At 45.2% G+C, this 72,089-nt stretch overlaps 1 protein-coding gene across 1 annotated transcript; it reads left to right on the forward strand.

Moving 5' to 3' along the window:
• The first annotated feature begins 8,219 nt into the window (after window positions 1-8,219).
• csrnp1b (cysteine-serine-rich nuclear protein 1b) lies at window positions 8,220-38,414 on the forward strand. Its single transcript, XM_085992512.1, has 5 exons — window positions 8,220-8,715; window positions 23,703-23,948; window positions 26,786-27,045; window positions 28,515-28,811; window positions 32,598-38,414. Exons 2-5 carry the CDS (start codon window positions 23,729-23,731, stop codon window positions 33,627-33,629), a joined length of 1,809 nt encoding a protein of 602 aa, XP_085848638.1. The 5' UTR covers window positions 8,220-8,715; window positions 23,703-23,728; the 3' UTR covers window positions 33,630-38,414.
• Window positions 38,415-72,089: the final 33,675 nt, after the last annotated feature.

The following is a 72,089-nucleotide window of genomic DNA, read 5'->3' on the forward strand; positions in this document are numbered from 1 at the left end:
GAAGGCCAGAGTGAGCAGGATACGGGAAGGCCAGAGTGAGCAGGATACGGGAAGGCCAGAGAGCACAGGTTAGGGGAAGGCCAGAGTGAGCAGGATACGGGAAGGCCAGAGTGAGCAGGATACGGGAAGGCCAGAGTGAGCAGGATACGGGAAGGCCAGAGTGAGCAGGATACGGGAAGGCCAGAGTGCGCAGGATAGGGGAAGGCCAGAGTGAGCAGGTTGGGGGAAGGCCAGAGTGAGCAGGATAGGGGAAGGCCAGAGTGAGCAGGATAAGGGAAGGCCAGAGTGCGCAGGATAGGGGAAGGCCAGAGTGAGCAGGATACGGGAAGGCCAGAGTGCACAGGACGCTCTATAAATGCATTCTTTCTTCTTTAACTCATCTTATTTGCTCCTCTTTTGCTCCCTCTTTTGATTGGATCATTAAACAAATCAGCTGTAAATTAATAAAACTTAACAAATTAGATTAAAATTGACTTCGATCTATTTCATTTCCTTTCCAGTTTTGAAAAAGGGTTCACCCGAAACATCGACTCTAATTTCTCTCCACGGATGTTGCCTGGCCTGTTGAGTTTTTCCAGCATTTTCTGTTGTTATATTAGATTAAAATTGCATTGACTGGGGTGATGATGCACTCCAGTCCCCCTGGCGCCCACCGGTCGTGGAAGGCCTCAAGTGTGCCGGCGGACACCGCATGCTCCATCTCCAGGGCCACCCGGGCACGAACATAGCCGTGGAAGAGAGGCAGGCAATCAGGCCGAACGACCCCTTCGACCGCCCGCTGCCTGGACCTGTTTATACATCTTACTTGCTGTGTGCAAATTGTCTGTCACATGTGGCTGCATAACTGTAGTGACTACACTTCAAAAGTCATTGGCTTTGATATGTCCTGAGGCTCTCAAAGGCACTATATCAATTCACTTTCTTTCTATCTTGTCATCATAATACACAGAAGTACCTGATGGAAAAAGTGCCGCAATTTTTAATAACACAGAATTTTGGCGTCCATTCACGTTTTACAAATTTCTGAACATCAGACTCAAAAGCTGAATTGTCTAATTCAAAATGGAGTGAGCGGTAAGCCCATTATTAATAAAACATTCAGGGAGAGAAATTTAGTATCGCTCCATTTGGGGCGCAATTATCGGCCGGGCGCAAAGATTAGCGCCTGCCGCTAATTATCGCCTCCCACTGCAAACTTGGCTTTTATCGCCCCTGGAGGTGATTGGAGCGCTAAATCAGGCGCTACACACCTGTCTTAAAGCGCAAAGGCCGAGGAGCGAAGCGCTACCTCAGAGCGCTGGCGAAGCTCATGTGATGTCTGTCAGCAATGGAACACAGACACACTGGCGCCGGCCAGTTCTTAAAGGGGAGGGCCGATCTTGCTCTCCATCCACACCCTGCTCATTGCAGCCTTGAATCTCGGCCTGGAGAGACCTGTACATCAAATCTGTTGGAAAGAACAATGGAGAGACCATGGGAAAGAGCTCAGAGTGCAGCCCCCATATTCCCTTCTAAATCAATGCAAGGAAGATCAAGTCAGAAAGAACCTGCAAAGTGCTGCTCAGTACCCAAAACTCCTCAACACAGCTTTGAATCTCTCCAGAAGTCTCTCTCTCTCACGAGGAATGCGTAGTGCAAAAATTTCGCCAACAAAAAAAGGCAGGAAATGGTCACCTTTAAATAGTGCTCCCCAGTCCCTTCCCGACTGCTAAATGTTCCCCTCAACCTGTCATTGCTAGCGGCAGGCGGTAAGACAAAGGGTGCCACTCAATATCCGGTCCGGGGTGTTACCGGGGCGTTGCACTCTCGCCTGACGTCACGATCTGCCGGCGCAGAAGATCATGGCAGTAGTGTTTAGCGCCGCCGCAAAATGTCTAGTTAATTTCGTGAGTGACGCAAACATTGCCGTGCATGGGCGCTAGTTGCTTTGCGCCCCATTAGCGCCCTCTTAAGGGACTAACGGGAGGCGCAAACCAACCGAATTTTTCCCCCTCAGTCCCCACTACTATTAAGTTATCCTAATTTATTCAAGATTTCCTTTTTTTTTAACAGGCTTCAACTTCCTAACCGGAAAACACCTCTCACTCAAGAAAGTTTTAAACTTCCCCACCCACCAGTGAATAAGTGAAAAATAGAGAAAAAAATTCCCAGTTGGGATGCCCACCGTGGTATAGTTAGTCAATTGGCTGAATGTGTAAATGAGCTAATAGAGCAGGAATTTCCTTGGTTCAGTCCCTGGTCAGTGGTGAGTTAGCTGATCTCAGCTGGGGCAGTGATCGGGACACTATGTTGGCCTCAGTGCCAAGGCAGGGAATGATTAGCCGGGGTTTCCCCTTCTGATCACCGCCCAGTGACCCCTGCTAGAAAGTGCATGGCTGCGTGTCTCTATGGGCAAATAGCCTGGTGACGCTCATCAGTGAAGGGATGGTTTCCTGGACCAATATGTCGAGGAGCCAACTAGGGATCAGGCCATTTTAGACTGGGTATTATTAATTAGCAATCTTGCTGTGCGAGGCCCCTTGGGGTGGAGCGATCATAACATGATAGAATTCTTCATTAAGATGGAGAGTGAAGTAGTTGTCTCAGAGACTAGGGTCCTAATTTAAATAAAGGAAACTACGATGGTATGAGGCGCGAGTTGGGTAGGATTGATTGGGGAATGCCACTCAAAGGGTTGACGGTGGATAGGCAATGGCAAACATTCAAAGATCGCATGGATGAACTACAGAATTTGTTCATCCCAGTTTGGCATAAAAATAAAACAAAAAAGGTGTCTCAACCGTGGCTAACGAGTGAAATTAGGGACAACATAAGATCCAAAGAGAGGACATATAAACTTGACAAAACAAGCAACAAACCTGAGGATTGGGAGCAGTTTAAGATTCAGCAAAGGAGGACAAAAGGATTAATTAAGAGGGGGAAAATAGAGTATGAGAGTAAGCTTGCAGGGAACATAAAAACTGACTGTAAAAGCTTTTATAGATATGTGAAGACAAAAAGATTGGTGAAGTCAAGCGTAGGTCCCTTGCAGTCAGAATCAGGGGAATTTATAATGGGGAACAAAGAAATGGTGGACCAATTAAATACATATTTTGGTTCTGTCTTCACAAAGGAGGACACAAATAACCTCCCAGAGATGTCGGGGAACATAGGTTATAATGAGAGGGAGGTACTGAAAGAAATCAGTATTTATAGGGAAATGGTGTTGGGGAAATTGACGAGATTAAAGGCCGATAAATCCCCAGGGCCTGATAAGCTACATCCGAGGGTACTTAAGGAAGTGGCCCTAGAGATAGTAGACGCTAGACTCTGGAACAGTACCCATGGATTGGAGGGTAGCTAATGTTACCCCACTATTCAGAAAAGGTGGCAGAGAAAAAAATGGGGAATTATAGACCGGTGAGCCTGACATCAGTAGTGGGGAAAATGCTAGAGTCCATTATAAAGGATGTAATAGCAGAACACTTGGAGAACAGTGACAGGATCGGACAAAGTCAACACGGATTTACGAAAGGTAAATCGTGCTTGACTAATCTACTGGAATTTTTTGAGGATGTAACTAGTAAAATAGATAAGGGAGAACCAGTGGATGTGGTGTATTTGGACTTTCAGAAAGCTTTCGATAAGGTCCCGCATAAGAGACTAGCGTGCAAAGTTAAGGCACATGGGATTGGAGGCAAGGTATTGACTTGGATAGAGAACTGGTTGGCAGACAGAAAGCAAAGAGTCAGAATTAACGGGTCGTTCTCCGAGTGGCAGGCAGTGACTAGTGGGGTACCGCAGGGATCAGTCCTAGGACCCCAGCTATTCACAATATATATTAATGATCTAGACCAGGGAATTGGATGTAATATCTCAAAATTTGCAGACGACACAAAGCTGGGTGGGAGAGTGTGCTGTGAGGAGGATGCCCTGAAAATCCAGTATGATCTGGACAGGTTGGGTGATTGGGCGGAAGCGTGGCAGATGCAATATAATGTGGATAAATGCGAGGTTATCCACTTTGGTGGCAAAAACAGGAAGGCAGATTATTATCTGAATGGCAATAGATTGGGAGAAGGGGAAGTGCAACGAGACCTGGGTGTCCTTGTGCACCAGTTGCTGAAGGTGAGCATGCAGGTGCAGCAGGCGGTTAAGAAGGCAAATGGTATGTTGGCCTTCGTAGCGAGAGGGTTCGAGTACAGGAACAAGTATGTCTTGCTGCAGTTGTACAAGGCCTTGGTGAGACCACACCTTGAGTATTGTGTGCAGTTTTGGTCGCCCTATCTGAGGAAGGATGTTCTTGCCATGGAGGGGGTGCAGCGAAGATTCACCAGGCTGATAACGGGGATGGCAGGAATGACGTACGAGGAGAGATTGGGTCGATTGGGCTTGTACTTGCTGGAGTTTAGAAGAATGAGAGGGGATCTCATTGAAACTTATAAAATTCTGTCAGGACTAGACAGATTAGATGCAGGAAGGATGTTCCCGATGGCTGGGGAGTCCAGAACCAGGGGTCACAGCCTAAGGATAAGGGGTAAGCCATTTAGGACTGAGATGAGGAGGAATTTCTTCACCCAGAGAGTGGTGAACCTGTGGAATTCTCTACCACAGAGGGCAGTGGAGGCCAGTTCATTAAATATATTCAAGAAGGAGTTGGATATATTTCTTAAGGCTAAAGGGATCAAGGGACATGGCGAGAAGGCAGGGACAGGGTACTGAATTTGGATGATCAGCCATGATCTCGTTGAATGGCGGAGCAGGCTTGAGGGGCCGAATGGCCTACTCCTGCTCCTATCTTCTATGTTTCTATGTTAAAACACGACACAAGCCCCAATCCAAGATTCGAGCGTGTAATCTAGGCTGATACTTCAATGCAGTACTGAGGAAGTGCTACACTGTCGAAGGTGCCGTCTTTTGAATGAGACCTTAAACCGAGGCATCGTCTGCCCTCTCAGGTGGACGTAAAAGGTCCCATGGCACTATTTTGAAGAAGAGCTGGGGAGTTCTCCCGGGGTCCTGGCCAACATTTATCCATCGATAACTAAAGCAGTTTAATTGGTCATTTATTTTATTGCTGCTTGTGGGACCTTGCTGTGTATAAATTGATTGCCGCGTTTCCTACATTACAACAGTGGCTACACTTAAATAGTACCTTATGGGCAGTGATGCACTTTGGGATGGCCTGAGGTCCATGAAAGGCGCTATATAAATGCAAGTTCCTTCTTTCTTGGACTGAAGGATACAGATTCCAGAAGAGTGAGTGACCTACATGTATAAGTCTCCCATATCTGCATAATTAACTGGTGCCAGCCTCTGTGTCAGTTAATTCCAAAAATGAACAACAGCTGTTGCTATGCATGTCCAATTCCCTTCTGCTGTTACATTTTCTGCACGATGCAAGGGATTCTGACACTGGTTAATGAGGAGAGCCTAAGCATAGAGGAAAAAAAGCATAAATAAAGGATCTTTCTCATTGGTGGATGTTCCGCCTGATTATGTAGCGCTACAGATTGTTTCTGTGGAAAATATTTGCTTGGTAATTTTCAAACAGAAAACTGGTCCAATTTATCATTAGGTTTGCATTATGCTAAAAAAAAGGAAGACCAGCGTTTATATAATGCCTTTCATGACCTCAGGACCCCCAAAAGTGCTTTAAATCCAATGAAATACTTTTGAAGTGTAGTCACTGTTAAAATGTAGGAAACGCAGATGTCAATTGGTGTCACAAATAGAAATGAAATAAATGACCAGATCACCTGTTTCTTTAGCGATGTTAGTTGAGGGATAAATATTGGCCAGAACAACAGGAGAACTCCCCTGTTCTTCTTTGAGCGGGATCTTTTACGTTCACCTAAGAGAGAAGACAGGGCCTCAGTTTAACATCTTAGCTGAAAGATGGAACCTCCGACAGTGCCGAGCTCCCTCAGTACTGCACAGAGGAGCCAGCCTAGATTATGTGCTCAAGTCTCTGTAGTGGGCTTGAACTTACAACCTTCTGACTCAGAGGCAATAGTGCTACCAACTGACATGCTGAACTTTTACATGGCATTCAGGGGAGGTCATAACACCAGCAGCAGGTCAGGACATCCAGCAGCTCCAGTCTCCTTTTCCATCGACTGTGCAGAGCACATTAAGTTTAGATTTGCTACTGTTGTTGTCTACGCAATACCCATTTGCTTGAGGTTAAATCTGAAACCCATAACCTATTCTGCACCAAGTCCCGCTGACCCATCACCCCTATGCTCACTGACTTACACAGTTCCCCAATGCCTACATTTTAAAATTCTTATTGTTGTGTTTAAATCGCACATGGCCTAACCCCTTCCTTTCTGTGTAACCTCCTCCAGTCGTACAACCCTCCGAGAATTCTGTGTTCCACCAACTCTGGCCTCTTGTGCATCCCCTGCTCCCTTCACCCACCATTAGTCGCTGTGCCTTCAGCCATCTAGGCCCTATGCTCTGGAATTCCCTCCCTAAACCTCTTTGCCTCTCCACCTCACTCTCCTCCTACAAGACCCACCTTAAAACCCACATCTTTGACAAAGCTTTTAACAACCCCTTCTGATATTTTTGACTCAGCGTCGATTTTTGGATACGCTTCTGTGAAACACCTTGGGATCTTTTCTACATTAAAGGCACTATATAGATGCAAGTTATTGTTGTTTGTTTTCTATTGTTATTAACGGCAGCAGAGAACTGTAAGTGGGATTTTGTGTGAAGATAAATGTCCACTGCTGCTTCCTTGAAGCCACGTCTTTGAGAGAAGAAGGCAGGAGAAAAACTAAAACAAAAAAGGCAATTTTCTAGGTTTGTAATTGGATTACAAACAATCATTAAGGTACATGGTTTATTATTGTTCTAAAAGTGGCATTTTTTGACCGCTTCTGGGACTCTATATATGCAAAATTCCAAAACTGAATCAAATGAACCAGAGGGGAGATGAGGAGAATTTTTTTTAAGCAGCGAGTTGTTATGATCTGAAATGCGCCGCCTGAAATGGTGGTGGAAGCAGATTCAGTAGCAACTTTCAAAAAGGAATTGGATATATACTTGAAAAGGAAGAATTTGGAGGGCTGTAGGGAAAGAGCAGGGGAGTGGAACTAATTGGATAGTTCTTTCAAAGAGCCAACACAGGTACATGGGAACACTAGCATCTCCAAGTTACACACCATCCTGACTTGGACATATATCGCCGAGTCAAAAACCTGGAAACTCGCTACCTAACAGCATTGTAGGAGTACCATCACCACAACGACTGTAGCAGTTCAAGAAGAAGTCCTAACACCAGCTTCTCAATGGCAACTAGGGCTGGCAATGAATGCCAGCTTTGCCAGCGATGCCCACGTCAGGAGAATCAATTTAAAAAAAGACACGATGGGCCGAATGGCCTCCTTCTGTGCTGTAAGATTCTATGATTCAAGTAACACTTCCTGCTATGTAGAAATCTGTGGAACTTGTGAGAATTCACACTGCACCATTTACATTATTGGAAAAAGTGAGCAAGCGATAAGGGTTGAGCTGACAGGGTAGAACATAAAGGTAACTCCCTGTGCAGTGGAGCTGGATAAACTGTATATGGGAAGCACAGGGTTTTTATATCATGCGCTGTTTCAGTTCTGTTACCTCAGCATTGTGTAATCTGACACAAGAGTTTGACAGAGACTGATAATGCATCACATTTCCTCAATGTGTGAACAAGTGGAGAAAGAAACCTTTTTTTCCCCATGCACTGGTGATGTCAGAGGAGACACACACAAGAGTCAGTGCCTCATTTTTTTTGGATTCTAGCCAAGTTCTGACAAGCTATTGGCTGCGTTAGTCTAATAAAGGCTGTGGCAAAAAAAAACAGACAGGCTGCAGAGACTTTAATCTGACCTTTGGTGCCAACAGCCTGTTCTCATAATGTTTTGTGTGAGGGGAGGAGGGAAAGTGAAATAAAGAGCTTTGCACACCCAGAAGTCACATTTTACTTTGCAACTTTAAAGAAAAATTACATTAGATTTGTCTCAATTTAATTCTACAATAATTCATTTTACGTACAATTTGGTTCATAAATTACCTGAAGTATTGTGGAATTTCTTTGCTAATAATAAATGCAACATTAAAAAAAAAATGTATGACTTGGTTAGATAGAATGAGAAAAAAAAAGGTTTTGCTGGAAACAGGAAGCAGTGGGCTGGAACTTGTCAGAGCGTGCGTCAGCTTCGCAGCAAGTCCTTTTTCCGCTGGGTGGCGAGAGAAAGGAGTGAGCGAGGCCGAGGCGGGGGGGAGGGAGGCATTGAGTCACTTCACTTGGAGCCAGTCACTGGCGAGGCTCGAGCTGCAGCTCCGTCCCCCTGCACTCCGCTCGGAGCCACAGCAGCAGCAGCAGCAGGCAGCTCTCGCCCGCCCGCTCCCTCCCTCCCTCCCCGTCACTCGGTCCCCGGCAGCAGCAGCAGCTCTGCTAACACCCCGGCAGCGACTCGAGCAACCAGCAGCTGGAGCAGCAGCAGCTCCAGCCTCTTTCCATTCCTGTGAGGTTCAGGGACCACCAACTCGCAACACCCCCACCTCCAGTTACCCTTAAAACCACCAGCACGGCCACATCTGCCCAACATGAGAACATAAAACCAGGCTTTTTTTAAAAAAAGACATTCGACTCTCAATCTACCTTTTAAAAATATTTTTTAAGTCCCTGTCTTCAATTTCCCTTCAAATTGATGGTGGTTATCAAATCCTAAGAATTTTCTAGAGGTAAGTGTTTTTTAATCTCTCCTTGTGTTATAAGATTTCATAGAATTTCTGGTATGCAATCTGCCTGGCGGAGTTAGATAGTCCACTTGGATGGTATGTATGTAGCACTACTTGTCAGATAGGGTGTTAGTGTTGCTTTAATGTGAAGTAGCTGTGGAATGAATGTATATTTATATCTTTAAATGTCTGTATAAAATATATATTTATTTGTGTGTCTGGTTAAGACTGAATGTAATTTTGTTCTTGTTCCAAAAAAAAAGTGCTTATTCAGTAGGTTCAGACTGATCCTGTGAGTTGCTAGACAGAAAAAATATGTTGCCTTAGTAACCTGGAGTAGTAGGATGTCTGAGTTTATGCTGAGTGGAAGTACTGCGTTGTGTAGCAGAGCCAAATTCACACATACCCACACTCACTGAGCAGATTCATTTTACACACACACTCTGAGCAGATTTAATTTTCCATTTATTGAAAGGATCTGCTGCTTTAACTGAATACTTTCTGTAATGTACATTTCCATTTTGAACTTTGTGCTTAATTAAAAATATAATTTTAACTTGCTGTATCTTTTGAAAGAACAAACTGAAAGGGGTTGGATAGTACTATTGATATTGGTGCAAATATTGTAAATTTCAGGAGTACAGGTATTCTTGTAAATTCAAGATATATGCCATAATTCTTGTCTCTAAATTTCTAGCAAACGGTGGTGATGGTCTGGTCTTAAAGTACTCTTCTACTCTGATCATTTTTTAAATAATATCTTCACAGACATGTTTCTGATTGTGTAAATTTAGTTTTTTCTGCCTGTGTAATGCAAAGGTATTTGAAAGGTTGACTTCAAAGGAGGTTAATTAAGCCGCCTCAGTCAACAGTGATGGGAGATAATGATCAGTCTTGAAGAGGCTAAGTTCCATGCTGTGTCTGCTCTTATGGCTGAATCAGTTCCACTGTGCAAATTAACAAATCACTGTGAATTTTTCTCTTGTGTTCTCTGTAGCAGGTTGGCTGGTCTGTTCCTTTCCTCAGGAATGCTGTAGACATTTTTTTTTACATGGTATTTCCAACTCCTTAATCCGCATCCTATTCCATTCCATTGTCTCAATCCCATCTGACCTTTTACAGTTCTTCTGTTGAGATGAACTTGTCTTTTATTTGGTGGGGGAGAAAGATTTAATTGTGCTGCATAATTTTCAGCAAGGATCCACTACAATACTTTTGTTTTTAAAAAGTCACATTTTAATTTACCCATGAGAAGTTTATTATCTTTTCCCAGTTTACCTTTTGATCAGTTCAATCACCAAAATAACAGCAGCGGTTTGCTTTTATGTAGTGCCTCTAACTTGAGCAACAAAAAACCTCCCAAGACGCCTAGCTGAGTTGAAGGGAATTCCGAACCGATCAGGAATTGGGAGAGAGGAGGGTGAGCGGAGGCCTGGTAGAAGAGATGAATTTTGAGGGAGCATGGTAAAGGAGTTTAGGAAGAGAATTCCAGAATATGTGAACAAGATGTTGTAGGCTGTGCTACTGATAGGAGAGGGAGGGTGAAACCCACAGTAGGCCAGAGTTGGACCAGCAGAGAGTGAGTTGGATGTGGCCCAGTGTCTTTTTTTAAAAAAGGAGGAATATTTTGGGAGTTTCTTGTGCCCTGTAATTTTAAAGCTGGGACTGATCTGTTCATTGTGAAAATAACATCAAAAGTCTTTAAGTGTGCAAGAGCCTTGCCAAAAAGTTAGTAAACCTTTGCGTGGATTAAATGAAGTTGTCGGAAGTTAAGGTTTCTTGAGGTTTGAGATTCTGGGGAATGTAGGTTTAAAGGCTCCCAAGAATTTTAATTCCCCAAAGTGTCCTTTCAGGTCATCTCTGCAGATCAGAACAAAATATTTCAGCTGTGAGTTTGGGCTCTTGTGTTTTTCTGTTGCATTCAGGAGAGACACACACTCTATGTATGCTGCTTTACTTGTTTTTCTTTACAAAGTGTTGCCTGTCCAGTTACAGCCCTGTTGGAGGCCTAATAGAGATTCCCTTTGGCAGCCATGTTGAGGCCCATGACATTTGGTCCTGGGGGCATCACTGGATGTATGCTACAACCTTTCTGTTCACCCCCCCCCACCCCCACCCCCACCCAGCCTGAGCTCTTTGTTCCTCTGACTGGCCTTTTGTAAATCGCACCCCCCCCCCCCCCCCCGGTCATTCCACCCCATTATTAGCCACCTAAGTCTTCTGCTCCGAAATTCCCCCCTGAAACACTTCCGCCTTCTCTCTCCTTTTAAGACCCTACTTAAAACCCACCTCTTCACCCAAGCTTTTGGTCATCCTTCCTAATAATCTCCTCCTTCGGCTCTGTGCATCCATTTTTTTTGTTTCTTTCCTTGTATCTCTGTGAAGCACCCGGGATTTTTTCCATTTTCAAGTTGCTGGGGTTTGCGTCGTTTTCTGTTGTGACATGGCAGCAGCAGCATTTCACCAAAGTAGGAGATTGGTGCACGTTTATCGAGACTAACTTCAGAAGCAGCCTGTTCTAAATATAGTAAAATAAGCGAGCTGGGAAAGTATTTGCCTTTAAATATAGGGCGGTGGGGAGCTCGGGGTAGTTTGTAAGATCTGTTTGTGGCACCTTGTGAGAAACAGCTGTAATTACAGTTTGGCCTGACTAAATAATTAATCAGCAGTAGAACATGATAGTTATTAATCCCAGGAGCACTGTTCAATCTGTTTCAGTAGAAATACTGTGCATTCTTCAACCACCCTCCCATTCCCGTTCTTTCCTCTCCACCCAGCCCCTTCCTCATTTCTTGAATCCCCTCTTCTGTGTTCTACCCTTTCTATTTGCCAATTTTTTTTTTTGTGAATTGCTTTTATATTTTCTTCTAAATTTGGCAATTTTTTCCTCCTATTTGGCACACACAGCTGGAAGGGAGAAGGGTAGAAAGGAACTGAAGTCTCGTGCTGGTTGGTTCGAAGCCAGCTGTCTTAACAAGAGAGTCATTTTGTTGTGCAGTAGGAATGGAAATGTGCAGTTTTTTTGGCAGAGATGGAGGGGAAGAAATCTGCTGACCGTAACAATAGGAGGTGCAACAGAAAGTTTCCTTTTAATTGGCTTTCACGTTCTCTTCTGTTGCTAAGTGTGTGTTTTTTGAAAGGCATTGGGGGCTGCAAGTCAAGCTATTGGCTATTTATTGCAAGATCTCCTCACATTTTCATTTTCAGAAGGTTGTTGTATGACATTGTAGCTTAACAATATGTAACTTGTTACCATTCTGTGTATTAGCTACCTTTTTGTGACTTGGTGCAGGGGAGAAATGGCAACATTTAGGGTACAGCGGTGTAGTGATTATGTTACTGGTCTAGTAATCCAGTGAATGTGATTTCAAATCCCATCATGGCAGTTTGAGAATTTTAATTTAATTTATATATATTTTTTAATCTAGAGATAAAAAGCTGGTATCAGTAAAAGTGACCGTGAAGAGCTGTTGTAAAACCCAACTGGTTCGTTAATGTCCTTTAGGGAAATAAACTTGCTGTCCTTGCCCTGTGTGGCCTATATGTGACCCCAGTCCCACACTGATGTAGTTGATTCTTAACTGCTCTCAGGGATGGGCAATAAATGACAGCCTTGCCAACATCCCAAGAATCAATAAAAATGATTTGCCAGCATAAGTGACACGTTGTATGTGAAGTGCTTTGAGATGTTTGAGACCCAATAAAGCCCTATGTAAGGCAAGTATTTCTGGTTACGGGAGTGCTGGCCTTCCTTGAGTTTGGCCACAACACTAAGGAGCGTTTGGAGACACTGCCTCCTGAAGTGCTAGGATTCACCTAAAGTGTTCCATTAATATTGGAAAAAGCCAGAAATGTGAATCCAAAGTAACTGCAGATGTGCGACCTTGTGCATGCGCAGTTGCAGTTACTTTTGTGTTTTTTCACACTCGCTGGTGCACTGAACTCTGTGCCAGCAGCACCATTCAAAGTATTTCTGCATCACTCTAAATTCACTCCACCCGCCCCCCACCTTGAATAAAAGAATCACCTGACACCAGAGGGAAGGATTTAATCTCTCCCGCACTTCTGGACAGCAAGAGACACCACCAGAGTGGACTCGTTCTGGCTGATGGCTGTGCAATTAAATGGAAGAGGTCCAAGGTTCACGATAAGATGCAATGATTACCTCGTTCATGCCTCGAAACCTTCCAAGAATTGCTTACTGGATAGCAAACAAGAGCAGGAACCCTGACTCCATTCCTCCTGCCCCAAGCCGAGGGGCACCAAGACTGATTTGTAAAGGGCCTACCCCATTGCTGACCCAATTGAGACAAGCGGACTCTGCACAGAGCAGGGATAGAATCCAAGTCCTTCCTTCTCTGACTAGCTCAGCCCTGCACAGACCTATTCAGAGAATTCTAATATTTTTTTTAATTGTGATGCAGCACTTGTATTGTGCATCACTTGCAGTTTTATTAAAACCACAGTAAATTTCCCAACCACTTCAGGTTTATGGTTCTGTAAATGGGTTTACAGTAATAGAACGTATTGCCCTTGGCATGGTATATTTGCAGGCTGCTGTGCTTTTTCCATTTTTTTAAAAATGAAAAATGCATGCTAGGTGCTATAAAGGCAGGTGATTTATGAAGCTATTTGAAGGTGGTAAACTATCAAATGAATCATCAGGCATGTGGATTTTTTCTCTCTGAAAGTGTTTCTTCTTCTACCACCTTGTTTTTTGACCAGATTGGCATTTGTTTTTAAATGTTACAATGCAGGTACATGATGTATAAACTAGCTTTCCTTTTGACCAACTGGAGAATTTCCATTCAGAGACCAGACAGTGAGTCTGTCGACGGCTGGGAGTGAGCTTCCCTATGCAAATAGGAACCGGTTTATCTACTTGTACAGCCACACCTCCACAAAGCGTTTTTACATTTTCTGTTGATAGAAACTCCGGTTTCATAAGAGTTAAAGGGAGTTCTGGGCACCCCGCTCGCCTGTCTTATTTGTTTTTACTCTCGGCTCTGATTCCCAACCAGCCAATTGGGAATACTGGAATCCATTTTCTTGATGCGGGACGTTATTGTGGTTCTCTGTATTAATTGGATGACCGTGACCCAGCTTTGCGCGATTAGCAGACCGGGTACGGTTCCGGTGTAGACGGAGCAGCTCACGAGTCTCCAATAGCGACGGTCAGGTTGTTTGTATTTATGGGCGTGTCCAACGACTGGGGAAACTGCTCATTCACTTCACTCTTCCGATCCTAAAAGTTTGCTTGTTGTGTTGCAAGAATCCCCTAATTGCATACAGCTCATATGACATGAGGACTGCTCTGGACCACAACTTGTGTGTAGATAGTGTGTTTGACGTAGTAAAACGTCCCAAGCTGTAGCCAGATAAGAAGTGACATAAGAAGAGCTAAAGGAGGAGACATCAGGACAGGTGACCAAATGCTTGGTCAAAGAGGAAGATTTTAATCAGTGTCTTAAAGGAGGAGAGAGAGGTGGAAAGGCGAAGAGGTTTGGGGTGGGAATTCCAGAGCTTAGGGCCTAGACAGCTGAAGGCATGGCCACCAATGGTGGGGCAAAAGAAGTGGAGGATGCACAAGAGGCCTAGAGTTGGAGGAACGCAGTTCTCGGTTGTGGGGCTGGAGGAGGCTACAGAGGTATGGAGGGGCGACTGGGTTCAATCTCAATTCTGGACCATTTTCTTAAAGGTGCAATGTGTGCCTTCAGAAACCTCAGATTAACAAAATAAGCCCTCTAGCACTGATGCAGTTGACCTCTCAGCACTGCGTTCAGTAGCATTTATGTGGCTCAATGTCAAATTTTGTTTGATAACGCTCCGGTGAAGCGCCTTGGGACGTTGTACTATGTTGAAGTCGCTATATAAATGCAAGTTGTTGTTGCCGACTCCCTCCTGGAAAGTATGCACATTGGCTGAAGGCAGAATTAGGGCCTGGTGTAATGTTGTATTCTGCTGTTGCAGTCAGCCACTGCTGCTTCCATCCACCAGCTTGCAATGTGGATGAAAGGGAGAAGGAGGGAAAAACATACATCTGTGCAGATAGATATCAGTGTCATGAGGGCCTGAAGCATTCTATCTGCAGGAGAGCAGTGAGCCCAGGGGTGGAAAAGAAGCTTAAATTGGCAAAAGCCAACATCCCTTGTTCAGGTTGACCTTCTGGTCTGCTGATTCCTGAGCGATGGTAAAAGTGGACATAGAGGAATCTGTCAAGGCAACTGAGGCAAGTAAGGAGAGGAGGAGGAAAGATCGATGCAAAAGTAACTCTGGCGACTTTGCTTAATACTGTGCCATTCCTGGGGGAGGGGGACAGAGGAGCGTACCTTTAGTAACGCAGAGTCTGATTTAACCTGTAAAATATAGACTTGCAATCTTTGATTGCTTTGGGTCTCATTTTAGGTTCTCCAGTCAAACAGAAGTAATTTTATTATAGGCATTCCTCTGACTGCAAGTCAGGAAATTAATGCAAATCAATGTCAAAGCCAAATAGGAGGGAGTTTCCTGGAGGCGAAAGGTGTCTCCTCGTTATTCGATGGAAGCGCAGAATATTCCACCCGAGGAGGAGCAAGAGGAAATGTACTGTGACAGCAATGAAGATGGTCTTCTGCTTTATGCTAATTGTAATAATGCTGTTTATAAGGGCCTTTTTTCAGGGGGGTGTGAGTGAGGGCAGAGAGCTATTCTAAATCAAAGCTGTTACTAAAGTAGGTTGACCACCCTGAGGTGTAGGGGTGTTTGCCGCAAGGTATAATTAGATCTGAGTGGTTGGGAGGGAGTCCCTGAAGAATGTGTGTTTGGGTCCTCTTCGCTCTTCCTCATACACAATGCAAAGGCTTTCTACAGCTGAGGCAGCCTCTTCACTCAATCGCTTGTAATGCAGTTGGTGTTTATGTTGGATACTACATGGTATGGAATGTGTTCCAAGACTGTAATGTATCTTGGCGTTCGGATGAATTCGAGCAGTATATCCAAGACATCCGGAACCCTAAGGTGTATTACTGCTCTGGAAAGCACTGTGTGAAGGTGGGAGGCTTTCTTGCCCTTTTTTCTTCATTTTCCTTTGCGTGGGTTGGGTTTACTTTATTTCTTCCCCCCCCCCCCCCCTCTAAACTTCTTTCCTCAAGTTACAGGGGTATGGTTCCATGTGCATCCAGATGATGTGTTGGGAGGCTGTTTGACATGGTGTGTGATGCCCTTAACAGTTGAATAGTTGGTTGCTTGGGGTAGTTTCAGGGGTACTGAGTACCTTCTGGTTTCTAGTCCCCATGGTTGTTTTCTGTGTAAGCATAGACGGTCAGTATTGGGGAGTCTCATAAAGTCCAACTTCTTGTGCACTTTCTAGCAGAGATTATTGGAACGGGACCCCTAGCTAACTTTTCTTTCCTTTGCATCCCTCACTGGAGTGGTGAAATCCTCCACTGCCAACCCTGGCTGAGAACAGGTAACTCTGCACAGACCAGGAACCTTTTGGTCTGTGTGGCTCCATTGTATGTTTCCTTTAACCACCAGAGATAGTGAGACTCAAAGCTGATTTGACTTCCATAACTAAAAAGTGGGCTAAGCATCTCATTGGAGTAGCTGTTTAGACAGGCTATGTATTGTCAGTGCAGTCTTTCCTCTGGCTAAACTAACCAACCAACTGAGCCAAACTGATGAAGGCCCACTCCAGAGACTTGAGCACGTAATCTAGGCTGATGCTTCAGTGCAGTGCTGAGGGTGGAATACATTGGCAGAGGTGCCGTCTTTCGGAGGGAACTTTAAACCGAGGCCCCATCTGTCTGTTCCTGGCAAATGACATGGGAGTTTTCCCTGAATTCTCGCTTCAACTAACACCACCAAAAAGCACAGCAGGCCATTCATCTTATTTGCTGCTTGTGGGATCTTGCTGTGCAACGTGTAGCTGCTGTGTTTGTTTACATAACAGTGGCTGCGCTTCAGAGCCTTAATTGGCTGTGAAGCGCTGTGGGATGTCTTGAGGATGTGATGTGGTTCTATATAAAGGCCAGTGCTTTCTCCTTGTTAAAGTGAGCAAGGAATAGATCCCAGGTGACCATGCCCCTTTAAGCTGCACTGCCTTCCACTCTTTCTCCCTTGCCATGCCACCACCCCCTTCACACACAGGAAATATCAAACCCATCTGGGTGCAATACTTGTAACGCACTGTTCCAGGCTGAGTCGGAGTCATAGAGCCAGCAGAAAATTCCTGTGGGTTCTATCTGTTCCACTGTTTATTTTTACTAAAACAGACAGTTTAAATGGAATGAATGAGGGAGAGCTGGAGCCAAGGAACAGAATGTTCTTTGGCAGTGGAGACAGGGTACAAAGCTCTTTTTTTCGTTCTGTATGTGTGAAAACTAGGTTGAAAATGTTGTAGTTTCTCCTACTGTGCCACCAGAGGGCAGTGCCTATGGAACAATTTATTCTGCCCATCTTGTTACTACAACTCTCCAGAACTTGAGCTGATTGTTTTTCAAAGAAAGTTGGGAACCTTTCAATTTATAAATAAAAAACTTGTGTAATTTTCTGGTATAAGGAGTGTATATGGAACATTTTGTACAGGTCTGGCAGTAAGTTACCTATTTTCCACAAGCCATAGGATCTGAACCAAAAGGCTCCATCTGTTTTGGATTAAGGCCAGGAAGGAAAGGACTGACTGCCAACATTACCAGAGGGAATTGCCCTGTCCCAGTTGTAACGTAGTGTCAGATAAAACACAAAACGTTAGCATTTCTTCTGGAGGGAAAAGTGATACTTTGGAAAAATTCCTGTTGAGAGTTCCACATTTTTTTTGATGCTGTGTCTTGCCTCCCTTGCCCTTGGAATGAGCTCTTCACAGAATGAGCGAGATGGTTTGAAGTGCTTACAGCTAACAGATGCTAGTCTCCAACATGGTGGCAGACTGAGCCCACAGCGAGAGATCTGGTACTACAATTCAGAAAGAAGGAAAATTCTAACGCAGCCAGTTACCACCCTAGCAGTCGTGTTCTCCCAATCTTCAGAATAGTGATGAAGAAATAATCAATAGTGTCATCAAGCAACACTTATTCACCAAAAACCTGCTTGCCGACACTCAGTTTGGATTCTACCAAAACCACTCGATTTGTAACCTCGTCGCAGCCTTGATTCCTGACGTGGATGTAGAAGTTGAATGCCAGAGGAGAGGTGCGAGTAGCTGCCCTCAACATAAAGTCAGCATTCGACCAAGTATGGCCCCAAGGAGCCCTAGCAAAACTGAGGTCAATAGGGATCAAAGCAAAAGCACTCAAGTGGCTGGAGTCACACCTGCTGACACACAGGACGATGGTGTGATCAAAAGTCAATCGTTGCAGATCCAGGACATCACTGCTAGAGTTCTTCAGCGCAGAATCCCTGGCCCAACCATTTCCAGTGGCTCAATGATTTTCCCTACATCATTAGGTTAAGAGGGGCTGTTCACAGTTAATTTTGCAATTTTCAGCTAAATTCACAACTCCTCTGATAATGAAGCAGCCCATGCCAGCCTACAGCCTGACCTGGGTAACTTCCAGACTTGAGCTGACAAGTGGCAAGTAGCCTTTGTGCCAGTTTAGCCAAGAAGTGACCATCTCCAGCAAGAAAAGGCCCAACCACCTCCATCTGACCTTCAATGGCATCGCCATCAGCGAATCCCCTCCCATCAACATCCTGAGGGGCACCATTGACCAGAAGTTTAACTGGACCAGCCATATCAACACCATGGCTATAAAAGCAACGAAGAAGCTGGATATTTTGCAATGAGTAGGGATCACCTTGTAGATGGTAGCAAGGCTTCAAGGTGACAAGGCTGAAGTCAGGGGTGTGATCGAATGCTTACCAATTGCCTGCCGTAGGTACGATGTGAATCAACCTTGGCTCAGTGGTAGCACTGCCGCCTCTAAGTCAGAAGGTTGTGGGTTCAAATCCCACTCCAGAGACTTGAGCACAAAATCTAGGCCGACACTCCAGTGCAGTACTGAGGGAGTGCTGCACTATCGGAGATGCCATCTTACAGATGAAGCATTAAACCGAGGCCCAATCTGCCATCTCAGGTGTACGTAAATGATTCCATGGCATTTTGGAAGAAGAGTTAGGAGACTTCGGTGTTGGGCAACATTTATCCTTCAACCAACATCACTTACAAAAAAAACACATCTGGTATTATCTCATTGCATTTTGTGGGACCTTGCTGTGCCCAAATTGGCTGTCGTGTTTCCCTACATTACAACCGTGACTACACTTCAAAAAGTACTTCATTGGCTGTAATTGGGATGTCCTGAGGTCATGAAAGATAATGAAAATCACACTAGTTCATTTGTTTTGTGATTTGTGGTACAGTGTAATAAATTTGCACTGAAGCAAACATAAAATATTAGCTTAAAGTCAGCTCGACATCTTACTGGATATTATCACTTCTTGACCTATTATTAAAAATATATCGGTAGTGTTGGCTCGGTGCAGGATTGTTACTAGACCGCTTTAATCTTTGATGTGGTACGATAACACTTCAACTCGCTCCAAATCCATTCGTGTCAGTCTGAGAAATTAAAATGCTCTTAATATCCAGCTAATCCTGTAAATGTGTCACAAAATAATTCCAAAGTCTTTGCCATCCATAAATATCCTTTTCAAAAGCAGTTCCGTGCCTTTTTTCTTCCATATTTTTTGTATACGTTTGAAACTCTTATCCAGACACCTTGGGAGTGAAGTGACCGTGTAATTAAACATAGAAAGCAGTTTATAGATGTTTACTGGTCAGCTTGTGAACTGATTTGTTCCTGTTGATCCCTTTTGTTACATATTCTCAACCTTAAAGTAAATTCCGCTGGTTAGTGCGGCCACTAGGATTTCAGCAAAACGTAATTGTGTAAAGCTTTTTTGGACCGTCTCCACTTGAACAGTGGGGTTGGGGGAAGGTGGCAGGAGAATAATTCTTTGCTGTCCCACGCTTGGGTTATGTCAGTCCACTTGAGTGTATTTTGGGCTCTATAATAAGTTATGTCACTTGTGGTGGGAGTGATGTGAGAATATTTAAGAGCATCGCAATAAACGAGCCCACTCGGCACTGTACCGTGGTGTATTTGACACCCAATACTTGCACGTTTCAGTGTGTTGGTGCTGCACTTGTTTCTTTTGGGCGGGAGGGGAGGGGGTCATGTGGTAAAACCAAAACAGTTCAAACTCTGGTCGCGTACACACATCTGGTTCATAGTCATTGGATCCTGTGGGAGAGAGAACAAGATTTGCAGCAGCCTTCGAGCTTGGAGTTTGGAGGGGGTGATGACCTCTTTAAAGCGTCAGTCTGGCCTTGAATGGCTTTTTCACATTTGGATGCCCCATCAGTCGCAGAAGGATCTCATTCATTCATCCGCACCTTGCCGTTTAAGATTGCGATATGGTGGGTGCATTGAGGCATTTATAGTGAGGCGGTGTTCAATCTAGTGCTGGCTTTATGACTCTGGAACCTGGCCAGCTGTTTGAGTACAGTTAACTCCCAAGTACTATGGAAAAATACCAAAGCAGCCCTGTTCAGAGAATGTTAATCACATGCTCAGATCTGTGATGACGAATCAGTGACGGTGTTGAATTTTCCCGATTGTCCCAACCCTTGTGTTGCCAGGCAACAGCAAAGGCTGCCAGTAACTGCATCATAACGCACACTGGAACTGTTCTGGGTATTTGTCTGCGATTGGTAAATGTGATGTTTGTAGCCAGTCGAGCACTGACTGCAGTATGTGTTTAAACACCAATGACAAATGAGTTGCACCAGTGAAAGAAAGGACTTGTATTTATATAGTGCCTTTCACAACCTCCGGATGTCCCAAAGCACTTTACAATTAGGTACTTTTGAAGTGCAGTCACTTTTGTAATGTAGGTAACATGGCAGCCAATTGTGCACAGCAAGCTCCCACAAACAGAAATATGATGACCAGAATATTATTTAGTAATGTTGGTTGGGGGATAAATATTGGCCAGAACTACTTTGCTCCTCTTTGAATAATGCCATGGGATTTTTTACGTCCATCTGAGTGGGCAGACAGGGCCTCGGTTTAACGTCTCGCCCAAAAAGACGATTTCTTCGACAGTGCAGTGCGCCCAGTGCTGCACTAAAGTGTCGACCTGCATTATGTGCTTAAGTCTCTGGAGTGGGATTTGAACCCACAACCTTTTGACTTCCAAGGTGAGAGTGCTACCACTGAGCCAAGACTAGTACTTCATTCTATTATTACAGTAAATACAATGAGAGAGTTGTGAACTGTATATAATACCTAATTGCACCTTGCCCTTCCCAGCTTGCGTTGTCTTGAGAGAGCATTTTGAACAATTTCACCCTAGAGTGAAATACAAGTAATTACAGGTCTGTCACATCATAATGGTCTGAGGTAATGAGTTAAGATTAAAACACGAGCATAACAGGATAACATATTGGCCTTAGTGTAGCTTTATTTTGAATTGGTGTCAATACACTAAATATGCCATGGGACAATCCCAGTCTCCAGTTAGTAATTTGCACCATTTGAGTAGAACAGCACAGGAGCCACAGCTGTGGAGGTGTTCCTCTCAGCCCACGTGACTATAGAGCTGTATTCCACAAGGATTTATGTTCCTCGGTTTTACCCGGGATGATTCCAGGATGCATAGGCCACGGGTTTAATGCATCCCCAAGATATCCTCTTGGGGCTTAGAATTGCTGCCTACTCTGTAAAGAGGGGAGAATTCACTTGCCTGGGCCTCATCTGTACTGTTCTATCTGTACAAATACCTGTTTCATTACTCATTGGTATAGATGACATTGAACTTAGTGTGTTCATTGCATATGATACATTGATGGATCATCGTCTCTTGACATTCTCACTCAATGAGCCATTTTAGGAGTCTATTAAAAATCCAAGATAAGAGTTTCAAGGGAATAGCATATGTGTTTCATGCTGAATGTCACAACTTTTATCACACTCCTCTCTAAACACTGCCCTTTGTCTGTCTCTCCTCTCTCTATCATCACAGTTGGTAGGCTTGTGTTTAATTTTATTTTAATAGAAGTTTGCTCACACTCGCATGCATGAATCATTGAGAGATCTCGGAGTAATAGATCAGATGTGTCTTCCACAGAGAGTCACTTCCACCCACGTGCAGGCTGCAAAGGTTGCAGAATCATTCTAGTAAAGGGAGTACAAGTCATCTGGTTACATTATTGAGCGTACTGTACTGAGTCATGTGTGGCAAGTTCTTGGACCTACACTGACACCAATGAGTAAGCTGTGTTTACGAGTATTTATTGTGTTGCCTTGAATTACTCAGTACATATCCAGGGTCCTGCAAAGCCTGTCATTCAGTTCTGTGACAAAGCTCTCTCTGCATTGCTTAACCTTCCTCGTCGCTGGGTCAAAATCCCAGAACTCCCTAACCAGCAGCACTATGGGAGTACCTTCACCGCACAGACTGCAGCGGCTCACCACCACCTTCTCGAGGGCAACTAGGAATGATCAATGAATACCAGCCTTGCCAGCGACTCCCATATCCAGAGAATTAATTTTAAAAAGTACTCAGAAATGTCCAATAATCTGTTTTAGGTTTTAACTGAAGGATAAATGTCGGCCACAATACCCCTGCTCATCTTCAAATAGAGCCTTGGGATCTTTTACGTCCATCTGAGAGGGCAGACTTCTCATCCAAAAGATGGCACCCCCGACAGTGCAGCACTCCCTCAGTACTGTACTGAAGTGTCGATCTAGATTATATGCTCAAGTCTCTGGAGTGGGACTTGAACCCACAACCTTCTGACTCAAAATATGTAATTGCATTTTGCCCTTCCCAGCTTTTGTTTTCCGAGAGCATTTTGAACAATTTCACCCTACAGGTCTGTCACTGATCGTAACTGAATTCAATAAATCTGATTATTTGTGGGCTGGCATCAGGAAGAAAAGATGACCAAAAACTGTAGTAAAAACCAAACTGGTTAACTCATGTCCTTTTAGGGGACGAGGGAAGCTACACTCCCACCTGGTCTGGCCTACATCTTACACTAATCCACGTTACATGGTTAACTGTAAATGCTGTTGGGGCAACTAGGGGTGGAGAATAAATGCATCCTTGCCAGATCACCCACATCCCCAGAATAAAAATCACTGGCTCAGCTCTGCCTCCCATCATTCTTTAACAGACCAGCAGAACCACCTGAAACTAAAGAGCCTTTCCTTCTGTTTTATCTAAAATCCCCAGTACAGCAACGTCACTAATCCTTTTTTTTGTTGCAAATAATATTTCCTTTACCGGTCTTGCTCCCCTCCTGAAGGTGCTGACTCACGCTGGCCTATGGTTCCACTGGCACTTACGGCCCTTTTTGGTATCTTGCCCCAGCGGCATTCACCATTTGTGAATCTACACAAGTGAGTATTGGCTATTCAACTGCGGGGAGCAATCACAGCCCGGACAAGCTTTGTGTGGTCACTTTTACTGATGCCAGCTTTTTATTTCTAGATGTTTTATAAAATTCAAATTCTCAAACTGCCATGGTGGGATTTGAACTGACGTTCTCTGAATTACTAGTCCAGTTGTGTAACCACTGCTCGACAATCCCAGGAATTGAATGAAGAAGCGCGTTCAACAGAGAACGCACAATGAGCACTTGTCTCTGGAGTTTTATTTTATTCACCCTTCCTTCCCCTTTCTGGTTCTACAATTTCAAACACACAATATAATTTTAACAGATTTTTTTGTGATTTAAAAAAAAAAATCTCAATGTAAAGGCATGCCTCAAAGATCTGGTTGTCAAGATAGAATTAATTGTTTAATTCTGGACATAAAGCTTACGATGTTATTGAAAGACTTCACCGCGCACTGGAGTACCAGAAAACTGGTAACTCCAGCTTGGCGAGGGTATCTTTAAATTTAAATTCAAATCTTGCTGAAGAAAAAAGCTGTAAGGTGTACAGTGCTAGGTAGAAAAACTCTTCATTGACATTTTTCTTTTCTTTGCTGTTTGTAAGCAGAACTGTGATCAAACCACCTTTTTGCCATGAGTGGAGTTCTGAAACGAAAGTTTGAAGAAGTGGAGGATGATCCCTGTTACTCCTCATCTTCTCCGTCATCATCCTCTTCCTCCTCCTCTTCGTCCTCCTCCTCCGCCGCTTCATCTTGCTCTTTGTCCTCCAGCTGGGACTCTGATGATGACAGCTCTTGTGGTGAAACATGGGCAACCAGAAGTAATGCAACTTTCCCTTCGACACCATTTACCCGTAAGTACCTAACGTAACATCCTATTCACAGTTAACAATCTCAATTAACATTGCAAGATATTGGTGTCCTGCACCACAAATACATCCTTTGGGTAACATATTGTCTTCAACTTTTAACTAGTTCTTTCCCAGGACCGTAAAACTCCCAGAATTGTTTATCTCCCTAATTATTATCTTCCTCCTACAATTGAGCTCGGTGTCACATAATCACTACTTTTTAATTTTGTTCAACTTTTCTCCTACCCTTATTAACCTTGGTGATCTGTGACATTATAGATTAAAAATGGAAGCGTCCTAGCATTCAATACAATGTATAAATACATAAATCTACATAGTTACATAGTATTTACAGCACAGAAGCAGGCCATTTGGTCCAACGCTGGTGTTTATGTTCCATGCGAGTCTCCTCCCACCTTTCTTCATCTAACCCCATCAACATATCCTTCTAGTCCTTTCTCCCGCATGTGTTTATCTAGCTTCCCCTTAAATGCACCTATGCGAGTCGCCTCAACCACTCCTTATGGCAGTGAGTTCCACATCATAACCACCCTCTGGGTGAAGAAGTTTCTCCTGAATTCCATATTGGATTTATTAGTGACCATCTTCTATTTATAGCCCCTAGTTCTGGTCTCCCTCACAAATCTATTTGGGCAGCGGAGAAGCTTTGTCACCAATGAGCTAAACAGCCCAGAAAGGTTTAACGATTGATCCCCAGTCAGACAGTGGTTGGAGGAGGAGAAAGAACTGCTTTGGGGAAGAACTAGTGCTTGATATGGAGGCACAGAATCTTCAAGCAGAAGTGCTTTATGCCTTTTAAGACCCTCCTTAAAAGTTACCTCTTCGACCAAGCTAATATCTCCTCCTTTGGCTTGGTGTCAAGCTTTGTCTGATTACGCTTCTGGGTAGCGCCTTGGAACATTTTCCTACTTTTAAAGGTGCTATATAAATCTAAGTTCATGCTGTTGTCAGTGAGTTCCAGCATCTACAGGGCTGTTACCCAAAGCACTTTTGCTCCATGCAAGAGGGGTACATATTAAGGTTGTAAGTAGAAGCTTGTTTTAAAAGCTTGAAGGGAGCTTCTTCCACAATGACAAAAAGCTACTTCATTGCTTTATTTTCTCTTGCCCCTTTGCGCACACTATGCATTGTTCTCTGAGGAGAAGGCATAAAGCACTCTTGAATCACAAGCCAGTAGTCACTAACTTGAGAGTCTGCTAGTGTAGGCTGCTGAGTTGGTACCTGATTAGGTCTGTGAATTGGGCATGGTTCCCCCACACAAGGGGACCTGCCAGCCCAACTGAGGTCAGAAACTCACTGGTACTTGGGCCCAGTGGGTAAATACAATATACAAAATGGCCATGGGTCAGCGGAGCCAGGGAAATCTATGCCTAGTTAGCCAGATTCAGCAGGGGCAACAGTGAGGGTGCTGAGCCAGGTTGGGTGAGGGCAGGATTGGTCTGTGGTGCCCTTGGTGATTTGAAGTGTTCAGGCTTGCATGTGAAAATATAGCCACTGGTAAAGAAGCAGCTATAATGGGTGTGCTACTTGTAGTAGCAGCAGGCTGTTAGCCCCCTGTGGTGCTGTACTCCAGTGAGAGCTGGGTAGAATCGGAGGGATGGAATCATCATCATGGTTTATAAAGCAGTATGTGAACAGCATGTTGCTACGTTGTGTTACTACTGCAGAAAAAAACTTGTGCTAACAGCATTTGTAGTAACAGGCCTTCACTCTAATAATCTGCTTAAAATTGCACTGAAATGCTTAAAATTAGTCTTCAGTGGACAGCACGGCAACTGACTTCCTTGAAACTAGCAAACTGTCAGGAAATCTAATTACAGTTTGGCATTTTCTCAATATTAAGTCATGTGCTGAGGCTCCATATGACTAGAGTAGCTGCTTCCTTTCCTTGCCCATTTGTTTTTTAAAAAGGAAAATGTTGAAACCACAAAGTTAATTCTATTGTGCTGTGTCTTTTTTGTGTGCTTTTTCTTGCTGTTGGTTTAAATAGGAAATGTACTCTTTTTATCCTAGTGAATTTACCATCATTTCTCTCTCTCTCTCTTGGAGCATCAGACAATGCACAGTTTATGAAAGCGTACACACAGACGAGCGCGCACACCCCACACGGATGATCACACTGAGCCTGAGAGTACAGAGTTAACGCACAATCACACGGCCATAATATTAAATCCAAGCCTCTTCTATCAAGTTCAAGCTCATTGGCAAGTTTAACAGCTAAGGCCACTGGAAAGATTTGCCCTTCCTTGGAGGAAGTAGGTGTCAGCCAACCTGGCTCAGTTAGTAGCACTCTCGCCTCTGTCAGAAGGTCGTGGGTTCAAGCCCCATTCCAGAGACTACACGTAATTCAGGCCGACACTGCAGTGCCGAACTGAGGATGGCTGCGCTACTGAGTGCTGCACTATCAGAGGTGCCGTCTTTCGCATGAGACATTAAACCGAGGCCCTGTCTGCCCCCTTGGGTTGACGGAAAAGATCCCATGGCACTATTTGAAGAAGAACGGGTGATTCTCTGGATTCCTACCTAACAATTATCTCTCAACCAACACACACAACCGATGATCTCATGTATTTTATTGCTGGTTAGACCTTTCCATATGCAGATTGAAGCTGTTTCCTTGCATTACAGCAGTGACAACACTTCACTTCAAAAGCGCTTTGGGATGTCTTGAGATCGTGAAGGGCACTGTATAAATACTAGTTTTTCTCTTTCCATACACAAAAAGTAAATCTAGCGACATCCTTGTAATGAGATCTGTTGATTGACATTTAACAACAAATCAATTAACTTTATTTTCTCTTTCGTTCCTGGTTTTTCAGCTGTGCCCATCCTGAAGAGAACTAAACGCATGAGAAAGAACAACGTCCAGTTTGACCGTGTCGTCGTGTTCTATTTTGCTCGGTGTCAGGGGTTCACTAGCGTTCCAAGTCAGGGTGGCTGTACCTTGGGGATGGCCAACAAGCACAGCTCGTGCAGGCAGTACACGCTGGCGGAGTTTGCCAAAGAGCAGGAGCTCGTTCGCTGGGAAAAAATCAAGGAACTTTTGAAAGAACAGAAGCTGGACTCTTTAAGGCTGCAGGTATGTAAACCTGGGAACGGTAGTGTGGTTATGTTACAGGATTAGTAATCCAGAGACCTGGACTAATAATCCGGAGACGATATGAGTTCGAATCCCTCCATGGTAGTTTGAGAATTTTGAATTTCAGTTGAAAGAAATCTGGAAATAAATATCTGGTATCAGTAAAAGTGATCACGAGGCTTGTTGGATTGTCGTAAAAACACAACTGGTCCTTTAGGGAAGGAAACTTGTCATCCTTATCCAGCCTACGTCTGACTCCAGTCCCATGCTGACTCTTAACTGATCTCTGAAGTGGCCTATCAGGGCAACTAGGAATGGGTAATAAATGCCAGCGCCGCCCACATCCTGCGATTGAATTTAAAAAACAAATAATGCGACGCAGGGGTGGGGAGGTAATCTGTGGTGCTTTTTGGTTTCCTACCCCCTCCCACAACCATTTCCACTTTTCTTTCATCCACTTCTGAAGGGAGTAATGATGGGCTCCAGTTTAATGGCACTAGCTTCCCTCCATTCTTCACAGGTGAGCTTAGACTGTTGAATGCTGCCAGCGTGGTGGAACATGAGGGGCATCAGGGCCAAAGCAAATGTTCCCCCCCCCCCCCCCCCCCCCCCCCCAACCTTCCCAATGTCCACATGCGTGCACTTTTCAGTGAGAGTTGCTGGATCATGATCAGGGGCAGGAATTCTGCTCTTCCTTCCCTTACTCACAAAGGTTGAAGTCACTCATAGCCAGAGCAAATGATTTGTTCTAGCAAGTGATGTACTGCTCTGTCTGCTCAGATACCGGTATTTCACTTGCCTCAAAGTGTAGAAATTCATAGAATTTCACAGCACAGAAGGAGGCCATTTGGCCCATCATACTTGTGCCACCTCTTTGAAAGAGCTATCCAATTAGTCCCACTCCCCTGCTCTTTTTCCCCATAGCCCTGCAAATTTTTCTTTTTCAATTATTTATCCAATTCCTTTTTGAAAATTGCTATTCAATCTGCTTCCACCATCCTTTCAGACAGTGCATTCTGGATCCAGAACATTTCCCCCATAAACCTGCAAATGTTTCCCAATTAATATATCCAATTCCCACGGTTGTTTTTGTAGTGCGAGATCACTTGCCCTGATCATCCTTCTGCTCTCCCAGCTGAGATCAGCACAAACCAGGGACTGACATGGCCCTTTCTGCCCTGTGTGGTTCAGCATTGTAGTACCTAGATGGAGCAGAGGACGATTCAGGGCTAAGGGGAAGCATGGGGCAGTGGGATTGCTTTGAGATTAGTCTGGCAAGACACGATGGGCCAAGTGGCGGCCTCTTGTGCTGTTAACATAAATACTCGGAGCTATTGTGTACCGCTGAAGGAAAATTATTATTCACTAGTCTTAATTTGAAAAAAAAATAGCATCTTTTTTTTCCTTCCCCTCTTTCTCTCTTTCCTCCCCCGCCGCCCCCCCCCCCCCCCCCCCCCCCCCCAAAACAGTTGACTAAGAATGGTACTGCTGACTCTGAAGAGGCCGACCGGCTTACTGTCGATGACATCTCGGACGATGATATCGATGTCAGCGAGGTGGAGCTCGACAGCAGCTTCTTTCCACAGCCGTACCCAGCTAGGAAAAGGCACACGCTGCTGAAAGCGGCCGGAGTGAAGAAGATCGACCGAGAGGAAAAACGGGAGCTGAACGCAATCCGGGTGTCGCGCGAGGACTGTGGCTGTGACTGCAAGGGTTTCTGTGAGCCGGAGACTTGCAGCTGTAGCCTGGCTGGAATTAAATGCCAAGTAAGTGAGCAGCTGATTGAAACGCCTCATTTTATACAGCAAGTCACCTTTTGGTTCCCTACATTACAATTAATCGATTTTTAACCACTGTTTTAAAGCTCCCCTCCTACAATTCCAGCCATTTTAAAATGAAACGGCAAACCATTGACTTTGGCTGTGACGTTAACTCAGTCTCTTGGTTTGTCCCTCTGTCTCGGCCAGGACCCTCTGTTTCTGTTTCTCAAAAGCAGCTCAAGCGTGAACATCGACCCCCAATTTAACCATTATGCACCCAGAGTAATTCCTGTTAACTGCGTCCATCAATATTTCAGTTTCAAGAAAGAGACTAGCATTGTTTTCCCCCCTTTCATTCCCAGTAGACAGTCAGACTGCCGATTCAGCAGACTTGGCAGCACAAGATGTAGCTTTAGCCATACAACAGCAAAGCCTGCTCCTACTTTCCTACCATTGCTCTAAAGCTGGGATTTTAATTCTGTGGTAGTTACTGGGAATCAATGCTTGTAAAAACAAGCAATGGTTACATAGTAACTCTCAGAATTTATATTAAAAAGAAAAAACCTGAATGGCAGGGTAGGGAGCAGCTCGGCTTCCAACAATTAAAATGTAGGTTAAGCAATTAAGTAGCCTAAGGGGCTGAGGCGTACAATGCATTTTTTTTTTGACTCCAGATTTGTCTGCACGCTTGGCCTGTCTTGTCAACAACTAGCATATTTTATTGAGCTGTATACTAATCCGTGTGTGTTCCAGATGCGAAATGTTTAATTGTGTGTAGACAGGAGAGTAGAAGATCAGACAGCTTGGGTGTTTAGCGAGCACTGTATGTGGCTTTGAAACAGCAGCTCTTTATTTTGATAGACACTTTTTAAAACAAAAACAAAAAGTCTTTCATTATTAATGGCTCCTACAGTATTTTGGAACATTTTTAATTTATTGTCACTTTGTGACAACTGTCTCTGAAGGCTGACTTGGTTTATTTATATCCAAACCAACTTAACAATTGAAGCTTTGCAAAAGACTTGCGTCTGTATAATGCCTCACCAAGTGTCTCAAACGTCTCCGAACCCTTTACACAATGAAGTGAAGATTGACTGGTTACGTAGGTACATTTTGCACACAGCAAAGTCCCACAAACTGCAGTGAGGTACAGATGGAGTTGAGGTACGGATCAGCCATGATCTAATTGAAAGGTGGAACATGCTCGAGGGGCTGAATGGCCTACTCCTGTTCCTATGAGAGGAATGACTTGTTGATCTGTATTTAAGGGTGTTGGTTGAGAAGATTATTTTCCAGTAAGCAGAGTTCCCTTTTCCTCTTCAGATCGCACCATACAATCTTTTAACGGAACAGACAGGGTCTTGGTTTACAGTCTCCTGCAAAGGATGAGGATGCAGCACTCCCTCCCTCAACCCTGCAGTGAAGTGTCAGCCTAGATCATGTTTAAATCCTAGTGTGGGGCTTGAACTCAACCTTTTGAATTAGAGATGAAAATGCTACCAATTGAACCAAGCTGACACCAGTTTGGTGTCCAAGATTACTTTTTTAAAAGATCTTTCTGTTCCTTGAGTGTTCACTATTTATTTTTATTGCATGGATCTGTGCTTCCAATATCTGTAATGTTAAACCAAGCTAGCTACAATCTTGATCTTAACAATCCCTCTTCACAGCCATCCATTTCCAGTGCCCATCAAAAGCTTTTGAAATTGGACATTTTCTTTATAAAAACAAAACTTGGTTACAGCGCTAATTGCAACATGTGTAAAATCTATATACTGTTGCTTCCTCTAGAAGTGAGATTTTTGCTTTATGCAGATCTATATTCCAAAATATATAAGTATCAGCCTTGGCTCAGTGCTGGCACGCTGACTTCTGAGTCAGAAGATTGTGGTTTCAAGCCCCACTGCAGTGACTTGAACACATAATCGGCACTGTACTGATGGAGTGCGACACTGTTGGAGATGCTGTCGTCTGGCTCAAATGGTAAAGCGATGCCCCAGTGAGGCTGGACTGGGTAAGGATGGCAGGTTTCCTTCCCTAAAGAACATTAGTGAACCAACCAATTGGGTTTTTACAACAATCAGACAGCTTCATGGTCACTTTTACTGATTCCAGCTTTTTCCCCCCATATTTTTAAAACAAATTCAAATTCACCAACTACCATTTGAACTGTAGATTACTAGTCCAGTAACATCATCACTACACTACCTTTACCTCAGTAACATGTAATGTAATAAATACACTTAAACTGTTATCCAATTGTAGATTTTCTAAATTTCGATTGTCTGGAGAAAGCCAGGAAGAAGTACCAGTCTGGCACCAGCTATGGTTTACATAGGATATACGGCACAAACAGGCCATTTGGCCCAACCAGTCCATGCCGGTGTTTATGCCCCACTCGAGCCTCCTGTCTTTCCTCATCTAAATCTATCAGCAAAACCCTCTCTTCCCTTCACCCTCCTATGCTTGACTAGCTTCCCCTTAAATGCATCTATACTATTCGCTTCAACCAGTCCCTGTGGTAGTGAGTTCCACATTCTTACCACTCTCTGGCTAAAGAAGTTTCTTCTGAATTCCCTATTGGATTTCTTGGTGACTATCTTATATGGGTGGCCTCTAGTTATGCTCTTCCCCACAAGTGGAAACATTCTCTATCCACTCTTGTCAAAACCTCATGATTTTAAAGACCTCTATTAGGTCACCCCTCAGCCTTTTTTTCCAAGAGAAAAGAGACCCAGCCTGTTCATCCTTTCCTGATATGTATACCCTTGCATTTCTGGTATCATCCTTGTAAATCTTCTCTGCACCTCTCCAGTGCCTCTATATCCTTTTTATCCTAGTTTAGAGAGAGCAATTTGAGGTCATGAGTTTGGAGCACACATTAAAGTGCAGTTTCCACCTCTACAACACACTGCTACAAAAACACATTGTAACAGCCGTTTGTAGTTAGTAGTTTAAATCCTCACACACTTCAAAAATTAGAGTTTAAATTCCAATTTTTAGTCCAGATATTCCAAATCTTTATAATCCATATCGCCATGTCCGCTGCATTGTGGCCATTGAGTTGTCAACATTCTTCTTCAATGATTAAGTCGCTCTTTTTTCTCCTTAACCAAAAGGTTGATTTTTACTAACTTTCTTTATTGACCAATCACATCACACAAAATCTTTCTTCCCAATTTCAATTTTCTCCTTATTCACATTCCAGTAAAAACCTTGGGATACAGCCATTATGATAGTTCCTCACTTATAACAGAGACAGGAACAGAAGGGAAGGAGGAGGCTCAGAGACTTTTTTTTCCAGATAGAGCTAGGGAGAGTGCAAGTGGCTGAGAGAATTTTTTGATAGAACTTTTTTTGAGAGAAGTCCTGAGAATTACTGAGATGATCAACCAGGGCCCCAATAGGTGTGTGCAGAACAAGCCATCTCCAATAAAAGCACTCTGGACTTTACATTGGCTGCGAATGGGAAGGGAGAGATCTACCTCCAAAGGGCACCCATGAAAACTAATTCAGCGTCTTCACTGAAGAACTGGGGAAATGAGAGAGGAACAAAACCTAGTTCTACGTAATTAGAGTATGGTAGTAATAGAGTTTGGTGATTTAGGCTAGACAATGATATGAAAGGATATGGAGCCAAGGCAGATCAATGGAGTTAAGATACAAATTAGCCATGATTTAACTGAATGGGTGGAGAAAGCTCAAGGAGCTGAATGACCTACTCCTGTTCCTATGTTCCTATATCGATAGATGTTCCTAAGTGCTTACACTGTGCACTTTTGTATTGTACAGATGGATCGCATGTCTTTTCCCTGTGGATGTACAAAGGATGGCTGTGGTAACACAATGGGTAGGATAGAGTTCAACTCTGCCAGAGTACAGACACACTTCATCCACACCATCATGAAGCTGGACTTGGAGAAACGGCAACCGAACGGTGAAAATAAGAATGAAGAGTCAGACACGGCGCACTTGGAAAATTCCCAGCACTATGGCTACTCGGCAGACAAATCTGCATTCCAGGACAGAAGTGCCTCCTTAACGCCAGCCTTTCACTTCAGCGAGGAGTCCGATGACACCGAGGACAACAGCTGTAGCAGTGACATGACCGACTCCAGTTCGTCGAATTACAGCGAGGAAGTGGACGAGGGAGTTGATGACCGTTTCTTGGATAACGCACCGCAGTCTCGTCAAACTGCGGACATTGACGATGATGGACTGGCCCGGATACTCCATTTTAACGATTCTGACAATGAGTGTGGTAACGATGCAGAGAGCCAGGACGGCTTCCCTTACTTTAACCCTTCCGATTTTTTCTGTGAGTCTGGTGACCAGCACTGTGGCACGGAAAGCTTCAAGTTCAACACTGAGTACTACACTAATCACTTGCCCAGCTTGGACGAGAATGCCAATCAGGAGGGGAGTTTCCCCCTGGGCGATGTAACTCCAACGCAGGGCAGCAGCCATGTCTATCCCCCATCTCACTGCCCGGAGCAGTCCACGAAAAGCTACACTGACCTCAGCCTGTCGACTGACTCCTTCGAATTTTTCCAGTCGTTCTCCGAGTTCAACTACGGCTCGTTTCACAACCCGCAGAAGGACTACGAAAGCATGGACAATTGTCCGACGCTCCAGTTTCAGTTTCCTGGGTTTCCCACCTTCACCCAGGCTGCCGATCCGGGCAGTTGTTTCCTGGAGTCTCTGATTGGTCTGGCTGAGCCAATCACGGCGGACTCATTCCCAGAGCCCCCTACACCTTTCCCAGACAGTCAGCACCTTGAAGAAGCCATCAAAACATCCATCATGGAAACTGTGAAGGTTTGACTTCGGATTATTGAAGTGACTGGTTCCGAAATCCTTTATTTCTTTTCAAAGATAATTGATATATATCTTTATGAAATGACTTGTGTATTGGGGGGAGGGGGTGGGGGACCAGAACTAATTGAAATCATAAGTCAAGGAATCGTTCTCTGCTAATTAGCCCTCAGTTGGATCTAGTGAGGCTACAAATGGCGCAACGATTCTTCAACTTGGAGAAGTGGCTATCAGTTGGTAATTTTTGAGAGCTATATATTTAAACCGGAAAGATAATTGGACCCCAAGTGTATTGTAATAGTGATGCATCAATGCCGAATATCAGTGGTACTTTAGTGAAGTAAGGCAGAAATGATGACTTGATGATGACACTTAAAGTGGAAATGGAAGAAGTCTCTACATGTTTGGCTTCTTATCAATGGACGTCTGGCAGCTAAAATGATTCAAACAATAACTTGATGCCTTTGACCAATCCTATTCAAAGAGTCACCTTTGTTTTCTTCAGCCCAGATCACGTATCTTGTACTATGTGATATTTTTTTTTTGTTTCACCTCCAACCCAGCCTCAATCCTGAAGACAGCTACCCATGCTGGGCTACAATTCCATGTTGCTGCTGGACCTTTGTAACCTCATCCAATGCCCGTATAACGTGAGCCTAGACAATGAGTGCCGGCTGGCTGTTTAAACAGCTAAGCATGATGCCGTGCGCTTAAGCGACTGTGCCCACACCTGCTCTTCCCAGCGAGGGTGTCAAGATCACAGTCGGGAGTGAGTGCCCTGGCTGATTTTATTCCAGCCTGACTGAAGCCCATTGGAACACCCCAGCTGTTGCCCTCAGCTTGGCTGAGTTTGACTTAACTGAACACAAACCAGCCATTGAACCTGGGATGCTCCTGGCATGCATGGTTCAGTATCACCGCGCACGGTGCATTTACGCACTGCCATTTTGGGAGCCCCCACCATAGTACATTAAGATAGGTGTTCGAGATGAGCCTTGTTCACACACATGCATTGATTCACATCTGCTTTAGATCCAGTAATTATTATTGAAAGCTAGGTGAATTATTTTTCTAGCTGCACAACTTACCCCTTTTATCTCAGTGAGCTGTAAATGAGATGGTCCAGTGAAAGTGTGCATTGTGGTTGTTCCAACAACATAGCTTGCATTTATATAGCGCCTTTAACGTAGTAAAACATCCCGAGATGCTTCACAGGAGCATTATCAGACAAAATTTGACAGAGCCACACAAGGAGATTTAGCACAGGTGACCATATATTGATGAAAGAGGTAGGTGTAAAGGAGTGTCTTGAAGGATAAGAGAGAGTTGGGGAGGTTCAGGGAAGTAATTCCAGAGCTTGGGGCCTAGACAGCTGAAGGCACAGCCGCCGATGTGGGGCGAAGGAAATCTGGATGTACAAGGCCAGAATTGGAGTACGGCAGAGTTCTCGGAGGGTTGCAGAGATAGGGAAGGGTGAGGCCACGGAGGGATTTGAACACGAGGATGAGAATTTTAAATTCAGTGTTTATTCTGAGCTCCCTCTGACGCTAAGATTCCAACCCAAGTGGCAGGTTGTCCACACAATTGGATCTAGATTCTGAAACTTAAGATTGCAATTTGACTCCAAGCTTCAATTTTGAGACCATTACCAAAAGTAGATGTGGCAACGTCTCGCTGTCAATCTAAAGCTGTGGAATATTTCTGTTTGTGCTAGTGACATCTAGTGCCAAGAGCATGGATACAGTGCCAACCTTTAGATTTATTACATTAGTCCGCTTCCTCAGTAGGAATGCCTTTGAACTCTCCAATAGTCTGTTGGGTGCTAACCTGGTGTCTCGTTCACTGGATGAATAGAACTTGGGTATTTCTTAAACGTACACGTCGCTGATGTAAAGGACGATTGCTGGGTTCTGTCCACACTTTCTTATGATTGAATCTCTGCATTCTTTGACCAGAGGCTGCAGTCTAATTAATCTAGACTTTTTAGTTCAGGCAGATTGCAAGTTTGGGATAAAAAACAGAAAATGCTGGAAATGCGCAGCAGGTCTGTCGGTCTGAGTTTTAAATATAACCGAGTTCCGATTACGTTTCTTCATTCTTGACGTTGGCCTGACTTTCTCTCTCCCGCTGATTTGAGCTGCTTTGCATTTCCAGCACTTTCTGGGTTTCCCCCACCCCACCCCACCCTGGATTTTCAACATTCAATCTTTTTTTTATATATTGTATATCCTTACAAGATAAAGACTCTTTGGCAAAGAGTTGATGCACAAATTGACTGACTTACTATGCAAAGTCTTAACTACAGCCGAGCCCAGCAAATTGTAATTTGTAAAGTGCAAAGTACATTGATAAAGCCAACTTGAGACAAGGTCTTAAATAACAGGAAGTTAATGAGTAATTTTTTGTAATACTGTACCTCAAGTATTACATGTGCAGTTTTTATTTATTTTGTACTTCTGTATTTATTTATTTTTGTACATGCAGTACTGCAAGAAGCACTGTGGTTTAATAATGAAACAATGGAAGTGCAATACAGCCTTTCAGTAGCACTGATCCTTCCGATCATTACACTGTTATGATGACTAAGTGTTTGCTTGAGCAGTATTGTCACTAGTCTTGTTGGTACCAATATGCTACAGAAAAATAAAATTGCACATAATCAGCTGCACATTGCAGTTGTGGCTGTACACTTTTTAATCCCACACCTTTTTTAATTCGTCACCTGGAGTTGCTCCTATTGTCTGGCACTGGTGACCTGTAACCACCTCTACTTCATCCTAGTGTTTTCCACAGCCTAAAATGCGCACTCCACACACGAGCCAAGTTTGGAAGGACAAAAGCTGTGTTACCTGGGTGTTTTTCAACGCAAACTTTGCCTACCAAATCATCACTAAAAATCCTAGTGACAGCACTGCTCCAGTCAAGTAAAATACTATATAGCGAGTTCTCGGCTTTTCTCCAAGACCTCTGCAAAATGAGGGTCTTTTAAGATTTGAAAAGTACCTTTTTGGTAAACGATTTTTTAAAATAAAAGTTAATTTGCGTGGATTACATTCAAACGTGTTTTAGGCTGTATTTTTGGCATGAAGGTCGTAGCTCTAAAGGTGCTAGGGATTTGAAACCTTTAATTATTTAAAAAAATTCCACAAAGTAGCTAATTTTGTTTTGTTAAGCTTTACAGTTTATAATTTATTAAAATTCTGTGAGGAAGTGGCATGCGTGGTTCAGCCCAGTGTCTATTATGCAGAGAAACATTTTTATAGCAGAGGGGACACTGTAGAATAGTGGCAATAAGACATGAAAGATAGAGTAACCCAAATTGGGAAGGGATCGTAAAATTAATACTCCTATACTGAACTATTTTCGAAAGAGCTCTTGGTGTTTGTGACAGGATTGTTTTTTTTAATTCAATTTTTTCTGATTATCAATGTCCTAGTCTGTTTTAGAGGACTAGTCAATTTGAAAAATAACTGCTCTTGTCTACAATCTCTCTTCCCTTCCCCTCAAAAGTGAAAAGAGCGGGCATTGTAGGGTAAAGATTACAATCAGCTCAATCCCAGTACAAGTGCTTTGAGCTTGTACAAAATTCCCCTCTGTTCAATTTTAAACAGGTTAACATGTGTTAAAATACCACAGTGAGGAGCTCTGTATGATGTGGTTAATCGTTTGTACAGGAATAAAACTGATTTGTAATTTCAGCCACGTCCATTAAGACCAGTAGTGAATGCTGTCAAATAACTCCCATTTCATTAGTCACAGGTGGTGACTTGGTTTTCCCATTGAGCATCTTAAAAGTAAAAAATGTCCCATTGACAACATATCTGAAAGGCATAGTGAAGAATATTTAGGGAGGAGGGGAAGATTCAAGGGATGATGTTGCTAGTCTCCCCTATGTCCAGGTCCTGCATAAACCAAATGACTGGCATCTCTGCTTCTCATCTTTGTGAATGGAAATAGATGGGCATTGTAGAGACAAATATTTTCCATCCTTGAACTATATTTGATATCAAAATGTAATATTTCAAATCACAAACTTAAGGTTTTGTACGGTACACTTTTATAAACTAGTCAAAGTAGGTGGGTGAGTGGGGATCCTCTACTCTGAAGTCTGCTGACTTGTGTAAACAAACTTATTTATTTCCTAAATCATTTCACTTTACTTGGCTTGGGATTATCAGTGATCAAATCCGTCCAGCTTCACTTGACATTTCGGGTTCAGTTGGAGAAGGGCTATTTTTTTTTTTGATGCGGGGAAGGGAGGGGGGGGTTCTGTAGCCAACTCAACGATTTATTTGCCTTTCACCCACCTGAAGTTTCTTTGCATAAGCCACCTGGATCACGCAACATGCAGCTGTACTGCCTTTAAAAATCATTAATTTATATTTTTTTTGTTTCCCTCGTCGGTTGCATGTGGCAAAAATTGAATTCCGTTCCTTCTCAAAGGCACTAGAAGTCTGTAAATAAGTTAAATCTCACTCCATTGTATGATTCATTTTTTTTGCCTGTTTGTACATAGAAAAAATGAAAATTGGTATTTATTACAAAACTGTTGAGATAATGTTATGTATTGAATTGATTTGTCTGTACATCTCCCATTTGCCTTCAATATGTAAATAATATATATATTCGACTTCAATAATTTTGCAGAATGGTACTAATTGGTTTTTTAAAAAAACACACATTTAGCTTAATCTGTAAAATATGTTGGTGAATTACATGCTATTTGTTTCATCCAAGCCGTATGAAGCCATTTTCATCATACTTTTAAATAAAAAAAATTATATATGCAAGAAATGCAAGTGTTTGTGATTCTTCCCTCCAGTTTTCTTCGCTGCCTTTTCTGAAAGTGCTGGCATCTGCCAGAGTACATTTCAACACACACACCAGCCGCACACTGGTACCTCACCAGAGTGGGTGATTTACAATTGGGGTTGGTCCTCATGTGAATCTTGATGGGGAATTTCAGTGGCCTACTGGACTGTGGGAAGAGGGGAGAGTTGCAGCCTAATCCGATCCCAGCATTGCCAGGTCTCCACTTGCACCAGTGTGCACTCTCACTTTCCAGCAGGAGTTACTAGGTAGCGATTAGCAGTAGGAAGGATGGCTGCTGACCAGCATTGGCCAGAACACCAGGAGCACTCCGTACTCTTATTTAAACAGTGCCTTACGATCTTTATGACCATCTGAGGGGGGGGAAGAGCGAGCCTATGGCTTAATGGTAGCATTCCTGCCTCAGAAGGTGCAGGATTGGAGTTTGGCACTTTGGCTCAGAATTCTGGGTTAACATCCAGCGGGATGTTCGCATCCGGTGGGTGTGAGTGCCCCCCCCCTCCCTCCCTCTCTCTCTCTCTCTCTCTCTTTTTCCCCCCCCCCCCCCCCCCCCCCCCCCAAATTGTATCGGTTGTGCGAGCCCATAAAACCCTCCCGTTGTATAGGACTAACCAGCTTATCGAGTGATATGGTTACGGCCATGGTAGGAGGGTTCATACGCAAACTGTTACAGCCTGCGAATCCTTCAGTGGAAGACTGAAGGCAGGTGGTGATATGAAACGAGAAGAAAAACAAACTTTACAAAGGTTGTAGGGAGAAAGATGAGGGGGCTCACTCGGGTTGGGGGGGACATGACTGCAGCTGTAGAAGGCAAACAGTAAGAAATTCTTCCATTATTATAGAAAGACCTTACATTTATGTAGTATCTTTGACAATCTCGGGACAACCCAAAACGCTTTACAGCCAATTAAGTATTTTTGAAGTGTCGTCACTGTTGTAATGTAGGGAATGCGGCAGCTAATTTCTGTATGGCAAGGTCCCACAAACAGCAATGTGTTGATGAACAAACACCACTGTTTTGATTTGAGGGATAAATATTGGCCAGAACACTGGGGGGGAAATGCCCCAGCTCCTCTTTGAAATAGTGCCATGGGATCTTTTGCATTCAAATGAGAGGGCACACGGAGCCTCGGTTTAACGTCTCATCCAAAAGACGGCACTTCCAACTGTGTAGCACTCCCTCTGCTTTTAAAAAAAAAGCCTTCACTAGAGAAGCACTAGCTATGTCACCAATCATGGGAGGTTCAGTTGATATCCTGAAGATGCTGTATGAACTGGCCACCATTAAATCTTCAGAGGCCAGGGATCATGAAGTTGATGAATACAGTGCATGTCCCATTGCATTGGGAAACAAAGTACACATTTTCAAGAAAGGTGGTTAAAACTCTGGTAACTTAACTGGCAAATGATGGAATTGATTTTTTGGGGAACAATTTGAGGATTACTACATGAAAATAAACTAAGCAGCAATAAAATTTAAGAAGGGGTGGATTTTGCATGAATAACTGTGGATACAGGCTAGTGGTTGTGGTATTGGACTACCACCTGATTTACTAATGTCCTTCAGGAACGGGAACCTGTCACCTCTACCTGATCTGGTCTACATGTAACTCCAATCCCACAATATGTGGTTGTCCCTTAATGGCCTCTGATGTGGTCTAGCAAGCCACCCAGTTATAAATCCTAAGAAAGGCATCAAATGGGCCTATCGGCAACAACCGATGTATTGGATCAGGGCAAGACTTGAGTAATCCCAACATCAACCCTGCAATGTTGTCCTTGCTACCATCTGGGGACTGGTGCCCAAGTTGGGCGAGATCAGTTGGAGCTTCTCATTTGGATTCTGTTAATCCCCTCTGTGATTTTTGCTGTTAAATCCATTTTCTAGCCCAGCAGTAGACTCTTTGACCCAGCTTTAACTTTGCCAGCCTATTGAAATGGATTTAACAATGTAAAGAGCAAGACCTTGGAATCCATATACATATGTGTATGTGACTTCAATCCCACACCAATATGGTTGACTCTTAACAACCCTCTGAAGTGACCTAGCAAGCCACTCAATTGTATCAAACAATTTGGGGTTTGAAAAGGCCCATCACCACCTTCACTGGGCAACTAGGGCTGGGTAATAAATTCTGGCTTTGCCAGCGATGCTTATACCCTGAGAATAAATTTTTAAAAACTGAGGTAGGGGTACTAACACTGGGCTGACTTACTAGGTCAGTGAAGTGAAAGACATGGGCCTAGAAATTCGGTGGAGCCCCAAACGGGCGCCAAACTTGCCTGGGCGCCGGAATTACCGCTGTGATCGGAGCCGTTGCGCCCGCCGGAAATTCAGCTTGAGCGCCCCAAGAGGGACGCGGGGCGCTGCTCGAGGCGCCCCGTGTCCCTCTTGGGGCGCTGAAACTGAATATCGCAGCGCAACGTGCCGCAGCGCCACACGCTGCGGCACGGCGCGCTGCGGTACTGCAGGCCTTCCTCCCCTTCTTAAGGGGGAGGGACCTGCACCAGCGCGATGACCGATCGCAAGTGCCGGCAAAAGAGCCCGGCACCGAGCATAAGTGCTGTGCTCTCGGGACACAGCCAGCACTGCCCGGGGGGAATCAGGAGGCCAGGGGCGGAGGTGCTGGCAGGCGGCCACCGAAAAAATGGCCGCCCCGCACCTCCACCTTAATTTGCGCCACTACCGCCTCAGGTAGGCCCCGTGAACTGGGCGCGATTTGCGAAGGGCGCTACCAAATATCTCGATCGGGGCGGTAGCAGGGTGCTGCGCACACCAATGACGTCATCGGTGGCGGCGCAGCGCTACAGGCTAACGCCGCCATTAGCGCCCCGCTAAATATCGCGGGAGGCGCGGCCAGTGGCGCTAAAGCCAGAGTGCCCTCTTTAGGCGCTAACTGGTGGCGCAGCCCACCGAATTTCTAGGCCATGATTTTTTAAGGGAATCAATGGTCCTTAGAAATTTTAATACTTTATGTGGGTAAAAGTAGGACAATTTGCACCAGGAGCTGGTACGAAAACATCCAGAAAGGGTTCTGTGTGTTCCACATATTGAAAATGTTGTTTTGGGAATGTTGTGGGATGGTTACATTCTGTCCAGCTAGTATGTAGCAACATGCCTTTTCTTTGTTTTTGGGATGTGGGCAGCAATGGCAAAGGAGTATCTATTGCTCATCTCTAGTTGCCCTGAGGGTAAAGGCAACTATGTAATGTGGGAGTATTTTTTTATTCATTCACGGGATGTGGGCGTCGCTGGCAAGGCCAGCATTTATTGCTCATCCCTAGTTGCCTTTGAGAAGGTGGTGGTGAGCCGTCTTCTTAACCCACTGCAGTCTGCGTGGTGAAGGTACTCCCACAATGCTGTTAGGTATGGAGTTCCAGGATTTTGACCCAGCGACGATGAAGGAACAGCGGTATATTTCCAAGTCAGGATGGTGTGTGACTTGGAGGGGAACTTGGAGGTGGTCACCACGCGCCTGCTGCCCTTGTCCTTCTAGCTGGTAGAGGTCGCGGGTTTGGGAGGTGCTGCAGTGCATCTTGTAGCGCTCAAGCTGAATTTCCGGCGGGCGCAACGGCTCCGATCGCAGCGGTAATTCCGGCGCCCAGGCAAGTTTGGCGCCCGTTTGGGGCTCCACCGAATTTCTAGGCCCATGTCTTTCACTTCACTGACCTAGTAAGTCAGCCCAGTGTTAGTACCCCTACCTCAGTTTTTAAAAATTTATTCTCAGGGTATAAGCATCGCTGGCAAAGCCAGAATTTATTACCCAGCCCTAGTTGCCCAGTGAAGGTGGTGATGGGCCTTTTCAAACCCCAAATTGTTTGATACAATTGAGTGGCTTGCTAGGTCACTTCAGAGGGTTGTTAAGAGTCAACCATATTGTTTAAGGTGGTGGATGGGGTGCCAATCAAGCAGGCTGCTTTGTCCTGGATTGTGTCAAGCTTCTTGAGTGTTGGAACTGCACTCATCCAGGCAAGTGGAGAATATTCCATCACACTCCTGACTTGTGCCTTGTAGATGGTGGAAAAGCTTTGGGGAGTCATGAAGTGAGTCACACCACAGAATACCTAGCCGCTGACCTGCTCTTGTAGCCACATTATTTGTGGCTGGTCCAGTTAAGTTTCTGGTCAATGGTGACCCCCAGGATATTAATGGTGAGGGATTTGACAATGACAATGCCATTGAATGTCAAGGGGAGGTAGTTAGACTTTCTCTTGTTGGAGATGGTCATTGGCTGGCACTTGTGAAACGTGAATGTTACTTGCCACTTATCAGCCCAAGCCTGAATATTGTCCAGGTCTTGCTGCATGCGGGCAAGGACTGCTTCATTATCTGGGGAGTTGCGAGTGGAACTGAACGCTGTGCAGTCATCACCAATCATCCCCACTTCTGAGCTTATGATGGAGGGAAGGTCAATGATGAAGCAGCTAAAGATGGTTGGGCCTAGGACACACTCTTGATGTCCTGGGGCTGAGATGATTGGCCACCAACCACCACAACCATCTTCCTTTGTGCTAGGTATGGCTCCAGCCAGTGGAGAGTTTTCCCCCTGATTCCACCTGGCCTACTGTTCTACACTCCTCATTGAACCAGGGTTGGTCCCCTGGCTTGATGGTAATGGTAGGGTGAGGGATATGCCAGGCCATGAGGTTACAATTCTGCTGCTGCTGACGGCCCACAGCCCCTCATGGATGTTCAGTTTTGAGCTGCTAGATCTGTTCTGAACCTATTCCAATTAGCATGGTGGTAGTGCCACACAACATGATGGAGGGTGTCCTCAGTGTGAAGATGGAACTTTGTCTCCACAAGGACTGCGGTGGTCACTCCTACCAATGCTGTCATGGACAGATGCATCTGCGACAAGTAGGTTTTTCCCTTGTTTTGGTTCTCTCACCACCTGCTGCAGGCCCAGTCTAGCAGCTATGTCCTTCAGGACTCGGCCAGCTCAGTCAGTAGTGGTACTACCGAGCCACTCTTGGTGTTGGACATTGAAGTCCCCCACCCAGAGTACATTCTGTGCCCTTGCTACCCTCAGTGCTTCTTCCAAGTGCTGTTCAACATCAGCTAAGGGTGGGCGGTAGATGGTAATCAGCAGGAGGTTTCCTTGCCCATGCTTGACCTGAAGCCATGAGACATGGGGTCCGGAGTCAATGTTGAGGACTCCCAAGGCCACTCCTTCCCGACTGTATACCACTGTGCCGCCACCCCTGGTGGGTCTGTCCTGCCGGTGGGACAGGACATACCCACGGATGGTGATGGAGGAGTCTGGGACATAAGAACATAAGAAATAGGAGCAGGAGTAGGCCAATCGGCCCCTCGAGCCTGCACCGCCATTCAATAAGATCATGGCTGATCTGATCCTAACCGCCAATCCACTATCACAGAACCATCTCCTGAATCTAACAGAATTAGACACACGAAATAGGAGCAGGATCAGGCTACACAGCCCCTGGGCCCGCTCCGCTACCCACAGGGCCATGACCGATCCGAACCTAGACTCATGTCCAAATTCCTGCCCGCTCCCCGTAACCCTTAATTCCCTTTACTTCTAGGAAACTGTCTATTTCTGTTTTAAATTTATGTAATGATGCAGCTTCTACAGCTTTTTGGGGCAGCATATTCCATGGACCTACCACCCTCTGAATGAAGTAGTTCCTCCTCATCTCAGTTTTGAAAGAGCAGCCCCTTATTCTAAGACTATGCCCCCTAGTTCTAGTTTCACCCATCATCGGGAACATCCTCCCTGCATCCACCCGATCCAACCCCTTCACAATCTTATATGTTTCAATAAGATTGCCTCTCATTCTTCTGAACTCCAATGAGTAGAGTCCCAATCTACTCAACCTCTCCTCATATGTCCATCCCCTCATCCCCGGGATTAACCGAGTGAACCTTCTTTGTACTGACTCGAGAGCAAATATGTCCTTTCTTAAGTATGGACACCAAAACTGCACGCAATATTCCAGGTGTGGTCTCACCAATACCTTGTACAACTGAAGCAATACCTCCCTATTTTTATATTCTATCCCCCTAGCAATGAAAGCCAACATTCCATTGGCCTTCTTAATCACTTGCTGCACCTGCATACTAACCTTTTGAGTTTTGTGCACCAGGACCCCCAGATCCCTTTGTACTACAGTACTTTCCAGTTTCTTGCCATTAAGATAATAACTTGCTCTATGATTTTTCCTGCCAAAGTGCATAACCTCACACTTTCCAGTATTGTATTCCATCTGCCAAATCTCTGCCCACTTACTTAGCCTGTCTATGTCCCCTTGCAGGTTTTTTATGTCCTCCTCACTCACTACTTTCCCTCCCATCTTAGTATCATCTGCAAACTTTGATATGTTACACTCGGTCCCCTCCTCCAAATCGTTAATATAGATTGTAAAGAGTTGGGGACCCAGCACTGACCCCTGTGGAACACCACTAGTTACTGATTGCCAGTCTGAGAATGAACCATTTATCCCAACTCTCTGCCTTCTGTTAGATAGCCAATCCTCTATCCATGCCAGAATATTACCCCCAATCCCGTGATTTTTTATCTTAAGCAATAATCTTTTGTGTGGCACCTTGTCAAATGCCTTTTGGAAGTCTAAATACACTACGTCCACTGGTTCCCCTTTATCCACCCTATATGTTACTTCCTCAAAGAACTCCAGCAAATTTGTCAAACATGACTTCCCCTTCATAAAACCATGCTGACTTTGTCCTATTAAATTATGATTATCCAAATGTCCTGTTACGGTTGAAAGGTATGATTCTGTGAGTATGACTATGACAGGCTGTTGCTTGACAGCTTTCCCAATTTTGGCACAAGTCTCTAGATGTTAGTGAGGAGGACTTTGCAGGGTTGACTGAGCTGGGTGTGCCTTTGCCGTGTCCGAATCCGGTGCCTAGGTCGATACCGGGTGGTCTGTCTGGTTTTATTCTTATTATAGTTTTTCATTGTGGTTTTGATAGAAACATCGAAACATAGAATATAGGAGCAGGAGTAGGCCATTTGGCCCCTCGAGCCTGCTCCACCATTCAATGAGATCATGGCTGATCATCCAAATTCAGTACCCTGTCCCTGCCTTCTCCCCATATCCCTTGATCCCTTTAGCCTTAAGAAATATATCTAACTCCTTCTTGAATATATTTAATGAATTGGCCTCCACTGCCTTCTGTAGTAGAGAATTCCACAGGTTCACCACTCTCTGGGTGAAGTAATTCCTCCTCATCTCTGTCCTAAATGGCTTACCCCTTATCCTTAGACTGTGACCCCCTGGTTCTGGACTCCCCGGCCATCGGGAACATCCTTCCTGCATCTAGTCTGTCTAGTCTTGTTAGAATTTTATAAGTTTCAATGAGATCCCCTCTCATTCTTCTAAACTCCAGCGAGTATAAGCCCAATCGACCCAATCTCTCCTCATACATCATTCCTGCCATCCCAGGTATCAGTCTGGTGAATCTTCGCTGCACTCCCTCCATGGCAAGAACATCCTTCTTCAGATAAGGCGACCAAAACTGCACACAATACTCAAGATGTGGTCTCACCAAGGCCTTGTACAACTGCAGCAAGACATCCTTGTTCCTGTACTCGAACCCTCTCGCTACGAAGGCCAACATGCCATTTGCCTTCTTAACCGCCTGCTGCACCTGCATGCTTACTGTAGGGGGTTTTGCACAGGCGTGTTCGGGTCAGTCAGCTTTGCCTCTGACTACCTTCCTTGAGCGGTTCGAATCGCTCGCCCCCTGGGTTCTAGGCACCGGACTTAGATACAGGCAACGATACAGAGAAGACTCGAGTAGACAGGTGGTTGGATGCAAACAAAACCAAGATTTTATTGAAGAGGAAAACTTGATACAATCTTACGGAAAATCATTGATGTACACTTCTACAGGCAAAAATTACAAGAGAGTCAAAATAATACTATATACTCATACAGGGAATGGGGAACACACGGCACATCGAGGGAAAACAACTATCTTAACAATCCCCTTATCCTTATCCCACCCCCTATACCTAACTAGGTTGATCTATGAGGGGTCAGAATTCATGCTCACCAATAAAAGGGTTTGTTAGACTCAAAACAGCGGTTGGGTTCGGGGTTCGCTCTTGGTGCTCTCTGGAGCCTGCCGTCGTCACATGGGCTCCGGGTGCTGCAAGGGCGTTGTCCAGGTTCGAGTACCCCAAAGTTACAGTCTCTGCTTGGGTACTTTACTTTGCAGGGATGATTCTTTGCCGACAGCTTGAGTTTGCATGAAGATACTCGCAGGTCAGCTGAGGCTGAAGGCCCGATAATTCGAAGCCTACCCTCAGTTGGCCTTCCCCGGGTGGTCTTCCTCCTCCTCCCCTCATTGCGTCCCGCTTCGCCTGGCCTGAATTGCCCGTGTTCGCCCAACCCGGTGTCGGGGCGAGTCTAGATGGAGTTGGAGAGGGCACGGGCAAAGGCCAGGGGGTAAGCACGGGATGGGGGAAAGGGCGGCAGCCACGAGGGTGAGGGGCCGAAGGACCGGGGAGCGGCGATACCGACAGCAGCCGAGCGACACCAACGACACCCCCTATTGCTACCTGGGGGCCTTCAATTATACCTTCGTCGACAAACCTTATCTGCCCGCCAAATCAGGTTAGTTCTTTGTTTTAATTTTGGCAGGCTAGTTAAAATAATGGTAGCAATCTATACTGACGGGTTTTTAGATGGCCGGTAATTGCTTCTACCGGCCCGATAATGGACTCGTATTGTCCTGAAAGTCCTTGATGGGCTTGTCCAGCCTCGATGGATGTGTTTAATCTGTTTCCGATTATGTATGCAGACTGTTTGATGGCTTTAACTGTAGGCCTCATTGAGTTCAGATCTGCCCCTGATTCGGCCTAATACATAATTCACAGTTTGTCTGGGTCCCAAATCACAAAGTTTTGTTCACAGGAAACCTGCAGCCTTAGTTTCGATTTACCTCAGACAGCCTGGGTTGCAGAATCCATTTTGGAGACTCGCAGGCTTTCTGCCACGAGGCACGGACGCCATCTTGGGCACCCTTTTTAATTTCAAAGAAATGTCCACACAGGGTCCCTTTTATCGATAATAACCTTCGGGGAAATGCACAAATTTTGCAAATCTTACATTACCTTCAGCGACTGTCACTGAGTGGCTTGCTAGGCCATTTCAGAGGGCAGTTAAGAGTCAACCACATTGCTGTTGGTCTGGAATCACATATAGGCCAGACCGGGTAAGAATAGCAGATTTCCGACCCTAAAGGACATTAGTGAACCAGATGAGTTTTTTTTAACGACAATCCGGTAGATTCATGGTTACAATTACTGATACTAGCTTTTTATTCCAGATATTTTTAATTAACTGAATTTAAATTCCCCAGCTGCTGTGATGGAATTTGAACTCATGCCTCGGGATCATTAGTCCGGAGACACATGTAGGCCAGACCGTGTAGGAGTGGCAGGTTCCCTTCCCTGAAGAACATCAGTGAACTATTAACAACAATCTGGCAGCTTTCATGGTCATTTTCTGGTGCTAACCCATAATAAAGCAGGTTTATTAAATTCGATGTCACAACTGTGATGGGATTTAAACTCTCAACCTCTGGGTTGCTGGTCTTGTATAATAACCAACAGCTACCGTACCCTGTTTAAATACATAACCAGAGAGAACAATTTTAAAGGAATTGTGGGAGATTTGCAGAAAAGCAGGGAGGGAAAAAATGTGACACTTTCAACTTTTAACCTCTGTACCTTATAATAGGTCTCTATTATACACAGACATTACAGGTACATATTTAAATTCAAATTAGTTACGGCAAGCTTTAACCAAGAAAAACATAACATTTAACTGGACTTGTTGTAAAATGAAATAAAATTAATTACCTAGGAACAGGTAAGGATTGTTCTGGGATTTTAAAATACCATGATTGAGTGAGAGGGAGTAATAATCATGTAAATTGCTAGGAGAGAGTCAGATGGATTAATAGCTGGAGTCAATTAGAGTGTAAAATACCAGGAGAAAGCAAGAGGAAATAAAGCAGGAGACAGTAAGAGTATAAATTACTAAGAAAGTGAGAGGGAATAAAGCAGGAGATAACAAGTATATAAATTACTAGGGCGAGAACAACTTGTATTTATATAGCGCATTTAACATAGTAAAACATCCCAAGGCATTTAACAATGACGATATCAATAAAAACATTTTTGACATTTTTGAGCCACAGAAGGAGATATCAGGACCGATGACTAAAAGCTTGATCAAAACAAATAGGTTTTAAGGAGTAGAGAGAGGTAGAAAGGTGGAGATGTTTAGGGAGGGAGTTCCAGAGCTTAGGGCCTTGGCAGCTGAAGGCACGGCTGCCAATGGTGGAGTGATTAAAATCGGGGATGCGCAAGAGGCCAGAAATGGAAGAGCGCAGAGATCTCGAAGGCTCGTAGGGCTGGAGGAGGCTATAGAGATAGGGAGGTGCAAGGCCATGGAGAGAATTTCATCTGCCATTGTTCTTGTATAGTTTATCAAAATCTTCCTGTAATTTTTAAGCTGCATCCTCATATTTCACTGTTTCACATCATCTGTAAATTTGACCTCTTGACAATGAGTTTCTAAATCCAAGTCGCTTTTGTACATTAGAAACAGTAATGGTGCAAATATCGAGCCCTGTGGTACCCCACTCAGTACTTCACCCCCTTGTAACAATTCCTCTAATGAGTACTTTCTGTCTTCTACCCTTCACCCAGTTCCTAACCTATTGACATGAATTTACCCTGAATTCTTACAGCTTTGAGTTTAACATAGCCTCTTGTGTGCAACTTTGCCAAATGCCTTTTGGAAGTCTAGGTACATCGCATCGTAAGGCTTCCTACAGTCCACTTTGGGTTTCACTTCCTCAAAAAAGTCTCAGGATTTGGTTGAGCCAGGATCTGAATCCATGTTAACTGCTGTTTACTAGGTAGCTACTGTCCACACCTACCCAGTCTGACTCCAACCCCCCACTACGTTGCTGATTCTTAATGCCCTCTCAGATAGCCCAGCAAACCACACAGTTGTTAAGAAAATTGAGGCAAGACAATGCATGCTAAATGGTACAATTTTAAAGGGGGTGCAAGAAGTTTACAAGCTTATGCACACATTTTTGAAGGTGGCAGGACAGGTTAACAAAGCAGCTAATAAAGCATATGGGATCCTGGGCTTTATAAATCGAGGCATAGAGTATAAAAGCTGGGAATTTATGCTAAACCTATATAAAACACTAGTTCGACCCCAGCTGGAATACTGTGTCCAATTCTGGGCACCACACTTTAGGAAGGACGTGAAGGCTTTGGAGAGGGTACAGCAGCGACTTACTAGAATGGTTCCAGGGATGAGGGATTACAGTTACGTGAATAGACTGGAGAAGCTGGTGTTGTTCTCCTTGGAGCAGAGAAGTCTGAGAAGATTTGATAGAGGTGTTTTGTAGTGTATGTACTTTGCAGAAGGAACTATATTCTGCAGCCCCTGTATACTGCAGTACCAGTAGTGACCACCCCTGTATATAAGCCTGTGTAGTAACTTTGCATAGTAGTTCCAGTTTTGTCTCCACTCAGTAAACACCTGTTGTAACCAGCTCCTGCAGTCCGTGTCTCAATTACACACGGACATAATACTGGCGACGAGCAGATCCGAACTTACCTACAGTCTGCACCACCTCATGGGGATCCATCCCTGAAGCGAAGTTGTCAGAGGTCGAGGCCAGAAGGAAGAAGGAACGAAAGGAAAAAAAAACAAACAAACAGAAGAAACGAGCGTCGACCGTGGGCAACCGTCTCTGATTCATCAGATTTGAAGATTGCAGGAGAGGCTGTCGAGAGCGGGGCTTGGTTATCCTGTCTATGGTGTTCCAGCTAATTGGGCTGGTGGCAGGTAGTATACTGATCCTTCCTGGGCTGCGGCGGGCTAGAGCTCGATCGGGTGGCTTTTCAACGGGGCCGAGCAGCGTTGTCGGGAAGAGGAGAGAGAGAGAGAGAGGGTGGGGCACACAGGGCGCGGCCGGTGCTATGAAGCCGGGCAGCGTACAGACCCGAGAAGAGGGAGGAAAGTGTCCCATAGGGGTTGCTCTGACGACGGGAAAATAAAAGAAATTAGAAGCGCAGAAAGCCGCGAGGGGCTGCAGTTTGCCACGGGGACCGCGGAGAGCGGCGTTAGCAGCAGCGCGGGGGGGAAGTGCGCGAAGACCATAGGGCGTCGCCATCAAGGCATAAAAACGCCAGCAACAGCGCTAGCAGCAGCGGAGATGACAGAAAGCGCGGGAGGCGCCATCTTAATCCAGCGGGGAAGAAGGCAAAGCGCGGGAGGTGCCATTTTGTTAAATCGGGGAAGAAGGCAAAGCGCGGGAGGCACCATCTTAGATTTCCAAGATGCAGAAGACTGGCAATATCACTGCCTTCGATAATGCAATAGAAGACTGGACCACGTGTGTGGAAAGAGTCGAAGTATGTTGCAAGGCAAACGAAGTAGCCGATGAGAAAAAGGCATCGGTACTACTAAACTTAATGGGCGCAAGAACGTACGGCCTATTGCGGAACCTGATCACTCCAGCCAAACCGATGGCGAATAGTTTTAATGAAATTGTTGATATCCTACAGGAACACCTAAACCCTACACCGCTGCTGATAGCAGAAAGATTTAAATTCCACAGGAGAAATCAGCATAAAGATGAGAGCAATGCTGATTACCTTACGGAACTACGCAAGCTATCAAAGCACTGCCAGTTCGGAGCAGGACTGACAGACACTCTACGGGACAAATTTGTCTGTGGACTCCTGAGTGAAGGAACCCAGAAGAGGTTACTCTCAGAGAAAGAGCTGACGCTGGATAAGGCTTTCAGCTTGGCAGTATCATATGAAGCAGCAGCAAGGGGAGCTGCGGAAATATAGCAAAAGCCACAGGAATATGGCACCCATGAAATGACACGGGGATTTGAAAAATGTTATCGCTGCGGCAGAACAACCCATGACCAGAAGGACTGCTGGTCCAAGGACAAAATATGCAGGCAATGCGGAAAGATGGGACACATTGCACGAGTTTGCAGGTCTGGAAAGAAGACTAATGACAACAAAAAGGCTACTAAGGAACAGTACAGGAAAGTACAAAAGATGACGGACAGTAGTTCCGAAGACCAGAAGAGCGATAGTGAATCCGGGAACAAGAGACTAAGCTGTCTCAAACTTCACAATGTAATCGCAAAAGAGGATCACCGAACCACTTGGGTCACCCTCACGATAGCAGGGTCCCAAGTCAAAATGGAATTGGATACAGGATCAGCCCTGACCGTCATGAATCGACGAGACTACGAGCGGCTATTCTCACACATACCCTTGAAAGAGACACCCATTGTCTTGAAGATGTATACGGGGCAGAAAGTATACCCCAGAGGGAAAATAAGGGTGCCTGTCGAATACAACGGCAAAGAAATACAGAAATTGTATCTGTACATACTGCAAGATGGTGGACCACCGTTATTGGGATGTGAATGGATCAGAAAGATAAGTTTAGACTGGCACTCCATTCAGGCACTGACTGTGGCTGGTAAAAAGGATGACGACGTCACACCTGGACGATTGTCAAAAATCTTAGCTAACGTTAAAGAAGTATTTCATCAAGAACTGGGAACTCTTAAAGGCGTAACCGCCTCGATAAAAATAGAAGAGAATGCAATCCCCAAGTTTTTCAAAGCAAGACCGGTACCGTATGCAATTCGCCCAGCTGTCGAGGCAGAGCTGGAGAATCTGGAGAATGCAGGCGTGTTATCTAAGGTAGACTGGAGTGAATGGGCGACACCCATCGTTCCTGTCATGAAAAAAATGTTAAACAATAAGTCTGAGGAGCCAAGGAAGGTTCGCATCTGTGGGGACTTCAAGGTGACGGTGAACCCAGTCCTTCACACAGTACAGTATCCTCTTCCGAGGATAGAAGATATTTTCGCCTCACTATCTGGAGGGAAGCGTTTTACAAAAATTGACCTAGCACAAGCATATTTGCAGATGGAGGTTGAAGAATCCTCTAGGAAGTATCTCACGATAAACACTCACAAAGGTCTTTACCAGTATAATCGACTGGTATTCGGAGTAGCATCAGCTCCGGCGATATGGCAAAGAGCGATGGAACAAGTCCTGCAAGGGATTCCGGGGACCCAGTGTTACTTGGACGACATCCTAGTGACAGGTGAAAATGACAGTGAACACCTTGCCAACCTAGAGCAGGTGCTCACTAGACTAAGAGAACACGGGCTACGAGCCAATCGCCCCAAGTGCGAGTTTTTTAAGAAACAGGTATCGTATTGTGGCCACGTGATTGATGAAGAGGGGTTACATAAGTCCCCTGACAAAATTGAAGCGGTAGTTAAGGCTCCAGCGCCTGAAAATGTGTCGCAACTGAGGTCATTCCTAGGATTGGTGAATTACTACCATAAGTTTTTGCCAAATTTGTCCACAATTCCGCACCCACTGAACGCCCTACTACAAACTGGAGTAGCTTGGAAATGGAGCGATGAATGTAAGCGAGCCTTTCAGAAGAGTAAAGACCTAATCACTTCAAGAGAAGTATTGGCTCACTACAACCCATCACTACCGATAAGACTGGCGTGTGATGTGTCTCCCTATGGCATTGTAGCGGTACTGTCACATAAACTCCTTGATGGTTCAGAGAGGCCGATAGCTTTTGCGTCACGCTAGTTAACTTCAGCCGAGCGTAACTACGCCCAGATTGACAGAGAGGCCCTCAGCCTGGTGTGGGGGGTGAAGAAGTTCAATCACTACCTGCACGGTCAGAAATTTACTCTACTAACTGATCATCAACCTCTTGTCTCCATTTTCAACCCTCAGAAGGGCGTCCCGATAATGACAGCACAACGGCTACAGAGGTGGTCCCTTTTCCTAGGGGCACACCAATATGACATCGAGTACAAAGGAACTAAACAGCATGGGAATGCTGATGGATTGTCGCTGATGGATTGCCGACGGTGGAAGAAGCACCTGCAGTGGATCCTGTGGAGATATTCCACTCGGCCATAGTCGAATGTCTACCTGTGACGAATGCAAACATAGAAAAGGAAACACGAAATGACCCGACACTATCACGGGTCTATGATTTAACGGTGAAGGGATGGCCAGCACATGGCGAACCACTGTTGCCAGCATTCTCGCCGAGAAGAGAACAGCTGTCAGTGTGCAGAGGAACCTTGATGTGTGGATCCAGAGTAGTAATTCCAACCAAATTGAAGGATAGAGTGCTCAATGAGCTTCATGAGGGTCATCTGGGAGGGGTAAAAATGAAAAACTTAGCCAGAGCGTTTGTGTGGTGGCCGGGAATCGATAGAGAAACCGAAGAGATGACCAAGAGCTGTACAGGATGCCAGAAGGTCCAAAACGCCCCACCACAAGCCCCTTTACCAGTATAATCGACTGGTATTCGGAGTAGCATCAGCTCCGGCGATATGGCAAAGAGCGATGGAACAAGTCCTGCAAGGGATTCCGGGGACCCAGTGTTACTTGGACGACATCCTAGTGACAGGTGAAAATGACAGTGAACACCTTGCCAACCTAGAGCAGGTGCTCACTAGACTAAGAGGACACGGGCTACGAGCCAATCGCCCCATCCCCATGGCAAAGGGTGCACATTGATTTTGCTGGTCCATTTATGGACTCGATGTTTTTAATTGCGGTGGATGCACATTCAAAGTGGCCAGAGGTAATAAAAATGTCCTCAACCACCACAGAAAAAACTATCACAGTCTTACGAACCATATTCGCCAGAAATGGGCTGCCTGAACAGATTTGCTCCGACAATGGACCACAGTTTGTGTCTGAAGAGTTCCGGAGGTTCTTAAAGAACAATGGTGTTAAGCATTACACATCCGCCCCATATCATCCAGCCACCAATGGATTGGCTGAGAGGTTCGTTCAAACATTCAAGAAGGCTATCAAGGCAATGTGTAATGAAGACATACCCCTACAACACAAGGTGGATAACTTTTTGTTTGCCTACCGGAATGCGACACATGCGGTTACGAACCAAACTCCAGCCATGATGTTCTTCAATCGAAGACTACGATGCCGCTTGGATTTGGTTAAGCCAAACATCAGAAGAGATGTGGAGAACAGGCAGTTTCAGAATATGAATGAAAGGCCGACCAGGAGTTTTAAGATAGGTCAACCAGTTTTGGCCCGGGACTACCGCACAGAGAAATGGCAGCCAGGAACGATCTGCACACGGCAAGGACCCCTAATGTATACCGTGGATGTTGGAGAGAGCATTGTAAGACGCCATGCTGACCAGATTCTGGAGTCACTGGAAAACGTCAATTCCACACCACGATCCGATACACCTGGTGATGAAACCGAAGTACCAATTGCATCTACCTCAGAATCGGTGATATTGGAAGCAGACAAACCAAACAACGACGTTGATCCCGAATCAACTTTGCCAGAAGAACCTGATACCCCAAAGAGGCGTTATCCAGACAGAATCAGGAAGCCTCCTCAAAGACTGAACTTATAATTGCTTAACTTCTGCTAATGTATCTAGCAACTGTAATTGTAAATATGTTATTTAATTATTAATCGAATGTTATGTACTGTTTAGCTAAAAGGGGAGGAATTGTAGTGTATGTACTTTGCAGAAGGAACTATATATTCTGCAGCCCCTGTATACTGCAGTACCAGTAGTGACCACCCCTGTATATAAACCTGTGTAGTAACTTTGCATAGTAGTTCCAGTTTTGTCTCCACTCAGTAAACACCTGTTGTAACCAGCTCCTGCAGTCCGTGTCTCAATTACACACGGACATAATATGTTTAAAATCATGAAGGAGTTAGATAGAGTAAATAAAGAGAAACTGTTCCCAGGGTCGATAACGAGAGGGCACAGATTTAAGGTGATTGGCAAAAGAACCAGAGGTGAGATGAGGAAAACAATGTTTACGCAATGAGTGGTTAGGATTTGGAATGCACTGCCTGATAGGGTGGTGGATACAGATTCAATAGTAGCCTTCAAAAGGGAATTGGATAAATACTTGAAGGAAAAAATTGCATGGATATGGGGAAAGAGCGAGGGAGTGGGACTAACTGGATTGCTCTTCGAAAGAGCCGGCGCAGACTCGATGGGCTGAATGACCTCCTTCTGTGCTGTACTATTCTATGAACTCAAGAAGAAGGCTTGCCAACACCTTCTCAGGGATGGGCAATAAATTGGGCCTTCCACGTGCTGTTCACATCCTAAGGACAAATATACATTAAAAAATAAAGTAAATAGTAAATGTTTGGACTAAACCTGTCTAGCTCTCGATAATGTCATAAATCCCCAAGATAGGGGCTCTGTAATTGTTAAAGCAAACAGCCTCCCTCTATTTTTGTTTTGGTTATCTAATTTAATTAATTATTTTTATTAAAGTGAATTGAGAAAGGAGCCGCTGCAGTCTCATTTTGTGTTTAAAATGATAAAGGGATTGGATCAGGTAGATGAAGAGAATCTATATCCTCTGGCGGAGGAAATCAAGAACAATGGGGCATAATTTACAAATAGAGCTGGGCCATTCAGGTGAAAAATCAGGAAACATTTCTTTACACAAAAGGGCAGTGGAAATCTGGAACTCGCCTCCCCAAAAGGCAGTGGAAGTTGGGTCATGAAATTTTCAAGACTGATTGTTGATTTTTATTAGGTAAGGGTATCAAGGGATGTGGAACAAAGTCAGGTAAATGGTGTTGAGGTACAGATCAGCCATGATCTATTTGAATGACAGACAGGCTCGAGGGTCTAAATGGCCTACTCTTGTTCCTATGTTCCTTTATATACTTTTGGACTCTGCCTAAACACCTAGTTAAAATGTTCTATTTCCCACACACGGCTAACGTGCTGAAAATTTGGTCCTGCAAACAAATATAAATGCAATTTGCGATATAAATGCAAATCTTTCTTTTTTTCTTTTGTTTGGTATCTTTTCCTTCAAATATGGAACACCAAACTACCAATCCATCAACTGTGGAAAAAACTGTAAGGAGAAACTGGTAACAGCAGATCCTTTAACAGGCATACACACACCAACACAGACGCAGGCATACACACACCAACACAGATACAGGCATACACAGCTGCACACAGGGACAAATGAGTACACAGATATGCTTTGCTTTAATGCATAAGCAGAGATCATAGGTCACAATCAGTTTTGCAGAGAGTGCAAAAAGCATCCAATATCCATAACTTGCAGCCTCTTTTTAAAAAAATCTCTGAGATACACACACAGACATAAGAGACAGATGCAGGCATACACACACCAACACAGACGCAGGCATACACACACCAACACAGACGCAGGCATACACACACCAACACAGACGCAGGCATACACACACCAACACAGACGCAGGCATACACACACCAACACAGACACAGGCATACACACACCAACACAGACGCAGGCATACACACACCAACACAGACGCAGGCATACACACACCAACACAGACACAGGCATACACACACCAACACAGACGCAGGCATACACACACCAACACAGACGCAGGCATACACACACCAACACAGATACAGGCATACACAGCTGCACACAGGGACAAACGAGTACACAGATATGCTTTGCTTTAATGCATAAGCAGAGATCATAGGTCACAATCAGTTTTGCAGAGAGTGCAAAAAGCATCCAATATCCATAACTTGCAGCCTCTTTTTAAAAAAATCTCTGAGATACACACACAGACATAAGAGACAGATGCAGGCATACACACACCAACACAGACGCAGGCATACACACACCAACACAGACGCAGGCATACACACACCAACACAGACGCAGGCATACACACACCAACACAGACGCAGGCATACACACACCAACACAGACACAGGCATACACACACCAACACAGACGCAGGCATACACACACCAACACAGACGCAGGCATACACACACCAACACAGACACAGGCATACACACACCAACACAGGCGCAGGCATACACACACCAACACAGACGCAGGCATACACACACTAACACAGACACAGGCATACACACACCAACAGTGACGCAGGCATACACACACCAACACAGACACAGGCATACACACACCAACACAGACGCAGGCATACACACACCAACACAGACACAGGCATACACACACCAACACAGACGCAGGCATACACACACCAACACAGACGCAGGCATACACACACCAACACAGACACAGGCATACACACACCAACACAGGCATACACAGCTGCACACATGGGCAAAAGAGTACACAGATACACATGCACACAGACCCGCACAGACACAAACTCACAAATATGCACACACACAGATACAGACAGACAGGTATACACAGACACACAAGCACAGATATGCACAAGCAGACCAGACAGATACAGACATACATACAGCCATGTAAGCACAGATACGCACACACAGACAGACATACACAGACAGGAACACGCAGATACACAAGCACAGATATGCACACAGATACACATAGATGGACACACATACATGCTGTCAGATACACACAGATAGACATACAGATATACAGAGAAAGGCACACATTCACAGACTCAAATGCACATAGACATACACAAAGATGCACATAGACATACAGCCACAGATATGCACATTCAGACAGACACTTAGGAACATACAAGTACAGGAACACAAACAGACACATACAACAACAACCTGCATTTATATAGCACCTTTAATGTAGTAAAACATCCCAAGGCGCTTCACAGGAGTGTTATCAAACAAAATTTGACACCGAGCCACATAAGGAGATATTAGGGCAGATGATCAAAAGCTTGGTCAAAGAGGTAGGTTTTAAGGAGCGTCTTAAAGGAGGAAAGAGAGATAGTGAGGCGGACAGGTTTAGGGAGGAAATTCCAAAGCTAGGCAACAGAAGGCATGGCCACAAATGGTGGAGCAATTAAAATCAGGGATCATAAGAGGCCAGAATTGGAGGAGTGCAGATATCTCAGAGGGTTGTAAGGCTGGAGGAGGTTACAGAGATAGGGAGGGTCGAGGCCATGAAGGGATTTGAAAACAAGGATGAGAATTTTGAAATCGCATGTTGCTTAACCGGGAGCCAATGTAGGTCAGTGAACACAGGGGTGATGGGTGAACGGGACTTGGTGCGAGTTAGGATACGGGCGGCAGAGTTTTGGGTGAGTTTGAGTTTATAGAGGGTGGAAGATGGGAGGCCGGCCAGGAGTCGTTGGAATAGTCTGGAGGTAACAAAGGCATTGATGAGGGTTTCAGCAGCAGATGAGCTGAGGCGGGGACGGAGACGGGCAATGTTACGGAGGTGGAAGTAGGTGGTCTTATTTATAGCGCAAATATGTAGTTGGAAATTCATCTTGGGGTCAAATATGACACCAGTGTTGTGAACAGTCTGGTTCAGCCTCAGCCTCAGCCTCAGCCAGTTGCCAGGGAGAGGGATGGGTCGGTGGCTAGGGAACGGAGTTTGTGGTGGGGACAGAAGGCAATGACTTCGGTTTTCTTAAAATTTTGTTGGAGGAAATTTCTGCTCATCCAGTAATGGATATCGGCAAGCAGTCTGACAATTTAGAGGCAGTGGAGGGGTCGAGAGAAGTGGTGGTGAGGTAGAGCTGGGTGCCGTCAGCGTACATGTGGAACCTGACATGTTTTTGGATGATGTCACTGAGGGACAGCATGTAGATGAGAAATAGGAGGGGGCCAATGAGAAATTGGAGGACACCAGAGGTAACAATGCGGGAGCAGGAAGAGAAGCTATTGCAGGTGATTCTCTGGCTACGACTGCATAGATAAGAATGGAACCAGGCGTGTGCAGTCCCATTCAGTTGGACGATGGTGGAGAGGCATTGGAGGAGGATGGTGTGGTGAGCCGTGTCAAAGGCTGCAGACAGGTCGAGAAGGACGAGGAGGGAGAGTTTACCACGTTCATCATTAGCAAAGCCAAAATCTAAACAACTTCACCACTGCCCAATCACTATCCTACATCCTTGTAGCAGACCAGGAAACAAATGAAAGTCCTAGGGACTTAACCAAATGGGTTAATCAGATTGTCTATATAACAACAGTCGCTGCATTTCAAAGTAATTCATTGTATTGGCAGGGTAGATGCTGAGAGGTTGTTTCCCCTGGCTGGAGAGTCTAGAACTAGGGGGCATAGACTCAGGATAAGGGGTCGGGCCATTTAATACTGAGATGATGAGGAATTTCTTTACTAAGAGGGTTGTGAATCTTTGGAATTCTCTACCCCAAAGGGCTGTGGATGCTGAGTCAGAGTATATTCAAGGATGAGGTAGATAGATATTTGGGCTCTCGGGGAATCAAGGGATATGGGGATCGGTCGGGAAAGTGGAGTTGAGGTCGAAGATCTTATTAAATGGCGAAGCAGGCTCGAAGGGCTGTATGACCTACTCCTGCTCCTAATTCTTAAGTTCTTATGTAAGCAAAGCACTTTGAGATGTTTTCAGTGGATGTGATGAAACCATAAGAAATTTCAAGTCTTGCTTTTTTGATGTCTGAGAGGAGTAAATACAAAATTAGGGCAGCAAAGTATCTTTTTTACTTTTTCTGTTCCAATATTCTGTCCTTCAGACACTAACCCTTGCTAGAGTAAGTTTTCCTCTGTTCTCTTATGTGTTAGTAACATCATAGAATCTTACAGCACAGAAGGAATCCACTCAGCTCATCATGCCTGTGCTGGCTTTTTGAAAGAGATATCCAATTAGTCCCACTCCACTGCTCTTTCCCCATAGCCCTGAAGCCTGTCTGTGTGTAACTGTGTGTTGTTGTGTACATATTTATGTGTTTGAGACTGTGCGCACATCTGTGTTTACGTCTGTGTACGTCTGCATGTATGTGTACCTGTGAACATCTGTGAATGTGTGTACAGCTGTGTATGCCTGTATCTGTGCACAAAATCTAGGCTGACACTCCAAAACAGTACTGAGAGAGTGCTGCACTGTCGGAGGTGCCGTCTTTCGGATGAGGCAGTAAACCGAGGCCCCGTCTGCTGGACGTAAGCGATTCCATGGCACTATTGGAAGAAGAGCAGTAGAGTTCTCCCCAGTGTTCTGGACAATATTTATCCCCTAACCAACATCACAAGAACAGATTATCATTATTTCATTCCTGTTTTTGGGAGCTTGCTGTGCACAAATTGGCTGTCGTGTTTTCTACATTACAACAGTGACTACACTTCAAAAGTACTTCATTAGCTGTAAAGTACTTTGGGGCATCCTGAGGTCATGAAAGGCGCTATATAAATGCAACTTTTTTTTCTTTTTAAATATGTCTTGTTCGGATGGATTACTATGTGTTAAAGAGGATACAAGGCTTTATATCTGTGCTCTGAGCGTCCCCAGGTGGACAAACTTTAATTGACATGCAAGTCTAGTGCAATCGAGTAAATTCTATTTGCGGTTTTATTCCCATATGTCTTGAAGGCAATAAATTAATGGAGTGAATGGTTCTGTCAGCACTGGCTGATGTCCTCCATTACGTCACCTCATAGTAGAGAAAAAGGCAATGAATAGCACTCCCCAAATGTACACGTTTAAGAAAGAACTTGCATGTATATAGCGCCTTTCATGATCTCAGGACGTCCCAAAACACTTGACAGCCCATGAAGTACTTTCAACATAGGGAAATGCGGCAGCCAATTTGCACACAGCAAGGTCCCACCAACAGCAAAGAAATAATAATTCTATAATATGTTCTAGTGAAGTTGGTTGAGGGATAAATATTGGCAAGTACATTGGGAGAACTCCTCTGCTCTTCTTAAAATAGTAACATGGGATCTTTTATGTGTACCTGAGAGGGCAGACAGGGTCTCAGTTTAACGCCTCATCAGAAAGATGGCACTTCCCTCAGTACTCCACTGGAGTGACAGCCTAGGTTACATGCTCACGTCTGTGGAGTGAGGCTTGAACTCACATCCTTCTGACTCAGAAGCGAAAGTGCAACCACTCACTATATGCATCATGATGATGACAACACTGATGTCCCCCAAAAAAAGAGCGATTATCTAAAATGGTAACACCATGGTAGGAGCACCATTAGTACAAGGACTACAGGGGTTCAAGGAAAAGGCCCATTGCCATCTTCTCAGGGCAACTAGGGATGAGCAACAAATGCAACCTTGCCAGAGAACAACAAAAAGGTGGAGGCAAAAACTCCAGAACCATTTAAGAGGCAGTGGGACACTCTGTTGGAGATGATTGTAAGTTTGAATATACTTGGGAATGGGGCAGATAGATTGCAGATGAAATTAAATGTAGAGAAATGTAAAGTGTTACACATGGGGACAAAAAAAATCCATGAAGGGACTATTACTTAAATGGAAACAAACTAATGTGCATGGAAAATAAAACTGTGGAAACATTATTTCAGTGAACAAGTGGTAAACCTATGGGCGAAGCTTTCTAGGGAGATGGTGGAAGCAGTTAGTATTGATTCATGCAAATGTAAATTAGATAGATTTAGTTCAGAATATAACATTTTGTGATACAGTGCATGAATAATTTGAGACATGACATATGGAAAGTGTAGCATACTTAGAAAGAACAGGTGACTTTGGACCTATGGTTCCCAAAGCTCTCCACCACTAGGGTTTACCTCTTATCATATCTGGGTCTGCTGTAGACTAATTGATAGAGGTTAATTGCTATGATTAGTCAACAACTTCATTATCATTGTATTATGTGACTGTCAGGATGGTAGAAAGCGAACTAGATAGACCTTGGAAATAACAACAGAAAATGCTGGAAAAACTCAGCAGGCCAGGCAACATCCGTGGAGAGAAATTAGAGTCGACGTTTCGGGTCGAAACCCTTTTTCAAAACTGGAAAGGAAATGAAATAGATCGAAGGCAGGGCTGCGATAGAACAAAAGAAGTAAAGAGACATTAAGAGGTATTCAAAACCAGACGAAATGGTAATAGGACTAGTGGAGACAAAAGACGGCTGAGATTAGGTGTGAAGTGTACTGGCAGGATGAGACAGAGCTGCCATGTGGGAGAGAGAAAAAAAGGAAAGGGGGGGGGAGGGAAGACCCAAAACAAAAAAAATATAAGTAAAAATGTAATAGGGGCCGAGGTTATGATCTGAAATTGTTGAACTCGATATTGAGTCCAGAAGACTACAAAGTGCCTAATCGGAAGATGAGGTGCTGTTCCTCGAGTTTACGTTGAGCTTCCGTGGAACAATGCAAGAGGCCAAGGATGGTGAGGTCCGAGTGGGAATGGAGCGGTGAATTAAAATGACAGGTGACCGGAAGCTCGGGGTCACCCTTACGGACTGAACGGAGGTGTTCCGCAAAGCGGTCACCCAATCTGCGTTTGGTCTCCCCAATGTAGAGGAGACCGCATCATGAGCAGCTATCGTAGATAGATCTTGGTCTGTTTTTGTCTAGTAATTCCTATATTCCTAGGAAGAATGAGGTAGTTGGGCCAAATGTCCCTTATCTGAGTTTTCATTCTGTGCATATGATGTAGTCATTATATTACTGTGACCCAAGAAAGCAGATACACTCTACACAATTCAAATTTTTTTTTGAAACAAATGGATGCTTCAAGTCTAGTAGCGCCATCAGCTGGTACAGAGTAACACTGCAACTGTTTTCCATTCCTCCAATTTTATCAAATCATCTTCCCGTTCTGATAAAAGGTCATTGACCTGAAACATTAACTGTTTCTCTTTCCACAGATGCTGTCTGACCTGCTGACTTTCCAGCATTTACTGTTTTTATCCTCGGTAATCTTTGCTCACTGATTCAACTTCAAAGGCCATAAAAGTCTAGGGCAAAGAATTCGGTACCTTAGTGCCTCCCCTTAGCGCCAGCAGATGGCATGCTAGAGCATTGTCACCAGGGCGAGGCGAATCCAGCGCTGCATGCCAAATCCCGCACCCCCCACCGCCGCTAGCAGTTAGCGCCAGGAGTCTCAACGCCAGGTGGATCGTGATGTCCGTGAGTGTGCAACATTCATGGCCCGCCCAATCTATAAAATTGATTGTCGCCACCTACCTTAGCGCCTGGAGGAAACAACGACAGGGAGAACTGGTGTTAAACACCAGGAAGCCGGCTCCAGGGACACTATTTAAAGGGATCATTAGTAATCAGTCGCATTGCAGGTTAGTGGAGTTTCAGTGCTTTCTTGTCAGTTTCACATAGTGCAACAGTGTCATTCCGTGATTTCAAGGTTATTTAGTATCAGGAGTGTTGTGGCAACTAAAAAGTAGCTACATTTATTCTTAAAAAATCAAACTGCTACACATGGTTACATTAATGGGGGCTGTACTGGTAGTCGACCTCGCCCTTCAGGATCTATGGCGGAGGGAGCAGAGGCAGCTAGAAAGACTGGAATATGTGGCCATCAGGGCTCTCAACAGGAGGCCTTACCCTCTGAGGGTATTCCAAGAGCACTTCTCCTACCTCCAATTAAGTGAGGAGCAGTGCATTAGAAGGCTTCACTTCACCAAGGAGGTGGTCACAGAACCCTGCCACCTCCTGCAACCAGACCTCCAGCCTCAGATCAGGGCGAGCACGGCTCTCTCAGTGGCAGTCAAAGTCACCGTCGCCCTCAATTTCTTCGCAAGTGGATCCTTCCAGTCTGCAGCAGGAGATATAGTGAACATCTCGCAGCTCGCGGTCCATCGCTACACCCGGAATGTCACAGAGGCTCTCTAGAGTAGGAGAAGGGACGACATTTCCTTCCCCATCACCAGAGAGAAGCAGGACGAGCGTGCATTTGGCTTTGCTGGATAGCAGGATTCCCCATGGTGCAGGGCACCATTGATTGCACCCACATGGCTTTGCACCACATAACGATCCTGAGATCTTCCGTAACCACAAAGACTACCACTCACTTAATGTGCAGTTGGTGTGCGACCACAGACAGCTAATCCTCAATGTCAATGCCTTCATCTTGCGCCAGACCGGTATGCCAGCACTCTTCCAGCCACCATGTCAAGCTCGCGGCTGGCTGGTCAGAGATGAGGGCTATCCACTCTCCACCTGGCTCATGATTCCCCTCCGCAACCCCAACGCTCCTGCCCAGCAGTCATATAATGAGAGCCATTGCCACCACCAGGATCATCATCGAGGAGACCATCAGCCTGCTGAAGCAACCGTTCCGCTGCCTTGATCGCTCGGGAGAAGCCCTCCAGTACTTGGCTGAGCGGGTGTCCCATTTCGTGGTGGTCTGCTGCATGCTCCACAACTTGGCCATCATGAGGGCCCAGCCCTTGCCACCAGGGATTGCGGGACCACCTCAGGAGGAGGAAGAGGGAGAGGAAAAGCAGGAGGAGGAGGAAGAGGAAGAGGAACAGGAGCGAGGGCGGAGGCAGCCACTCAATCAGCATTCCGGGAGGACGGTCCGTGACCACCTCATCAGACTGCGGTTCGAATGAATTAAACCCCAGATCCCCGTTGCTCGCCATATCCCCATCATTCCATCCCTGTCGCAGGCCATATCACAGCGCAAATCTGAAATGAGAGACACCACAAAAGAATCCAAACTGAATTTATAAATTTATCAATAATTAGTGAACACATATTTTTTTTAAAATATTAACTATTCATCTTGTGCAATCCCTTAGTGCCTCTCATTACTGTGCTTTTGCCTACTCTAGTGCTCCTACGAAGTGTTGGCTGCAGCATGGCTGGTGGAAGGCTACTGAGTGCCCATGGGGGAGACTTCAGATGGCCTTGCAGGATGCCCTCGACCAGCTGTGGGCCTGAAAGGCTCGGCTGTAGACTGCACCAGCTCAGCATGGGCGGCAGCAGTCTGGGCTGGCTGGATGACAGGGAGTGACAAGGGCAATGGCGGAGTGGCAGTGGTGGGAGCAGGAATGCTGTCATCCTGAGAGACAACAGCAGGTTCCTGCTCCACTGACCCACTGCCACTCCCTCGGGGCAGCACCTCAGCATCCCTAGCAATCTGTTGGAGCAGATTGCTGGCCTGCTGCGACACCATGAAAGCCCCGGTGGACGGTGGTAGACCCAGCCACGGTGGAAGCAGTCAGAGCTTGCGTGGCATCAAGCTGAGACTGCATGAGAGCAGTCTGAGAATGGATGCCACCAAGCATAGTCTGCATTACAGCACTAAGACGTTGCGTCGCTTCCGCCTGTGCTGCAATGGAAGCTGCCAGATCGCCCATCACACGCGGCATCAGGTCTGGGTTGCCACGGTCTCTCTGGGAGTCTATCATCCTTTGCAGACTGGAAATGATGGGCTCCATGGTGTGCGCAGAGCCTTGTGCAATGTTGGAGGCGGACTCCTCCACGCTCCTTACCATTGCTGACAGGCTCTCAGGCACCTTTGCCATTGCACCTATCATCTCTGTGTGCATGCCCATCACCCTTCTTCTAAACGCCTCCCCATCAAGGTTCTCATCTGAGTCCTGTGCAGCAGAGCTTGCACGTGAACTCGTCCTCCGGGGAGCTGGCCCCCGAGCTACCTTTCCCCCTGGCCTTGCTGCAGCCCACTCGTCCCCGGTGCCTCATCCTGTGCAGATCCCGCTACTATACTAGCCTCTAAAGAACGCGTAGTGCCAGTGTCTGAGCTGGTGCCTGCGGGTGAGACATGTAGTGACGCGGTGTTATTGCTCCTCCTCTTCTCCGGCCTCGCTCTCTACGGTGCCCTCAGGGACAGGCTGCTCAGATGCTTGCTCATTATCTGAAAGCATAAAGGCACAAGAGTCGGGTAAAGGTGAGGGGAGGAGGGCAGGAAGGGAGAAATGCATGCATACAGTGCGAAACACTTGTGGGGTGAGGGGGAAGTGGGATGTGAAAAGAAGGAGTAGGGATGAGCATACCATTGTTGTCCTCAAGGGGGTCAACGTCGCCGGTGGCCACGGCACCCACCACCTGGCGCCCAATAATCTCCAGCACTCTATTCTCCAGCGCAGATAGTGGTTGGGTGTCGGCTTGTCACCCACCTGTGCGCTCCTGCTCCCTCCTGTTGTGAGCCACCTTAGCCTGCAAGAGAAAGGAAAGTGTGTGAGTGAGTGTGGAGCAATGTGTTTGGGGGATGTCCCTGCCATTGTTGAATAGCTGTCATTGTGTGCAAGGTGTGAGATGTGCGTGTGAGTGTTGGTAGGTGGAGATTGTTGGTGGGTGAGTGCTGGGGATGTGCTGCTTTGTGTAGTCTGTGAACACTGTGGTTCAGATGTATGTGTAGCATTTGTAGAAGCATTCACTCACCCTGACCACTCGAGTGAGGTCGTTAAATTTCTTCCTGCACTGTGTGTGGATCCTGGGGACCACAGTGCTGCCCAAGACATGCTGCGTTACCTCCCTCCACATGGTGCAGAAGACTTGTGGCAAGGGCCTCCTGCCATTTGCCAGGTAGAGCACTGCCCTCCATCTCTCCACAGCGAACACCACCAATGCTTGATCGCTGAATCTGCGGGCTCTCTCCCTGGGGCGTGGATCTGCCATGAGTACAGCTGCTTCAGTCCTCCGGCTCCTTCTCCTTGACCTGCTGCTGCTTGCTGAGGCAGCTGCACAGCCAGCAATGCTAAGAACGAGGTTCTACAGCATCAATGAACCTCCCCTCTAAGAACTGGAAAAGGCCTGTGGCAATCATGACTTGTGATTGGACTGCACCTGATATTGGTCCACCCTTTGAGTGTAATGCCAATGGGCTTGAGCTTCAAGACTTGAATTAGGACTCCAATAATTTTTTGAGCAGTGAGCATGAATTTTGCGTGCAGTCTAAAGCATTAGTGCCTGGTGCTAATTCTCCAACTTTTCTAATTATACCACCCATTCCTGGGCTATAATGAATTTCTAGCCCTGGGTATCTGTTAGCCCAAAAATGATAAAACACCGGCGGGCATCCTTCGACCATTGGACAGCTACCGAACTTTCATGCATTGTAAACACAATACACGGCCATGCACCTATCCATCTCCACTAGGGGCAGACTGGCCATACGGGGAATTGGGAGATTTCCCGAGTGCCCACGAATGGTTCCTTAGCCCACCCTTTTTTCTATGAGAATCCTAATGGGCGCGGGATTCTCATAGTAAAAGGGTCATGTTATGAACCACAGGAGCAAAGAGTCTGACTTCTCCCAAGAATCAGACTCTTTGCTCCTGTGGTTCATAACATGACCCTAATCACCACAAGTGTGTTATAACCTTGTAACTAATTCTCAAGCCTCTGATATTCTCTATGTAGTAAACTTTAAATGCCTTTTAATGGCAAGTCGCAATAATTCTTAATCTAGTCCATTTACATTTGTTTATCAGTGTCACGCTCACAATATCTCTCTCTCCTTGTGTAATGGGAAAAATTGCGCCTGTGTATAATTGAAAGCCACTCAAAGTTTCACACTTTAAGGCCAGACAGACCCAGAAATGTCTGTAACAGAGGTCAAAAAACAGGGTTTTTTCTCCTTTACACTTTTCTTGCCTCCTGTTCTGATGATGACATTCTGAAGTAATTTACCTCAAAAAATGTTGGAATAAAAATGGGAGGAGGTTATGCTTCAGTTGCATAGATCTTTGGTTAGACCACATCTGGAGCACTGCGTTCAGTTTTGTGCATGATGGATATAAAAATTCCAGTCACTTTTTTCCTCTTTTACTTTTCTGGGCCACGTCCCATTCAACCTCATCATTCATAGAAACATTAAAAATAAGAGGCTGCTCGAATGGCTCCCTCAGTGAACTGGCAGCCCTGGTGTTCTATCAGTTCATGGTGGTGTCTTGTGAGCAATGTTGTGATGTGGCTTTGATGTGGCAGGACAACAGGACTCCTTTCTTGCAAGCTCAGTTCTGCATGCGTCAGCCGTCCTCCAATTCTGATGAGGCCGTCATTCAAAACTGGATTCAGTTTCCACAGTGAACTGGTCTTGGTAATGGTTCTTTTTTCAGCAAGTGCTCTGTACTCCTCAGAGTACGCCTGAACCTGAACTGACCTGATAATAATGTTCTCAGCTGCAGCCAACTCGTCTGGGGAACGAGGCTTCCTGCACCAGTGCCAACCTCTGCATTTGTTTGACGAGCTGCCAGGATCGGACTTGTGAGAGCGAGCCACATGGATTAAGAAAGCTATGGCTCTAACGAGCGATCGCCAGGTTGAAAAGCGTTGAAAGCGCTCACAGGTAAGTAGGCTTTCTTGGGTGTGAGTCATTAAGCTGATCACGTGAGGATGGACCTCCACATCTAGATCTGGGCTGACGAGCTTGAATGATTCTTGTGCCGTACGGTCAGCTTGGTCAGGTTTGTGTAAGAAAGCTGGCCCGGTAAACCACATTGTATTGGCGAGCTGGAAGGCAGGCACTGACCTGGTGGCGAGGTCAGCTGGATTCAGCTCTGTGGGCACATAGTGCCACTGGTCGGGGCATGTTGATTGTCTTATTCGCTGAACTCTGTTGTGTACATATATGAAGAATCTCTTTGACTCATTGGAGATGTAACCGAGCACAACTTTGCTGTCACAGTAGAATTTCACTGCATCAAGCTTGAAATCTATCTCATCCAGGATGAGATCCGCCATCTCCACCGCTAATACTGCAGCGCATAACTCCAGGTGTGGTATGGTGGGCGCTGGCCGGGGTGTCAACTTTGCCTTTCCCAGGACAAATCCCGTTGCTTTGGCCCTCATCATCCAGGGATCTCAGGTAGGCTACCGCGCCAATAGCTTTCTCAGACGCATCTGAGAATACACACAACTCGGTGCGTTTGGATTTGGAGAGTGTGTCTGGTGAGTAGGTGCGTGGGATATGAAGATTTTTTAGATTTTTGAGAGACTTTCTCCATGTCTCCCATTCTGTTAACCTGCCTTCGGGGGGTGGAGAGTCCCAGTCGCTCGTGTCTGTGCAGAGTTCTCGTAGTAGGGCTCTTCCCTGAATAGTCACGGGCACCACCATGCCGAGAGGGTCAAAGAGCGAGTTAACCGTTGACAGCACTCCACGGCGTGTAAATGGCTTGTCACCTACAGACACTGCAAAGGTGAAGGTGTCAGATTCAATTTCCCAACGTAAACCAAGGCTTAGCTGGGCTGGCATGGTTTCATTGCTGAGGTCTAAGTCTTTAATGCCCTTGGCGAGATCCTCAGCTGGAAAGGCCTTCATCACTGCTACACTGTTTGAGGCAATTTTGTGCAGCCTCAGGTTGGACTGTGCTAATGAAGCTTGAGTTCGCTTCAGCAGGTTGATGGCTTCTGCTTCTGAAGGTAAGGATATGAGGCCGTCATCCACATAAAAATGTCTCTCCACAAACTGTCTTGTGTCTTTTCCATGCTCGTGTTCTCCCTCTTTGGCTGCACTTCTGAGCCCATAGATGGAGACTGCAGGGGAGGGGCTGTTACCAAAAACGTGGACCCGCATCCTGTATTCAGTGATGTCCTTTGACATGTTGTTGTCGCGATACCAGAAGAACCTCAGATAGTTGCTATGGTCCTCTCTCACCACAAAGCAATAGAACATCTGTTGGATGTCTGCGGTTACTGCTACGAGTTCTTTCCTAAAGCAAATCAGCACGCCAAGGAGGGTGTTGTTTAGGTCTGGACCTGTGAGCAGAACGTTGTTGAGTGAGATGCCACAGTGCTGAGCGCTGGAGTCGAAAACTACTCCTATTTGACTAGGTTTCTGGGGGTGATAAACTCCAAAAATCGGGAGATACCAGCACTCTTTAATTAATTAAGAAAGGGAAAATAGAATATGAGAGTAAGCTTGCAGGAAACATAAAAACTGACTGTAAAAGCTTTTATAGATATGTAAAGAGAAAAAGATTGGTGAAGTCAAGCGTAGGTCCCTTGCAGTCAGAATCGGGGGAATTTATAATGGGGAGCAAAGAAATGGCAGACCAACTAAATACATATTTTGGTTGTGTCTTCACAAAGGAGGACACAAATAACCTCCCAGAAATACCGCGGAACATAGGGTCTGATGAAAGGGTGGAACTGAAAGAAATCAGTATTTGTAGGGAAATGGTGTTAGGAAAATTGATGGGACTAAAGGCCGATAAATCCCCAGGGCCTGATAATCTACATCCCAGGGTACTTAAGGAAGTGGCCCTAGAAATAGTAGATGCATTGCTGGTCATCTTCCAGAACTCGATAGACTCTGGAACAGTACCCATGGATTGGAGGGTAGCTAATGTTACCCCACTATTCAAAAAAGGTGGCAGAGAAAAAGCGGGGAATTATAGACCGGTAAGCCTGACATCGGTAGCGGGGAAAATGCTAGAGTCCATTATAAAAGATGTAATAGCAGAGCACTTGGAAAGCAGTGACAGGATCGGACAAAGTCAACATGGATTTACAAAAGGTAAATCATGCTTGACTAATCTACTGGAATTTTTTGAGGATGTAACTGGTAAAATAGATAAGGGAGAACCAGTGGATGTGGTGTATTTGGACTTTCAGCAGGCTTTCGATAAGGTCCCGCATAAGAGGTTAGCGTGCAAAATTAAGGCACATGGGATTGGGGGCAAGGTATTGACGTGGATAGAGAACTGGTTGGCGGACAGAAAGCAAAGAGTTGGAATAAATGGGTCGTTTTCCGAGTGGCAGGCAGTGACTAGTGGGGTACCGCAAGGATCGGTCCTAGGACCCCAGCTGTTCACAATATATATTAATGATCTGGACGAGGGAATTGGATGTAATATCTCCAAATTTGCAGACGACACAAAGCTGGGTGGGAGGGTATGCTGTGAGGAGGATGTCATGAAACTCCAGTACGATTTGGACAGGTTGGGTGATTGGGCAGAAACATGGCAAATGCACTATAATGTGGATAAATGTGAGGTTATCCACTTTGGTGGCAAAAACAGGAAGGCAGATTATTATTTGAATGGCAATAGATTGGGAGAAGGGGAAGTGCAAAGAGACCTGGGTGTTCTTGTGCACCAGTCGCTGAAGGTAAGCATGCAGGTGCAGCAGGCGGTTAAGAAGGCAAATGGTATGTTGGCCTTCGTAGCAAGAGGGTTCGAGTACAAGAACAAGGATGTCTTGCTGCAGTTCTACAGGGCCTTGGTGAGACCGCACCTTGAGTATTGTGTGCAGTTTTGGTCACCTTACCTGAGGAAGGACGTTCTTGCCATGGAGGGAGTGCAGCGAAGATTCACCAGGCTGATACCTGGGATGGCAGGAATGACGTACGAGGAGAGATTGTGTCAATTGGGCTTATACTCACTGGAGTTTAGAAGATTGAGAGGGGATCTCATCGAAACCTATAAAATTCTGTCAGGTCTGGACAGACTAGATGCAGAAAGGATGTTTCTGATGGCCGGGGAGTCCAGAACCAGGGGTCATAGTCTAAGGATAAGGGGTAAGCCATTTACGACTGAAATGAGGAGGAATTTCTTCACCCAGAGAGTGGTGAACCTGTGGAATTCTCTGCCACAGAGGGTGGTGGAGGCCAGTTCATTAAATATATTCAAGAAAGAGTTGGATATATTTCTTGAGGCTAAAGGGATCAAGGGATATGGGGAGAAGGCAGGGACAGGGTACTGAATTTGGATGATCAGCCATGATCTCATTGAATGGCGGAGCAGCTCGAAGGGCCGAATGGCCTACTCCTGCTCCTATCTTCTATGTTTCTATGTTTCTATGTTTCTTCTCCTTCTTTGAGTGGAGGTGCTAATTCAGCATGGTTACTCTCGAAAGCCTTTTCCATGAAGG

The sequence above is a fragment of the Somniosus microcephalus genome, chromosome 7 (genome assembly GCF_052327205.1).
Source record: "Somniosus microcephalus isolate GS21.2 chromosome 7, FLI_Smic_1.0, whole genome shotgun sequence".
Taxonomy (NCBI): Eukaryota; Metazoa; Chordata; class Chondrichthyes; order Squaliformes; family Somniosidae; genus Somniosus; species Somniosus microcephalus.

Excerpts from the sequence above, each read along its gene's own strand:
- csrnp1b (XM_085992512.1), top strand. The coding sequence starts at position 23,729 with ATGAGTGGAGTTCTGAAACGAAAGTTTGAAGAAGTGGAGGATGATCCC. Across the intron at positions 27,046-28,514 it reads TGGACTCTTTAAGGCTGCAG|TTGACTAAGAATGGTACTGC; the intron begins GTATGTAAACCT and ends CCCCCAAAACAG. Across the intron at positions 28,812-32,597 it reads TGGCTGGAATTAAATGCCAA|ATGGATCGCATGTCTTTTCC; the intron begins GTAAGTGAGCAG and ends TGTATTGTACAG.